Consider the following 71,059-nt stretch of genomic DNA (forward strand, 5'->3'; position numbering starts at 1 on the left):
AGAATCTCACGGAAGGAAAAGTTTTGAAATCAATTACGAGTTTGAAAATCAATTGCATAAGGGACTCAGTATATAATGAATGCACAAGTAGCAGACATGTGAGGCCAAGCTATGGCAAAAGAAACAGCATACAGCAATAGCATAGAGCAAACATTCGAAACATGATAGTTAGGTCTCAGTGGCTTAGTAATAGAGAAAAGGGTCAAGAGCGTGCAAAGAGCCGAGTGAAAACCATAGTCGAGTTTGACAGATAGCAGGAACTCGGAACAAAAAGAAATCACATAAAGGAAAAGAGATGTTGAAGCAAAAGAATCAAATTGAGCTATTTTAAACAGACGATTTGCACAAACAAACTCAAAGGACTTGAATAGGCCCCAAAGAACTAGGGTTTTCGAAATCAGTCGAGTTTAGAGGAGATAAGCAGATAAACACACCAACAGTCTCAGAATCTCAAATAAACCCTAAAAATTAGGGTTTTCACCACTTAAGCAGTAAATCAAACGAACACTAACATGTAGACTCAGAAACTCAAGCAAATCTCGAAAATTAGGGTTTTCAATACCAACTAGACCTAGAGATGCTAAGCAGATGAATCGAACAAAGCATTAATAGACAGACTCAGAAACCCTAATATAAAATCAAAGGGTTTTGAAAAGGAAATTTGGGGAAAATGCTATAAACTTCACATATAGCATAGATCTAGCACAGATCTAAACGAATAAATGAAAAAGAACCTTGAATAGTCTAGGATTTCTGAGAACCCTAAAGGACGAGAAAGGCTTGGAAAATACAAGATCAGATCTGAGTCGATAAGGTCGGAACCAGGCTCAGGAGGCTAAGATATGCCCGAGCACGGCCGGAGATGGTTGAAAACCTTGAATTGACGAAGGTCTGGGTGAAGATCCTTGAAGACTGGCTTGAATCTTCAGGCATCAGGCATGTGGGAGCAGTAGGAGGTGCGTATAGGTCGTCCATGGCAAGAGCAGCCATGGATTCTGGTGGATTTCAGGTCGAAGAGGGGTAGGCGGCGATTAGGATTTTGAGAACGTTTAAGAGAAGAGAGGAATTAGAGGCGGTGTATCTGAGAGAATGGGGTAGGTTTAGGGGTCGTTTGAAATTAAAAAGGAAAGGGGCAACGGGGGTCGTTGATCTAAATGATCAACAACCGAGATTGAAAGGGGTTATGGGCTGGGTCGGTTGCTAGGTCGGGTTAAAGGCAATTGGGCTGGGTAGTTTGGGCTCGAATTTGGGTTAATTAGGGATGCCAAATTGGCTGAAATTGAAAGCAATTGAGGCTAGATTGTAAATAGCCACTTTTCCCATTTTGTCTTTTATAAAAATAGCAATAACGATTTTAAAATAAATTAAAAGTACTTGGTAAACAAATATTATGTAAATATTAATTTAAAAATACTGGGGTTAATTTTATAATTATAAAATGCTATCAATTACAAAATAGGCTATAATTGTAATTATATGCAATTTAGCTTTAAAAATGTCAAATAAATTTGTAAAAATATGCAAAAATCACCTTATTATATTTTGGCATAAATGTGAGGATAAAATAAGTTATTCACCAAAATTATAATTTTGGGAATAATTATTGAATTTTATGGTATAAAAATAGGCAATAACTTGGTTTAAAAGTCATTAAAAAATGCCAAACTCTTGGGTGTGCTTATATATGCACATATATGCTATTTTGAAAGTATTTTGGGTATAAAAAATACATAGGAAAAAATTGGGTATCAACAGAGTCTATACATACCAAGAACATCAAAATCGAACCTCAAATGGCCCCTCAAATTCCCAATTCAACTCTCCAATTTTTCTTCAAGTTTTCATCCCAATTTCCCAAATTAAATGATAAAAGTTAAGACAAAATCATGGTATTACACTAAATTTGGGTGAAGAACACTTACCCCAATCCATTCTCTGAAAATCCCCTCCAAAATAGCCTTCTCCCGAGCTCTATAGCTCCAAAAATGCAAAATGGCTGAAATCCTCGAAATGGAGTACTTTATAAAGTTGCCCAGGCCTCCTCTTTCGCGAACGTGGGACGACCATCGCGTTCGCGATGAAGAAAAATATTGGCTCCCAAAATGCTCTACGCGTTCGCAACACAAGCCACGCGAACGCGATACCTACTGGGGGACATAACTACGCGAACGCGACATCCTGACCGCGAACGCGAAGAACACAACATCACAACATCGCGAACGCGACACCCAAAGAGTGAACGCGAAGAAAGAATTCAACGCTTCAAAGAACACCCTTCGCGAACGTGAGTCCCTGATCGCGAATGCGAAGAACAAATCGTCTACAACACAACCAGCAAAAACTGCCAAGTCCAAAGTCCAAAAATTGATCCGTTTACCACCCGAAACTCACCCGAGGCCTTCGGGACCTCAACCAAACATGCCAACATATTCCATAACCTCATTAAAACTTGTTCCAACCTTCAGAATGCTCAAAACAACATCAAAACACCAAAATCACATCGGATTCAAGCCTAAGAATTCCAAAAACTTCCAAATTTTGCTTTCGATCAAAAAGTCTATCAAACTACGTCCGAATGACCTGATTTTTTTCACACTCATCTCAAATAACACAACGGACCTACTGCAATTTCCGGAATTCTATTCTGACCCCTATATGAAAATCTCACCTATCAACCAGAAAACGCCAAAATTCCTATTTCGCCAATTCAATCCTAAACCTTCCACGGACCTCCAAAATACATTCCGATCATGCTCCTAAGTCCCAAATAACCTAAAGGAGTTAACCAAGTCATAAAAATTCCTATCCGAGATCATATACTAACAAGTCAAAACTTGGTCAAACCTTTCAAATTTTAAGCTTCAAACTGAGAACTGTTCTTCAAAATTCATTCTGATTACCCTGAAAACTAAAACCGATGATTTACATAGGACATAATACATCACACGGGGCTATTCATGCCCATGAACTAGCAAGCGAAGTGCAAAAGTTCAAAACGACCGGTCGAGTCATTACATTATTACACACCAAGCATTTGATACAATATTTTTAAAATCTGGGTGCCTACACCAAAAAGGTTCTAGCCGGAATGGTTTTGGGTATTAGGGGATTTGTTTAGGAATGGGATTAACAAGTAAAGAATTGTGGTCCGAGTGAGTTTTTGGGAGGTGAGTAATAGAAGCATTTGTAAAGGTTTGTATCCATTGGTCATTACCAAAAATTTTATCAAGACGTTCCATAGTAAGGCTATTATTAGAGAATCTATGGTTGTACAAAGTGTATTTGCAACCTTTGTAACCAAGATCAATTAAATTACAGTAATTTAAACTAGACCAAAGTTGGGCAGCCCTTTTACGGTTTAATGACCTACCTTATAATTTCTCATTAGCTTTAAACATATAGTTAAAATTACCCCCAACTAACCAAGGCCCTTTATAATTATCCGAAATATTTTCAATATTCTTTTCATATTTGGTATCTAACAACAGAATTTATGCTAGCATAGATTGAAGAAAATAACCAAGTAAGTCTAATGGGGCATACCTCAATGGTAGCATGTATTTCATAGTTTTTATGGATAAAGTTAGGAACATTCACTTTAGCATGATTGTAGAGAATAACCATACCAACTGCTTGGTCTTCTGCTGGTATCTCGATCATCTTAGAAAACCCAAACTCGTTCAAAAGAGTGACATATTTATGCATTTTAGTTTCAAGAAGTGTAACCATGCATGGCCTGTGTTGACCCATAAGCTCCCTAAAATTCCTCCTAAAGTCATCATTATTTTCACCCCTAATGTTCCAAATAATAAAGTTTGTTGCACTCAACATGTTAACATTTTGTGTTGGTGGGTGACCATTTTCCATCATTCTCCTCGGAGGAGTTGAGTTCCTCCTTAGAGATGTGACCGGGATAATTGCCTTGTTGCACATAGTTGGATCTTGTGGGGGACGAATATCTATTGCACAGTTGTAGAGGTTTCGAGGACATACTAGAATGTGCCTCTTCTCTTGAGTTTCCTTGAAGAGAAAGACTGTTACCTCATTTAGGTTTGACAATTCTACCACTGATTCTCCTACTAAGTCTATTTGTTCGATCATTTCCTCTTCTACTGGATTGCCTACGTTTGGTACCACTGAAGGATTTTGGTTCATGTCCTCCATTGGCACTGGTATGATTCTGTGGTTGCAACTGAGGTTGTGGGATCTCTCATTGCATCAAGATTGGGTTGACTGTAGTCAGAACTTTTGGTGGAAGAAAGGGAATATCCAAACCCAGGTTTTGAGGTAGTATGGGAATGGGATTGAAGTGAGGAGGTAGGTTCCATTGAGCTCTCATTTTCTAAACTAGGTTGGGGTTCATTGATGGTTCTAGGGGTTGGAGAATGTTATTCACCCACATATGACATGTTGTTGCTCATGGCTAGGTGTAATCCTTCGGCCACTAGTTGGGTTAAGTAACGTGAGTTTTGGATTAGGATCACACTTTTCTGGCTATTGATTGTGGCATTGAACATGAGGCCCATCCCCATTAACCCTAGTTCTATTCAGGATAGTGGGTAATGATCTTCGGGCATAGAAGGCCAAGCATAGATTATTGAAGGGTTTTGATGAGGGTTTTGAAGTTGTTGAGGAAGTGGGGGAAAGTTTGTCATGTTCAAGGGACAATGGCGATAGAGGATTTAGAGGAGGCGATATCTTCTTCGGTTGTTTAGTGGGATTTTTGGCATTGTTATGTCACAATCCAAACTGATGGCTACGACGGTGCTCGAGTCCTACATGTCGAACACCCTTGAGCATGCGTCTAAGATATAAACATGAATAACATTTGATAAATTATAAGAATAACATACGTGAGGGAAACTTGCCCAAAAGACATATATACATATACGTGCAAAATACGTAGGGCGAGCCGACAAGGCTGCTATAGACAACTATATATCCAAAATTGGAAGCCGGCAAGGCCACATACTATCCAACTATACATACTGTTTACAGACCTGTAACAGAATTTACAATTGTACAAGGAAGGGACTAGGCCACATCATACCCATATATGTATACACGCATATCGTACCAAAATTAAAACCAGTTCCGGATCAAATGGAGCACGTCAACTCTCGCTGATCAAGGATCCTAAGGAGGGGGACCATCAGCTTGTCTACCTGCACCTGCGGGCATGAAACGCAGACCCCGAAAAATAGTGCGTCAGTACGAATAATGTATTGATTATGTAAGTCATAAAAATCAGTACATAAAAGACGTAGATGAAACATAGAATAAAGAATTCCACCTGTAAGTCTAAATAACTTTGTAAATTCTGAAATATTTATAATGTCACGCACGTGCGTATAAATGTCGTGTCATGCATAGGTATAGGTGTACATAATATCATCAAGCCTCTGAGGGTATCTCATCATATCATCTCGGTCACTATGGGCAAAATCATCAACATATATCAACTGATCAAGTGGTGGTGCGTATATAATGTCGTAACCTTTTCCCATATCCCATATATATATATATAATGTCATCTGGTCATGGGTCAATGTAAATGAATGCATTGCATGATAAATACGTCAATAAAATCTTTCGGAGTGTCATAAGACCATTATGCCTTTGATTAATATCATGAAATAAACATTATCAACTTACGTATTTTCTAAGAAACATGACAAACGATAAAATAATAAGACTTATAGGAAAATAAGAATATACGTATCTCTAGCATTTCTACAAATAGAGTAATTTATGGAAGTTGTGTATTTGCTCGTTTCGTTTGTGTCGTATAGATCATGCCAAAAAGAAAGAAGGAATAGCCTTAACATACCTGAGTCGATTCTCTTGACAAAAGTTTTTGTAGTAAGCAACGTTATTGTGTCAAGCATTTCATACGAATTGTTTCCTATTCCGATTTCGCTATTACGTGTTTCGTCATGGTTGGCGTGTGTTAGAGGGATGGCCGCGGGCGCGCCCAAGTCCTACATGTGGAACACCCTTGAGCATGCGTCTAAGATATAAATATGAATAATATCTGTTGAATTATGAGAATAACATACGTGAGGGAAACCTGCCCAAAAGACATATGGACATATACGTGTGGAATACGTAGGGAAAACCGACAAGGATGCTATAGACAACTATATATCTAAAACTAGAAGCCGGCAAGGCCACATACTATCCAACTATACATATTGTCTACATACCTATAACAGAATATACAATTGTACAAGGATGGGACTGGGCCACGTCATACCCATAGATGTATATAAGCATATCGTACCAAAATCAAAAGCAGCTCCGGATCAAATGGAGCACGCCAACTCTCGCTGGTCAAGGATCCTAAGTAGGGGGACCGTCATTTTGTCTACCTACACCTGCAGCCATGAAACGCAGGCCCCAGAAAATAGGGCGTCAGTACGAATAATATACTGAGTATGTAAGGCATAAAAATCAGTACATAAAAGACATAGATGAAACATGGAATAAAGAATTCCACCTGTAAGTCTAAATAACTTTGGAAATCTTGAAACATTTATAATGTCATGCACATGCGTATAAATGTCATGTCATGCATAGGTATAGGTGTACATAATATCATCAAGCCTCTGAGGGCATCCCATCATATCATCTCAGCCACTGTAGGCGAAATCATCAACATATACCAACTGATCAGGTGGTGATGTGTTTATAACACCACAACCTTTTTCCATATCCCATATATATATATATACGCGTCTATAATGTCATCTGGTCATGGATCAATGTAAATGAATGCATTGAATAATAAGTACGTCAAAAAAATCTTCTGGAGTGTCATTAGACCATTATGCCTTTGATTAATATCATGAAATAAACTTTATAAACTTATCTATTTTTTGCGGCCCATGAACAAACAATAGAATAATAAGACTTATGGGAAAATAAGAATATACGCATCTCTAGCATTTCTATATATAAAGTAATTTATGAAAATTGTGTACTTGCTCGTTTCATTTGTGTCGTATAGATAATGCCAAAAAGAAAGAAGAAATAGCTTTAACATACCTGAGTCGATTCTCTTGACAATGACATGTTAGTACCGTTATTATCGTTTAAATTAGAAGAGTTTGGGGAGTAAGAAATGATTGCATCTATGTGCATGCAATTAGAGTGAGTTAACATGGGAGATATTTTAATAGATTTTGCATGCATGGACTTAGCCACGTGTTTATGGCTTTCAGCCATTTGGCTTGTGTTCAGAGGGTCTTTTGACAGGTGTAGATTAATATTAGAAGTGTTATCTCTAATAAAGGAAGAAATAAGGAAACTGTTATTGTGAGAAGTAATTAGGTTATTTATGAGGTGGCCTAATTGATTTTCCATAGTAGTAGAATTAGTAGAAAGATTAGCGTGCATGCATGGAGATTTACTTATGACACTAGGGACCTCATAATTAGACGTGTCGTTATCCCCAATATTGTCATGCATGCAATTTTTATTATCTAATATTGAATTATTTTTTAGAGAGGTATTAGCAAAATAGTGTGCTCATTGTTCATTATGAAAAAAACGGTTTTCCAGATGAAATCCAGATGGTTTTGAAGGCTTTGTGCTATTAGACATTAATGTATTGGCCTTGTTACCTTGGTTAGTGATAAAAAAAAATCTTTATTGATAAATTTCAGATTTTGAGTATTTATGTACTTACCTGTGGAGGCATTAAAAATTTTGACGTTTATACTTGCCTCTTTAGTAGCTTCTTTGACTTCAATTGGTCTTGCCTGCGATCTTCTTGTTGTTTGAAATGTTATTGTTTGCTAGCCCTCCTTGTCATTGTGAGCGTGTGACTGTTGAACATCTTGTTGGTTAACTTCTGCCTTCCTTTTGTTGCCCATGTCAGGCACTGTATTTAATGGGGTTGGGCAATGGGGTGTAGTGTGGCCCAATATTCCATACGATATACATAGGAAATTGTCACCTTCATATTCAATTTGTTATTTATGGTCTCCAATAAGGATAAATTTTGCAATTGGTTGATCCAACGGAAGCTCTACACATAATCTAGAGTAACGCCCTCTTAGTATAGCTGACGCGCATGCATCAATTTTTATTAGTCTACCTATTGAGTTTCTAATTTTTTGGAGAATAATTCCATCATAGAATTCAGTAGGTAGGTGGGGAAGGCGAAGCCATACAGCGGTGAGAGTTTATTTAGCTTCAGAAGCCATAAAATTTGGCTCCCACCTCTGGCATGAGAGGAAGTGACCAAATATTAACCAGGCTCCACTGAGGAGCCGATCTCATACTTTCCTGTTTCCGAAATTTTGCTATGTAATAATCTGCCCCTAGGTCAATTAGGGAAAAAATTTCTTTCACTTTCCACAGTTATTGGATCCCCCCCCCCTATTTGGTAGAGAATTCATTTTTCTTGTAATTTAATGATTATCGAGAATTTCTATGGTATATATATGCGATTTCGATCTTCTTGAGACAAAGTGACCCTTTTTTTAGTAGTCAATTCTTTCATTTGAGTGCATATTGCATTAGGGATTGATACACTTTCAAGTATGGAGGAGGTAGCATCAATGTTAATATCAATACCTTCCTCTCCCCTTAGTAATGTATCTTTGAACGTAAGATGGGGATTACCAGGGGTTGAGCATATTTTTATTTTTCAATGTCTGGAGGCTTTTAGGGGATTGTAGGCATCTCCATTTTAGTGTCTGAGGTAGACATTCAGGTAGCGGGCAAGGTATATTAGGTGATAATGTGATAGAGGTTTTCTAGATAGAAGCTGGAGTTTCTCTCTCTGTTATTGAAGTTCACCTCTCTTTAGATTTTATTTTTAGCTATTAAGCTATTGTAAGTTCATATCAACTTCTATTTGATTAAATATATATTTATTCCCAAAAAAATAAATTCCTAGAGCCCTTAATATACAGCCTTACAGGAGCTTCGTCGCCTCTAATTTCTACAAATTGTCTAATATTTCCTTTACAATAATTAAATAAAATCGTCAACATGAGAAAAAATCAAGAAAAAAATCAAATCCCTCTTTCCAAAAGTATTTCATATTTACTTCTCTTCTATTTTTATCATATAACTAGAAGTAAATCATTAAAACTTATACTAAATGAAGTAAACAAAAAAAAAACTCTGCTAGTAGTTCGAACTTGGCAGCACTTATGCTGCAAATTAAATGTTATATTTTTTACTTCCCTTTTGCAGTCTCTAATCCTTCTAACCTCCTCTTCGACCAAACAATGGTAGAACCATACTGATATTAATATAATATTTTATTTTATTAATTTTATTAAATAAATTTTAAAATTTTAGATCTGTATCATATCCATACAAACAATCAGTAGATGTACTATAACTAGTTCATTTCAAATTCAAGCTGAAATTATTAAATTGGATGTCGTTGGGCTAAAATTGCTTTGATTAACTTAAGGTGGATACTTGCTCCCTAGTCCATTTTATGAATTTTAAAGCACGTAGTAGTTATGGTAAATGTCAAAATTTTGCCATAAGTCTTGATGAATTAGCTAGAATTTTTTAGCATTGTAGCTGAAAACTCTGGTGATCGTCCTAATATTGGGTGCTTCAAAATTTGTTGAGAGCATAACAAGCTGATGTGTAATAGTTAGTTAGTTAGTTAGTTAGCTAATGAGTCAATTATTTATGTTTGGAGTTAGCTTAGTCGGTTAAAAAGATGTAGTTAGCTTGTCTTTGTATATATATATGGTACACCACTCACTGTAGCATGCAGAAGAAATGAGAATCTCATAAATTTCTCTTCAAGTTTTCTTCAGCTCCTCTTCTCTCTATTACTCTATCGATTTCATTCTCGCTCATTGGATTAATTTGACATGGTATCAGAGCCTATTGCTCAAATCTAAACCGCTTAATTGTATGTTTGTAAGTTCGAGTTTAATTGCTCAGCTCTGTATCACAATGGCGGAAATCGATAATGAAGTTCCTGAGAAGCTAAGTCATAATCATCCTTTGTTCCTGAATTCAAACGATAATTCATGAGCAATTTTGATTTCATTACAACTATGAGGTCTAAAAAATTACTCGGTGTGGAGTCGTGCAATGAGAATCGCCATTTTAGGGCGAAATAAGCTAGGGTATATAGACAGTACATGCAAGCGAGGAAATTATTGTCCAAATATATTGGATCTATGGGAGAAATTTAATGCAATAATGCTATCGTGGATAATGAACTGTGTATCGCTGAAATTACTCTGTGGAATTGTTTACTCCTCAAATGCAAGTGCTGTGTGGAATGATCTTAAAGAGAGGTTCGACAAAGTTGATCTCTCCAGAATTTTTCAGATTCATAAGGACATTGCTACAATCAATCAAGGTACATTCTCAATTTCTTCCTATTTTTCAAAATTGCGTCTACAGTAGGCTGAGTTTGATAGTCTAGCTCCAGTCCCTGGGTGTGACTATGAGAAATCGAAATTTTTGTGTTCATGGAGAGATTGAAGCTTCTACAGTTCCTTATGGGGCTAAATGAGTCGTATGATCAAGCTAGAAGTCAACTGCTCATGATGATACCAACTTCCTCGGTTAACAAGCTTTACTCTATGATAATGGAAAGGAAAAGCCAGAGGGCAATTGTACACATAGGTGTGCCTATAAAGAACCATGATATTACTGTTCTTGTGGCTGCTAGAGGTGGATTTCATCAGAAACCTAGAAAGAATTTTAACCTCGCCTATGACTACAACAACTGGATCACTGATGCATACTACTGATAGCCAAGAGCCCTTTTTCGTAGCTAATTTTGCAAGTAACAACAGTGGAGGATACCATGGTGATAGTGGCAAAAATCAGCTGATAATACGACCCTTCTCAGCACCCTACTTTACTCTAGAACAGTACCAACAAATCCTATAGATGTTTGACAAAATGAATGAGGAAATAGGCTCTGCTCAACCAGCAGCAACAAGTATATTTTCCTTCCTATCCAGAATATTTGATGATATGTGAATAATTTATAATGGAGCTACTAATCACATGGTAGAAAATTCTACTTTGTTAAACAAGTTGGACAAAGAGTCTAGTCTAAAAGGTGAAAAAATGCATCTACCAACTAGTAATGTTATGTCAATTTCAAACACAGGGACATCTAGTATATTCAAGGATCAGAAAATACAAGATGTGATGCATATTACTGACTTCAAGTTTAACCTTTTATCTGTCTTACAGTTGACAAAGGAACTGAAATGTTATGTGGCATTTTTTCTGACTTCTGCCACTTCCTAGACCTCTTCAGTGAACAGGTGGGGGATTGGTATAGAAGACTGTACCCTATACTACTTGAAGCCAACCTCAACATAAGTTCAATTACCAGCTGTAACGACCTGACCGGTCGTTTTGAGATTTTGCACATTGCTCGTCAGTTCTCGGGCATGACTTGCCCTGTGTGATGTATTATGACTTATGTAAATCGTTGGTTTTGGTTTTCAGGGTAATCAGAATGAATTTGGAAAAACAATTCTCAGTTTGAAGTTTTAAATTTGGAAAGGTTTGACCAATATTTGACTTGTTCGTATATGATCTCGGATCAGAATTTTTATGATTTGGTTAGCTCCGTTTGGTGATTTGGGACTTAGGAGCGTGATCGGAATGCATTTTGGAAGTCCATGGAAGGTTTAGGCTTGAATTGATGAAATTAAGATTTTGGCGTTTTATGGTTGATAGGTGAGATTTTGATATAGGGGCGGAATGGAATTTTAGAAGTTGCAATAGCTTCAGTGTGTCATTTGTGAGGTCATTCGAACATGGTTTGGTTGGGTTTTCGATCAAAAGCATATTTTGGAAGATTTTAGAAACTTAGGCTTGAAATCGATGTGATTTGGAAGATTTGATGTTGTTTGAGGTGTCTTGATAATTGGAACAAGTTTGAATAAGGTAGTGGGTTATGTTTGTGCTTTTGGTTGAGGTCCCTACTCGGGGTTCGGATGGTTAACGGAGAAACTGAAATTTGTGTTGCAGTAGCTAATATTGCTGCTTCTGGTATTTTCGCACGTACGGTTTGATGACCGCAGGTGCAGGGCTGCATAGGCGGATAGTTGGTCGCAGAAGCGAAGCTGGTCAGGTGTGCAGATACCGCAGAAGCGGTCAAGTGGCCGCATCTTCGAAGCCGCGGATGCGGAAGTCTTATCGCAGATATGATTGTGGGTTTTAAGTGAAGGACCGCAGAAGCGGTGGTTGGGCCGCATATGTGGTACCGCAGATGCGGTTAAAGTATGCAGATGCGGAAAGGCCTAGGCAGAACATATAAGTTATTTCATTTCGCGAGTTTGAGTTATTCCACCATTTTTTACTTTGGCTTGAGAGCTTTTGGATGATTTGGAAGAGGGATTTCAAGGGAACTTCATTGAAGTAAGGATATTGGACCTAAAACACATTTCTATGGTAGTATTTCATTAATTAAGACTGAAATTAAGGGAATTAGAGGGCTAAAAATGGAGGATTATGGCTTAAGAATAAGAGGCCTTAAATTGAGGATTTGAGGGGTCATTTGAACTCCAATTTTGGTATTCTTAATATGCATAGACTCGTGGGGAGATGAGGAATTTATTGATGTGAAAATATTTGAGTTTCATGAAGCGAGCCTGAGGCTCGGGTTTTGCTAATTTCGGGATTTGTGCCCTTTATTGATTACTTTCGCTTGAGCTTTGTTCCCTTAGCATATTTTAATGTTCTCGTTCTGATTTTGGATAGATTCAAAGTGCGTGGATGCCGATTTGTGGGGCAAAAGCATCATAAGCTAGAGATTTAGCCGGTTCGAGGTGACTAATGATTGTAAATGATGCTCTGAGGGTTTGAAACCCCGGATTGCACATCGTAGTGCTATATTGAGGTGAGACATACGCTTGATGACGAGCGTGGGGTCGTGCACTATTGGGGATTGTGACTTGGTCCGTCCCGATTGATGAGTTTACCGCGTATTTGACTGAAACTTATTTGTTATCATTATGGTTTGGGCTGATTGTCATATTTGGGGCTTCGTGCCAACTATTTGAACCCTTCGGAAATTTTTATTGCTATTTCCTCACTGTTTTGACTTATTACTTGAACTCAGTTATGTCATTTTCTACTGTTTTACTACTCATCCATTTTTACTCAGTTTTGAGACTTAAATGATATTTTTAGATGATGTTTTGGGCTGAGAAATACTGTTTTACTATTTCCCGAGGGGCTTGTGATAATTTTCGGACTGAGTAAGGTTGAGGGCCTAGTTGTGAGGATACACTAATATTGATATGAGGCCGAGGGCCTGAGATACATATATACGCCACGAGATGGCTTGATTGATATGAGGCCGAGGGCCTAGATTTGATGCCACGAGATGACTTGTTATTGTGCTTGGGCCGTAAATGGGCCCTCCCGAAGTCTGTACACCCTCAGTGAGCGCGGGTATCCATTGTGATGTGAGATATAACCCGAGGGGCTGATATTGTTCTATGTGATAGCCCGAGGGGCTGGTATTGTTCTATGTGATTGCCCGAGGGGCTGGTATTGTTCTATGTGATTGCCCGAGGGGCTGGTACCCTTCTATGTGATTGCCCGAGGGGCTGGTATTGTTCTGAGATATTGCCCGAGGGGCGGAGTTGTTGACATTGAGCCCGAGGGACAAACCTTTATGTGTTTATCTTTCATATTTACCTGTCATTTACCTGTTAAACTATGGTATTTGTGCCCGATGGGCGAATTTCTGTGCCTATTTGCACTAACTATTTAGCAATCATTTGCGTAGCTGTTGGAAAAAGTCATTTTCAAAGAAGTTTAAATTGAGCTAAGATGTTTTAAGGGATTTTTACAGCTTCACTGCTTTCTTGCTGGTTTTTGAACTACTTCTATACAGTATCTTGATATGATTTGCGTGATTTCTTACCATTCAGACTTTAGTTATGATTATTACTCATTGATTTGGAGTACTCACTTTACTCCCTGCACCTTATGTGCAGATTCAGGTATTTATACACCCGGTAGCGGGTTTTGGCTAATCGGAGGCAAAGTCATCAGAGTTTAGCAAGGTAGCTACCGGCGTTCGCAGCACTGCTTCTCTCTCTCTTCATTTCATTAGTCTGTATTTGTACACTTCAGACTTTCAGTTGTATTTATACCCTAGTAAATGCTCGTGACTTGTGACACCCCGGTTAGGGCTGTGTCTGGTTGGATTTTTCCGCATTGTTATTGATATTTCCGCTATTCAGTATTATTAAATCATGTTTAGACTATTTTTGTGTTGATTAACTGCATAAAAAGATGAATTGGGTTAAACTGGCTGGCCTTGTCTTCACGAGAGGCGTCATCACGACCGGGATTGGGGTTAGGATCGTGACAACTTGGTATCAAAGCCTAGGTTACATAGGTCACACGAGTCATGAGCAGGTTTAGTAGATTCTCGCGGATAGGTACGGAGACGTCTGTATTTATCCTCGAGAGGCTGCAGAACCTTTAGGAAAAACTTCACATTATTGAATTCTTATCGGGCATCCTTGATTCAGCTTGAAATGTAACTCTTGAAATTCCTTCCACGCGTTTGTTTGCGCGCATGAGCGCTCAGTATCAGATGTGCATTGATGGATTGTGATTCCTTGAACGAGGGGCGAGATGTGATCTCTGTGAGTTGATGTTGGGCCAGTCTGGAGGACTAGAGGCCGGATCTTTGCCTATGGCTTGAGCACTGAGGTGCTGATTGTGTGGGCACGTGTTTTTGACCTTATATATTCAATAGTGCCCCTATTAGTAGAAGTGACGGCTGGATATCTATGTGATGAGTATGTTAGTACAGCGAGATGTATCCATATGATTTGGAAGCGACGAGGAGGGTTTGCTGGAGGATAGAAGAACTATTAGGTGCTTGAATTCCATATTGATTCGAGATATATCCCAAGTTATGGGTGCGTGAAAAATCTTTTCATGTCTCCTAGTTGAGAGTGAAGTAAATTTCATGTTGTTGTATGAGTTCAGACTCAGGAAGACTAAGTGACTGTGTAATGTGTATGACGGTGGATGGTATGCAGAAATGTTAGTTTGAGGCGAAGCGGGTGGGTTATCTCCTGCGGAGTGTTCTGAAGTTGTGTGATCCTTATGTTGTCTGTTAGAAGATCTCATTTACAAGTGAAATACACGTGTTGAAATTTAAAATTTGGGTCGCTCAAGAGAGTGAATTTAGCTGCTACGAGGGTGAATGCAAGATTTGCAGAAGATATGAAGTACCAGATGGTCTGTGTTCCACGAACTTATGAAGGATTGAGTTAATCTCGCTATGGTATTATAGTAACAATAAAGTATATGCGTTATGAGTTATTGTGTGTGTTTTGATCTATGGCTTCGAGCTAAGTGGGGGAGTTTGCTATTGATTAGTTGATTGTACGGTTATATGCTATGTTGGTTCCAGTTTGAGGCATACTAGTGAATTAGTTATGGCTTACGGGGATTGAGATCGAGGATGTCTTGAGTAAAGGAAAATTTTGACAAATGTTATGTAATACTTCATAGGTGTATGAGAATCACGGAATGTCTTGAGTTGTTGTTGTTAATGGATGCTCGGTGCATAGAGCAGGAAGTGGCTTGGTTGTTCTAGGATGAGCTTACACTCCGCGGTGTAGGAATGCTATTGAGCACGGGTGGTTCTGTTTGTTTGATCAGGCTAATTGTAGTTGAATAGAGTGAATGACTCTCGAGAATGGTTCTAATGTGTTCAAGATTCTACATGTAACGATTGGGTATTTCAAAGTTGTATATGTGGTTAGAAATCGAGTTTTCATTGGAAGATGTCAAGACTTGTGGTATTTCCTAATGTTAATTATGGGATTCTATGTATCAGTATCACGAAGGTAAAGGTAACGGATTTAGATTCGCAGGAAATCTCTTCAGAGTAAAGTATTTTGAACGTGGTTCTTATGGGGATGTCTAAGAAAGTATTCGGCGGCTTATGAGCCTTAGACGGTGTGGCTTTATGCTTACGTCCCGTGTGGTAAGTCTGGGTTGAGGAATTGTGATGTTATAGAAAGAAGGAGTATCAAGTTGAAGGTAAATTAGAAGGAATCTCGGATAGATGGTACAACTTGGTGGTAGGACGAGTCGGTATGGTAAGGATATGATTAGTTCTTTGGATGCTTACGAGATAATGAGTTTCTACAGGTGTTTTGCGGCTATTCTCTTGGGTTTTAGTGACCTGCGTAGCTTGGTCGAGTTAGAAGGATTCAGTCCTGACAATCTAGTTTGTGCACGTGGAAATTCGGAGAGTTCTTGATGGTTTCTACCTCGGTTGGAGATGTATATTTTTTGTGGGCATGAGGAGCATGGGATGTATAGTGATTTTTTCTTCTAGGTAGGATCAATGGAAAGTTCTTGACTAGTTGGGTACGTAGGTGTTTGTGGCTCGGAAGGAAGATGAAATTCTCACGTTATCCTAGGATGGTATGGTATATGCGGTATGTTATAGAGGATTGAGATTTGCGTGTGTAAGGTTACGGTTCAGTTCTGAACGGAATGTCATAAAATTCTTAGGCAGCACGGCAATTTCAGATGATTAGAGAAATGAGCTTCAGATGATTAAGGAAATGGTATTGCTAATCAGAGTGATTTGACGAGGGTGTATGTTTCAGAAAAAGGCAATGTGATTAAGTTGATGGTACTTCGGTAGTACTGCAGCGCTTTCTTTTTAGATCGACTGCTGATATTCGAGTTTGCTTGGTGGCACAGGGGAATTTTAGAGTATCTTTCGTGGAATGATTGGGTATTTAAGGTGTGGTATGCATTCGGACGACGGAATTGGGATCAGGTGTGTTGAGTCATGTGCCATATGGAGTTGTAGACTAGGAGTTCTCATATACAGGTCATGTTGTGGTTGCGGGTAACGTATATCAGCACTGGATAGTGACTATCGGGGTTTGGAGACCCAAGTGGATCTTTTGCTGCTTGGTATGTTAGATTTTGACGTAACATTGGGTATAAACTGGTTGTCTTCGTTTCGTGTTATTCTTGACTATTGAGCTAAGGCGGCGATGTTGGCTATGCCGGGAATGCCACAGATGGAGTGACGAGGTTCGATGGATTATGTCCTATTGAAGTGGTTTTATATTTTGAAGACCCAGCGGACGTCTAGGAAGGATTGTTTTTCTTATTTGTGCTTTCGTGATGGATGTCAGTGCAGTGACGTCTACCATTGATTCAGTTTCGATAGTGAGGGACTTTTCGGATGTGTTTCTTCTGGAAGGGCATGTCGCCGGGCAAGGTTGTTGGTTTTGGTATTGATTTGATGTCGGGCACTGTGTATCTTATGGCACCGACAGAGTTATAGAGGTAGAAGGAGAAACTTCATGATTTCCTTGATAAGGAGTTCGTTGGCAGGCCAATATGGATGCGTATTCTAACTTGAGTCGGCTTGGTTGGCACCAAATTGTATTGTTAAAGGATGTGTTGATTCGATTGTTATTGAGCTTATTAGTAATCCGGGGAGATCTATGAGCTACCTTTCCGTGTTGCGAGATGTTATGAAGTGTTGGTTATAGGCACGTATGGTGCGGTTCCATTGGGGTCTCATAGTGGAAGTCGAACAGGAAGAGTAATTAGGTGTTGCTCGGTGGATAGCATATCGGTTATGTCCTTTCAGGTTTGTGCGGTGTTATGTATTTTATTCACCGTGGTTATGATGACTTGCTTTGGTTCCAGACATCAAATTGCGCGTGGTTGTCGATTTCGAGCATAATGACCTGAGGTGTTTCATGTGGAGCAGTGTTTGGATGCGATCGCGCATCGCAACAAAGTTATGTGGGGGTATGACCTTGCGGGTTAGATTTATGTATTCTGTTCCTATGATGTGAGACGGGTTTCCAGCCTTGTGTTATGGTGGTACTGGTGAGCTTGAGGTACAACTCTTTCATTTGGGTCATTTTCATGATTTGAGTATGTTCGGACCGTTGCTTATTGGTGTGCGGATTGCACAAGTTGCGGTTTTAGCCTGTATTGGTGTGTCATGTCACCAAAGTGGTGTGTTGGATTAGATGAGATCATTGGGATCTTTAATGAATACGAAGGGATTCGATTTCAGCATATTGGAAGGATAATATCGAGGTTCGGCTCAGGAATTTGCTATGGTCTTTGCCAAAGGAGTAATGGCTTCTTGAATGGTTGATCTGAGAAATGGTTACTGTTTATTACGTGTCTCATTCACCATTGGCAGTATATGAAGGTGTTGGAATAAGGCTTTAGTTGATAAGAGTTTTTCCATCGGTATTCGGGTGTTGTGTGCAGCTGTTGTGATTAGAAGTTATCACTACAAGTGTATGAGTTATGTGGCATATCATGTGATCATGCCGATATTGCAGATATGGTTCGTTATATCTTGTTCGGACTCATTCACGGTATAAATGTGAGATTCTGATCGTATTGATGATGTTAGAAGTGGAAATGTGATTCTATGTTTATGGGCCAGATTGGGTTGTGAAATTTCAGTTATATTGTGTTATCGAACCTATATGAGATAGGGTGACGTGGGATCACCCCCGAGTATACGCATGGTAAGGTTATTCAGCGATTGGTTGGCTTTTGCAAAGCCACAGATGCGGAAGTCTTATCGCAGATGCGATTGTGAGTTTTAAGTAAAGGACCGCATAAGCGATGGTTGGTCCGCATATGCGGTACCGCAGATGCGGTTAATGTACATAGATGCGGAAAGGTATTGGCCCAAGTTCAGTTGAAGTTTTGAAGAATGACAAATGAACTCACTGATGGACCAGGTCCATCTTATGAGACATAGTGGTTATCAACCTATGCATATGAGATGCACGTGAAGAAGATAAGTCTTAGGGATAAAGCAACAATATCTTCTGAACTGATCGAAAAGATTGAATATAGGATAAGGAGAGGAAGTCTCCTTGTGAGAAGAGAACTCAATCCGGATCAAGGATAAGGGTTGGAGTTTGTATTGTTCAAGGAGTCAAATTCGATGGAGGATCAGCATTTGAGTCTCAATCAAACTCTGATTACTAACTCAATAAATAACTGAGTTTGTTCTCTTTTATAGGTTTGCACATACGCAGAAGTTAAACTAAATTGAGAGCAAAAGAGCAAGGCAATTTTGCAAGCAATTTATGTGAGATAAAAGTGTGCACTCCTGCAGCTACTTGAACGAGATAGAAGAACCAGTTCCATTGTGTTTATTCTTATTCTAGTTCAATTATAGTAGGTGGTTTAAACTTGTACCTTTCCAGCTTTCATAGAAGCAATTGTATTAGGTACTTTGAGTATTCAAGTTAGAGTTAACTTGAAGGTGTCGCAACAGTTGAGGCTATGTGCCATACTGGGATTAGAGTTAATCCTTAGGTTTACAAGAGTTTTGTAAATGCTGTTTTGGCTCATTGATTTTAGTGGATGCTTGGGAAAATCCTACTGAGTAGTAGTTCGTGGTTTTCTCACCTTTTGAGCCAGGTGTTTTCCACGTAAAAATCATTGTGTTCTTTAATTTCTGTACTTTTAATTCTGCAAACAGTATTAGGTAGAACACCTAGAAGAACCAGGTTCTTCTAGATCGAAAATTGGGTACCACACAAATCACCCCCCCCCCTCTTGTGTGGTATTGACGTTTGGAACATCAATTGGTATCAGAGCAGGTTATCCTTGAAGAGGCTAACACCTTAGGAAAAGATCAACATGAGTGCACCACCTGGGAACTGGGAAGGGCAATCCACTGCCAGGCCTCACTGTTCAATGGACAGTATTACTCTTGGTGGAAGAATAGGATGAAGGATCACATCATAGGGGAAGACTATGAACTCTGGGACATAGTCTTTGATGGTCCTTTGGCAACTACAATGAAAATGAGGAAGGAGTGGATGTGCCAAAGACAAGGGCTGACTACACTGGTGAAGACTTGAAAAGTGGGAGAAAAATGCTAAGGCCAAGAAATGTCTTGTATGTGGACTGAGTCCAGATGAGTACAGCAGGATCCAAAGTTGTACTACTGCCAAAGAGATATGGGATACTTTGCAAGTGGCTCATGAAGGAACACCTCAAGTGAAGAGATCTAGAGGAACACTGTTGTATTCTCAATATGAGAATTTTACTATGAAAGATGGAGAAACTATTAAAGAGATGTATACTAGGTTCACTACACTGACAAATGAATTTAAATCTCTTGGAAGGGTTATTCTTGAAGAAGACAAGGTTGAGAAAATTCTGACAAGAGTTCTTCCAGTTGCTTGGGAAAGCAAAATCACTGCTATTCAGGAATCCAAGAATATGGCTACTCTCAGACTGGATGAACTGATTAGAAATCTTACTTCTTATGAACTAAGAAGGCAAACCAGGAAGATGGATACACCCAAGAAGGAGAGAAGCCTAGCTCTCAAAATTACAGAAGGTTCAGATCTGGAAGATGATGATATGGATATGATCACTAGAGATTTCAAAAAGTACCTGATGAGAGGAAATGGTTCATCAAGAGGTACAAACTTCAACAAAATAAGAGCTCCTGAGAAACAGACCAATGACGGCTGCTATAAGTGTGGTAAGACTGACTACATGATCAAGAATTGCCCTCAGTGTTAAATTGAGTGGAAGAAAGAAAGGGCTGAACGAAAAAACAAGAAGAAGGAACAGGTTCAACCCAAAAGAAACAAAGGTTCAACCAAGGCTATGGTTGCTGCTTGGGGTGAAACCTTTGATGAAGACTCAGAAGATGAAGCTGAAGAAGAGCAAGCTCTTATGGCTATTGGAGAATCATATGATGAGTAAGAGGTAAGTATTTTGCATCTCAAAGACAAAATTAATTTTTTGTCTAAAGAAAGGTTGGCTGAGCTATTACTAGACTTCATTGATGAGTCTGAGATAGTTAACAATGAAAAGGAAGTTCTGTCTAGGGAATGCGTTATCCTAAAAGCAAAATGCAAAAGTCTAGAATCTAGGGCTGATGAAAGTGATAACAAAAATGCTGAGTTGAAGAACCAGGTTCTTGAACTTGAAAATAGTGTTCTAGAACTTAGGTCTGAAAACCTAAAATTGAAACTAGGAACAGGAAAGAAGAAAGCTTATCACTCATTTCTCACTCTAGAAGAAAATCTAGGAAAAATGAAAGATGAATTGATTAAGGTCCTAAAAGAAGATCTAGGATAGGTGAAACCTGAACTAGACAGAACTTGCAAATGGAATAAAGCTTCTGATGCACTTTCCTGGTTGCAAGAGCATCACAGTAGCAACAAAAGAGGACTTGGTTATGGGACTCAAGCTCCAAAATAGGACCCCAAAAATAAGTACCTCACACTTCCTGAGAATAAGATCTGCACACACTGTGGTAAGACTGGCCATTATAAAAATGAATGCAATGCAAAAAAAAAGGCTAGTCAAAAGAACAAAGCTTTTGTTCAAGAGAAATACAAGTTGCCTGGTTGGGCAAGAAAGAATCTGATTCATCCTTTTGCCCGTAGAAAGGGACCCAAACTAGTTTGGGTTCCTAAGACTAACCCCTGATTTCTTTTTGCAGGTTCAAGTGAAAAGGGAGTAGCCAAATATGGTACATGGATAGTGGTTGCTCAAAACACATGACTGGGAACGAGGACCAGTTCCTTTCACTTGAGAACCTAAAAGGAGGTAATGTCTCCTTTGGTAATGGAAAGAAAGATGAGATCATTGGGGTTGGAAAAGTAGGTAAGACAGACTCTCATTCCATTGAGAATGTCTACTTGATAGATGACTTGAAATATAGCCTAATCAGTGTGTCACAACTGTGTGACAGAGGAAACCTTGTAGCTTTCACCTCTACCAAATGTTTTGTGATTAACATTACCACTGACAAGATTGTTTTGCAGGGAAAAAGAGTTAACAATATTTACATTGTAGATTTGTCAAATTTTTCAGAAAATGAACTCACTTGCTTAAGTATGTTAGTCAATTATCCCCTCCTGTGGCACAAAAGACTTATCCATGCCAGTCTAAATCAGCTAAATAAATTAGTCTCCAAGGACTTGGTGATAGGGTTACCTAATATCAAGTTCAAGGAAGACAAAGTTTGTGAAGCATGTGCAAGGGGGAAGCAGGTAAGGTCATCCTTCAAATCCAAGAAAATGGTAAGTACGTCCAAGACGTTGCAACTGGTTCATATGGATCTCTGTGGTCCAATGAGAACCATGAGCAGAGGTGGAAAGAAATATGTGATGGTGCTCGTTGATGATTATTCTAGATTTACCTGGGCACTATTTTTGACATCTAAAGATGAGGCATTTGAAATGTTTACTGCTTTTGTTAGAAAAACTCAGAAACAATTAGGAAATCAACTTGCATCCATTAGGTATGATCATGGAACTGAATTTGAAAATGCAAAATTTGCTGAATATTGTGATGAAAATGGTATAGATAACAACTTCTCTGCCCCTAGGACTGCTCAGCAAAATGGAGTAGTTGAAAGAAAGAACAGGACCCTTGAGGATATGGAAAGGACCATGTTTCTCTCTAGTAAATTACCTCACAGCTTCTAGGTAGAGGTTGTAAACACTGCATGTTACATAATCAATAGATTCATGACTAGAACTCTTGTTGAGAAAACTACCTATGAGTTACTTAAAGGGGTAAAACCAAACATATCCCATCTTAGGGCATTTGGTTGCAAGTGCTATGTGCACAATAATGGAAAAAACTCCCTAGGTAAGTTTGATCCCAGAAGTGATGAGGGAGTATTCTTGGGATATTCTTCACATAGCAAACCATATAAAGTGTTCAATAAAAGAACTTTATGTGTAGAAGAAAGTGTGCATGTTGTATTTGATGAAACTAACATTCTTTCTGAGAGACAGGAACATGAAGATGAAACAATTGGACTGGTAAAAGAATTGACTGAAGTAGCATCAAAAGAAGGAACAGGTGATGGAACAGGTTCTTCCACTCAGGGCAACCTGACAGGGGGAACTAATCAGGGAGAAATTGAAACAAACTCTCTACAAGAACCTATCTATGAACCTATTCCTCAGCAACAGAACAAAGGAGAATCATCTAGTAAAAACCAGTTGGTGGTAAAGTCCCACAACTATCAAAGTTCTCATCCCATTGAGAACATCATTACTGATCCAACATCTGGAGTCAAAACTAGATCACAACTAAAGATGTGTGCATTTGATGCTTTTCTATCTCCTATTGAACCTAAAAATGTTGTTGAGGCTTTGCAGGATGCAGATTGGGTTAATGCTATGCACGAGGAACTCAACCAATTTGAAAGAAGTCAAGTCTGGCATCTAGTTCCAAGACCCAAGGACAGATCAGTCATTAGTACAAAATGGGTATTCAGGAACAAACTTGATGAAGATGGAACAGTTACAAGAAATAAGGCAAGGCTGGTGGTTCAGGGCTACAGCCAAGAGGAAGGTATTGACTATGATGAGACCTTTGCTCTAGTTGCAAGACTAGAGGCAATCAGACTCCTCATAGCCTTTGCAGTACAAATGGAATTCACTCTCCATCAGATGGATATCAAAAGTGCCTTCCTTAATGGCTACCTCAAGGAAGAAGTGTTTGTGAAACAACCTCCAGGTTTTGAAAGCAAGGAATGTCCTGATCATGTGTACAAGATGGACAAAGCTCTATATGGGCTCAAGCAGGCCCTAAGAGCTTGGTATGAACGACTATCAAAATTCTTACTGGAGCATGGGTACAAAAGAGGTAAAATTGACAGCACTTTTTTCCTAAGAAAAAAAGGTAAAGACCTCCTTGTTGTGCAAATATATGTTGATGACATAATATTTGGGGCCACTACTGATAGGTTGAGTAAGGACTTTGCAAAACTAATGGGAAGTGAGTTTGAAATAGGTATGATGGGTGAACTAAACTTTTTCTTAGGCTTGCAGATCAAACAAAGCCCAAATGGAACCATGATCCATCAGCAGAAGTATACGAAAGAACTAATCAAAAAGTTTAAAATGGAGGACTCCAAAGAAATAGATACACCTATTGCAACTGCCACTAAATTAGATGTTGATGAACCTGATTCATCAGTTGATCAAAAGTTATATAGGGGTATGATTGGTTCACTCTTGTATCTTACTGCCAGTAAACCTAACATTGTTTTCAATGTAGGGCTTTGTGCTCATTTCCAGGCAAATCCAAAAGAGTCACACTTGACTGCTGTGAAGAGGATATTGAGATATCTGAAAGGCATCACTGATCTGTGTCTTTGGTATCCCAAAGGTAGTAATTTTGATCTAGTAGGATATGCTGATGCTGATTATGCAGGTTTCCTAGTGGACAGAAAGAGCACTTCAGATATGGCACATTTCCTTGGTTCATGTCTTGTGTCATGGGCTACCAAAAAGCAAAATTCAGTAGCCTTATCTACCGCTGAAGCCAAATATGTTGTTGCTGCTTCTTGTTGTGCTCAATTGCTATGGATCAAACAACAGCTGGTAGACTTTGGAATTGAAGTGGGATGCATTCCAATACTTTGTGATAACAGTAGTGCTATAAGTATGACAAAGAACCCTGTTCATCATAAAAGGACCAAGCACATAGATGTTAGACACCACTTCTTAAGAGATAACTATGAGAAAAGGGTTAATATCAATAGAATTCTGTGCCACTGATAAACAAATAGCTGACATCTTCACTAAAGCACTGAGTAGAGAAAACTTTGAAAGGAACAGGTTGGAATTAGGGATGATTAAAATCACCTAAAAGGTCCAGTTCAGAATGCACAATAAAAAAAATTGGTTAGAAGTTCTTAATATTATGTAAATATCTAGACTAATTCTTACTCAGTTTCATACTTTAACCAGTATACTCCTGTAACATGTATTTATATGACTCACTAATCTCTTACAAAGTTTTTCTATTCTGACATTTGAGGCATGATCAAGAGAAGTTTTACTTGAAGAACTAGGTTCATCAGTATATGCTCATGAGAAAGTTCAGGTATGTTTCTATACTTTGCACAATTAGAAAGATAAATTTTCCGATCGTGTGCAAAAGTCCTAATTGCACCAAATTTCCAGAAATTCTATCCGTTGAGCATTGAACCAGTTTCATTATCCTAGGAGTCTAAATAAAATGGGACTTTTTCCTAAAAACCAGCATCGCCCATTAATCACCAAGAGACTGTAATTCTAATGTGATTAGACCTCTAATTGACTACTGAAAAAGCCTGTTGTTACTGTACTTAATCATAACCCCTATTTAAATACACACCACATTCTTTCTTTTTGTTCATAACCGTCATTCACCTCTTCCAAAATTCTGATCATCCCTTTCATCTCCAAAATTCCCAAAATTCCTAGAAATACTCTACTATGACAAACCCTCAAGACAATCCAGGTACTCCACCACCAGTATCCCCTAATACTTCATCATCAATACCTCCTATTGAAACCCCCAAAACCTAGATTTCGTCGCCAGAAAATGCTGGCCAGGAAAACTGTAGCTTCTGGTTCCTTGAGAAAAGCCTTAAACGAAAAACTGAAAGCTAGCCATAGGAAAGAAAGCCCAGAATCTGACTCAAGCTCTGAGCCTGAGATATTTATCTCTGCTAGCGAAGGAGAAGAACATGGGTCTTCTGACACTGACAAAAATCAAGAAACCCCAGGAGAGGTAATTACTTGTTTTACATTTTCTGATGTGGTAGAAAGGGAAGAAAATAGGTTTGTGTTGGTGGGATCTATGAAAAATGTAGAAGGGGCTGGGTTTAGTAGAAAGGGAAAGAAAAAGCAAGGAGAGGTTCTTGCTATCTGTGGTAGCGTGGAAGAGGGTGGCATCAAGTCAGGGGAAAGTGGTTCTGGAGAGGCTGCTGAAGGCCTTGTTCATCTGAGTAAGCAGCAAGATGAACCTGGTTCATCTGTGGAGGAAACCTTGGCCGACATCTTGAAGAAGGTTGGGGCCAGATATGATCCAAAGAAGCACAAGGCTTCTTCCCAAAAGATCCCAATTGCTTCCAAACCAACAAAGAAAAGCAAGGTGTCATCTTCCAAGTCTGTTGTTCCTTCATTACCTAAAGGAAGAGCAACAAGGAGCAGGGTCAAGCAAAGCGAGGTAGAACTACAGAAAGCTTTAGAGGAAAGTAAGAAAAAGAAGAAGGAAAAAGGAAAGGCAAAAGTTATGGAAAGTTCTGAGGCTGTTGAAGAAGAGGAGGAGGAGATGGAACTGATCCATCAAGAGAGAGGTACAACTGTGGATGTTCCCATTGCCAAACCAAAAGGAACCAAGACTCCTGCAAAGAAGTCTTCAAAATCTGTATCTGCTGAACCCTCCTTGGCCAAAAGAACTAGGTCTGCAGTGAAGGGAAAACAGGTAAAAGTTACTGAAGAAGAAGAAGAAGAATGGAGTGGAGAAGAAGAAGATGAGGAGTCTTAAAAGGAACAATATCGATTTGCCATCTTTGGCAGGAGGAAGATTCTGAAGGGGAGGTTGCTGAAAGATCTGGAGGAGCCAGGCATGATCAAATTGGTGGATGCCATAGGTGCACAAGGCTGGAAGGACATGGTTCTTCAATTAGATGGAAGGTTGGCAAGAAAGGAGCTGATCGAGTTCATGGCTAATGCTACTATGAAAAATGGGGTAGTCACCAGTGTGGTTAGGGGAGTGAAGGTGCAGTTTGATGCACCTAAATTGGGCAAGATTCTGGACATACCCTGTGAAGGTTATGATGACTACACTAGGCAGAGGTGGCCTTGTCTAGATGATCTTCCTAGTGCTCTCCAAATCACCATAAACTTTTGTGATACAGATTCTATTGAAGATGTGCCAGAGGAAAGATTTGTTTAGAAGAGTGAGATGAAGCCTGAGCACAAGGTGCTATTTGAATTTGTGAACAAGTGTCTGCTGCTCAGACATGAGAGAAGACATACTGCTAACTACATGGACTTGGTTTTTCTGGAATGCCTTGTGAGGGGAAAGCAGATTAACTGGCCTACCTTCATTGTCAAGCTGCTGGACAGGGTCATAAAATGGTTCCAAGGCACATGCTACTCCTTATGGGTTCATATTGACGACTGTGCTGGATAGGTTGAATGTTCCGTTGAAGAAATGGGAGATGGCTTCCAGCAAGGACCATTTTGGTGTCAAAACCCTGCAGGCTTGTGACTATCTCCTCAGTGTAGCCCCAGTTGAACCTAGTTCATCTCTGAAGACTCCTGTGAATAGCAAGGTTAGGGCCTTGGTTCAAGAGTGCGGGACAAAGGATGCTGAGATTGCTAGGCTCCAGGCTCGTGTTGCTGAACTGGAAAATGAGAGGAATAGCCTAAAAGATGAGCTAGCAAAGGAAAAGGAAAAGGGTGAAGGGATGCTTCAAACAATGCTCAATCTTCTCCAATCCCAACCCTCTAGTTCCTCCAAGCCTTAGGTCCTCCAGCACTGTCCTTAAACCAGTCTAGTAAAACCCCCCAGTGACCCAGATTAGGGATTTTTCTTTGATTCTTTTTTGCTCATGGTTGGATGTTTTTTCTTTCTCTTTGTGGACTGGTTTGTAGAAGCATTTCCTTATCAATGACAATTTGCTTTTCTCTTGCTTTGTGATGATCATGTTCTTAATAGTTAAGTTTTTTTGTCAAGATTGATTATTGTTTCACTAAACCATGCTTTCACTTGCAGTTGCCCCAGTGGTCATGAGTAACTATTACAATCTGGGATTCACATTATATGCAACTTTTCGATGATGCCAAAAGGGGAAAGAAATATTGTTCTTTACTTTATATTATGAAAAAGTGATAATTATAACCTGATTAAATCTGGTCCTTAATGATGAGTTAAATTTCCTAAGTAAAAGTGTTGATAATTTAGCTAAGTTCCACAGGTTCTCTAATCAGTAAAAGCACAGAGTTTGTCATCATCAAAAAGGGGGAATTTGTTTGCCCAAGTTCAATTGAAGTTTTGAAGAATGACAAATGAACTCAGTGATGGACCAGGTCCATCTTATGAGACACAGTGGTTATCAACCTATGCATATGAGATACACGTGAAGAAGATAAGTCTTAGGGATAAAGCAATAATATCTTCTGAATATCTTCTGAACTGATCAAAAAGATTGCATATGGGATAAGGAGAAGAAGTCTCCTTATGAGAAGAGAACTCAATCCGGATCAAGGATAAGGGTTGGAGTTTGTATTGTTCAAGGACTCAAATTCGATGGAGGATCATCATTTGAGTCTCAATCAAACTCTGATTACTAACTCAATAAATAACTGAGTTTGTTCTCTTTTACAGGTATGCACATACGCAGGAGTTAAACTAAATTGAGAGCAAAAGAGCAAGGCAATTTTGCAAGCAATTTATGTGAGATAAAAGTGTGCACTCCTGCAGCTACTTGAACGAGATAGAAGAACCAGTTCCATTGTGTTTATTCTTATTCTAGTTCAATTGTAGTGATGGTTTAAACTTGTACCTTTCCAGCTTTCATAGAAGCAATTATATTGGGTACTTTGAGTATTCAAGTTATAGTTAACTTGAAGGTGTCGCAACAGTTGAGGCTGTGTGCCATACTGGGATTAGAGTTAATCCTTAGGTTTATAAGAGCTTTATAAATGCTGTTTTGGCTCATTGATTTTAGTGGATGTTTGGGAAAATCCTACTGAGTAGTAGGTCATAGTTTTTTCACCTTTTGAGACAAGTGTTTTCCACGTAAAAATCTCTGTGTTCTTTAATTTCTGTACTTTTAATTCCGCAAACAATATTAGGTAGAACACCTAGAAGAACCAGGTTCTTCTAGATCGAAAATTGGGTACCACACAAATCACCCCCCCCTTGTGTGGTATTGTCGTTTGGAACATCAAAAGGCTTGGGCAGAACATATAAGTTATTTCATTTCGCGAGTTTGAGTTATTCCACCATTTTTTACTTCGGCTTGAGATCTTTTGTACGATTTGGAAGAGGGATTTCAAGGGAACTTCGTTAAGGTAAGGATTTTGGGCCTAAAACACATTTCTATGGTAGTATTTCATGAATTAAGACTGAAATTAAGGGAATTAAAGGGCTAAAATGGAGGATTAGGGCTTGAGAATAAGAGGCCTTAAATTGAGGATTTGAGGGGTCATTTGAACTCCGATTTTGGTATTCTTGATATGCAGACTCATGGGGAGATGAGGAATCTATTGATATGAAAATTGCTGAGTTTTGAGAAGCGGGCCCGGGGCTTGGGTTTTGCTAATTTCGGTATTTGTGCCCTTTATTGATTGCTTTCGCTTGGGCTTTGTTCCCTTAGCATATTTTGATGTTCTCGTTCTGATTTTGGATAGATTCGACGCGCGTGGATGCCGATTTGAGGGGCAAAAGCATTGCGAGCTAGAGATTTAGTCGGTTCGAGGTGAGTAATGATTGTAAATGATGCTCTGAGGGTTTGAAACCCCGGATTGCACATCGTAGTGCTATATTGAGGTGAGACACATGCTTGATGACGAGCGTAGGGTCGTGCACTATTGGGGATTGTGACTTGGTCCGTCCCGATTGATGATTTTACCGCGTATTTGACTGAAACTTATTTGCTATCATCGTGGTTTGGGCTGATTGCCATATTTGGGGCTTCGTGACAACTATTTGTACCCTTCGGGGATTTTTATTGCTATTTCCTCACTGTTTTGACTTATTACTTGAACTCAGTCATGTTATTTTCCACTGTTTTACTACTCAGCCATTTTTACTCAGTTTTGAGACTTAAATGATATTTTTAAATGATGTTTTGGGCTAAGAAATTTCTTTTACTATTGCCCAAGGGGCTTGTGATGATTTTCGGACTGAGTAAAGCCGAGGGCCTAGTTGTGAGGATACACTGATATTGATATGAGGCCGAGGGCCTGAGATACATATATATGCCACGAGGTGGCTTGATTGATATGAGGTCAAGGGCCTAGATTTGATGCCACGAGATGACTTGTTATTGCGCTTGGGCCGTAAGGGGCCCCTACCAGAGTCTGTACACCCACAGTGAGCGTGGGTACCTATTGTGATATGAGATATAGCCCGAGAGTCTGATATTGTTCTATGTGATAGCCCGAGGGGCTGGTATTGTTCTATGTGATTGCCCGAGGGGCTGGTACCATTCTATGTGATTGCCCGAGGGGCTGGTACCATTCTATGTGATTTCCCGAGGGGCTGGTATTATTCTGAGATATTTCCCGAGGGGCAGAGTTATTGATATTGAGCCCGAGGGGCGAACCTTTATGTGTTTATCTTTTGTATTTACCGGTCATTTACCTATTAGGCTATGGTATTTGTGCCCGAGGGGTAGATTTCTGTGCCTATCTGCACTAACTATTTTGCATTCATTTACGTAGCTGTTGGAACAAGTCATTTTCAAAGAAGTTTAAATTGAGCTAAGATGTTTTAAGGGATTTTTACAGCTTCACTGCTTTCTTACTGGTTTCTGAACAGCTTCTATACAACATCTTGATATACTTTTTGTGATTTCTTACCATTCAGACTTTAGTTATGATTATTACTCACTGAGTTGGAGTACTCACTTTACTCCCTGCACCTTGAGTGCAGATTCAGGTATTTATACACCCGGTAGCGGGTTTTGGCTGATCGGAGGCAAAGTCATCGGAGTTTAGCAAGGTAGTTGTCGGCGTTCTCAGCACTGCTTCTCTCTCTCTTCATTTCATTAGTCTGTATTTGTACACTTCAGACTTTCAGTTGTATTTATACCCTAGTAGATGCTCGTGACTTGTGACACTCCGGTTAGGGCTGTGTCGGGTTGGATTTTTCCGCATTGTTATTGATATTTCCGCTATTTAGTATTATTAAATCATGTTTAGACTATTTTTGTATTGATTAACTGCTTAAAAAGATGAATTGAGTTAAACTGGCTGGCCTTGTCTTCACGAGAGGCGCCATCACGACCGAGATTAGGGTTAGGGTCATGACACCAGCACAATTATAGTTACAGAAGCCTAACAGAGAAGCTTGCAATTCTGTGTCTGCTAATGTTCCACTATTTGTATTTCATAATAGACTAGGTCATGCTCCTTTAGATGTACTCAGCAAAATAGAGCCCTTGAAACAATCCAATTTAGATAAAAACCATCACTGCATTGTATGTCCACTTGCAAAACAGTCAAAACTCTCCTTTTCTATCATCACTACTAGTTCAAATAAACCTTTCCAACTAGTACATGGTGATGTTTGAGGTCCTTATAGAGTACCTACACATGATGATAAGAGATATTTTCTAGCACTAGTGGATGATTTATCCAGGTATACTTGGATATTGTTGTTGAATAATAAAACTGAAACTTTTGTTATTGTGAAATAGTTTCTGGCTTTAGTAAAGAATATGTTATATTCTAATGTTCAGACTTTGAGAACAAATAGAGGCTGTGAATTCTTTAATTCTCAATTTAATGAGACGATTAAGGAAAATGGCATTGTACACCAGAGCCCATGTGTCTATACACCTTAGCAGAATGGTGTAGTTGAGAGAAAGCATAGGTCAATTTTAAATGTAGCTAGGTCTCTGAGGTTTCAAGGTGTTGTACCTGTGAAGTTTTGGGGATAATGTGTTTCTACAACTGTCTATCTACTCAATAGGTTACTCTCTGCTATATTGCAGAACAAATCATCCTTTGAAATGTTACACTCACATCCTCCTAACCTTGGCCATTTGAGAACCTTTGGTTGTCTTGCCTATGCATCAAATCCAAGTGTTACTGATAAAATATCACCAAGAACCATTCTTGCTGCCTTAATGGGGTATTCTTCCACTCAAAAAGGTTATAAACTCTATGACCTACATGCTAGAGCTTTTTTTGTTAGTAGAAATATAGTCTTCAGAGAAGACTTATTTCCCTTTAAACACTTTAAACCCTCTACACTACCTTTGTTTCCAGTGTTAGAACCTTCACCTGATCAACCAAAACTTTTTCCAAACACAACACCTGATAACATATCAATTACTCCACCTACTCAAGAAGAATTAGACAGAGAAATTCCTCCACCTCCAATTCCTTCCATTGTTGTGTATCACTCTATATGTCCAACTGCACCTGATAATATGGTAATGATGACTCTGTCATCAGTTTATTACATGTTCCTGAGCAACAACAAATTGAAGCATTTAGAAAATCCTCTAGAACTGTTAAACAACCTTTGTGGATATATGATTTTATCATTACCAAAAAATCCAATTGTACTTATCCTTTATCATCCTATGTCTATTATAAACACTTGACTCTCTCTTATAAGGTTGCCTTAAACTCCTACTCCTCTATTGTGGATCCTTCTAGTTACAAGGAAGTAGCTGCAGATCCAAAGTGGACTGAAGCCATGAAATTAGAGATTACAACACTTGAAGAAAACAAAACTTGGAGCATTGTGGACCTGCTTAAGGGAAAAACTCCTATTGGATGCAAATGGGTGTTCAAGGTTAAATATAAATCATCAGGAGAAGTGGAGAGGTACAAGGCACGATAGGTAGCAAAGGGTTATAGTCAACAAGCAGGGTTAGACTACAAAGAAACATTTTCACCAGTAGCTAAAATGGTTACTGTTAGATCAATAATGGTTGTGACAGCTTCTAGACATTGGTTCATTTATCAAATGGATGTTCACAATGCCTTCTTATAAGGAGATCTATTAGAAGAGGTTTACATGACTATTCCAAATGGGTTTGCAAGACAGGGGAGACCAAACAAGTCTGCAAACTACACAAATTACTGTATGGTCTGAAACAAGCACCAAGACAGTGGAATCTCAAGTTGACTGAAGCTCTACAGTAGTTGGGTTTTCTCAAAGACACTTTGACTACTCACTATTCACACAGAAGCTAGGAAGTGCCATAGTTGTGATCCTAATCTATGTTGATGTCTTGATCATCACAGGAAGCAATAGTGATCTATTAATCAAAACCAGGGAAGACCTTTAGAAGAAGTTCAAGATGAAAAACTTGGGGGAACTAAAATTCTTCTTAGGTAGTGAATTTGCCAGGTCAAAAAGAGGAATACATATGTGTCAAAGGAAGCATTCCTTGGAGTTGATCTCTGAAATTGGAGCAAAGACAACTGGTATTTTGAAGTGCAATTAAAAGCTTACTTCAATGGAGTATGACCGAACATTTAACAAAGGTGCGGGTCATTAAGATCCTATACTAAATGATGCTAGAGAATAACACAGGCTTGTAGGCAGACTTTTGTACTTGACTATGACTAGACCAGATATCTCATTTAGAATACATGTGTTGAGCCAGTATATGCATCCCCAAAACAATCACACATGGAAGCTACTCTAAGGATTATTAGATATCTGAAAGCATCACCAGGTCTAGGACTCCTAATGCCATCAGAAAAGACCAAGCATCTGCACGCCTTCTGTGACTCTGACTGGGGCTCTTGCCTGCAGACCAGGAGATCTGTTACAGGCTATCTTGTGAAATTTGGAGAAGCCTTAGTGTAATGAAAGTCAAAGAAACAGGAATCTGTAGCTAGAAGTCCAGCTGTAGCTGAATTTAGAAGCATGGCATCCTGTGTGGCTGAAGTTGCATGGCTGATAGGTCTGTTTAAGGAACTTGGAAATGAACTGCACCAACCTGTTGATCTGTTTTGTGACAGCAAAGCTGCCATCTATATAGCAGCAAATCCTTTCATGAATGAACCAAACACATAGACATAGACTGTCACTTAGTGAGAAAAAAACTGAGCCAAGGAGTAATCATAACTTATCCTCTCTGAACAAAGGATCAGCTAGCAGATTTGCTGATTAAGAGCATTGGGAAAACATATCATGAAGTTCTATTGAATCAACTTGGAGTTGAAAATATAATTCAAAGCATTAGCTTGAGGAAAAGTGTTGAGAGCATAACAAGCTGACGTGTAATAGTTAGTTGGTTAGCTAATGAGTCAGTTATTTATCTTAGGAGTTAGCTTAGTCGGTTAAAAAGTTATAGTTAGCTTGTCTATGTATATATATATGAGGTACACCACTCACTGTAGCATGAAGAGGAAATGAAAATCTCATAGATTTCTCTCCAAGTTTTCTTCAGCTCCTCTTCTCTCTGTTACCCTGTCGATTTCATTCTCGCTCATTGAATTAATTTGACAAAATTTTGACGATGAAAATTCTAGTGATTGTTAAATTTCTGGTGCTTTAAAATTCTTGCGGATGCTTCAAAATATTGGCGAGCTTGTATTAAAATTGTGACGCAGAGCTATTTTCTCAAAAAAAATTCTTAATGAAATTAAAGTATAAATAGTGATTTTAAAAAGGTCTATCACAAAATATGAGGACTGGCAGTTTGCGACTGAAAATGGACATGGGCTGGTAATTTTTGGGCTTGCGTGAATTAATAATGGGCTAATAGCCCAAGTAACACGCGAGCCCCATTCACGAGATCAACGCGGTCCACTACTCCACTATAAAGAACATAAAGGGAATACAGAATAGTTCAAAATTTCGAAACAGCTACTCTAGAAAAAGAAGAGATGGCGGGAAACGATTCTCAGAAGCAATTCCTCACTCTAATCCGCGACTTCGCATCTGAAAAATCTCAAGGAGGTTCGTTTTCCTTCTTCATTTCCTCCTTCGAAACTCGTATGAAATTTTTCACTTGATGATTCAACGTATTTGTTAACTGGAAACTGATACAAACTAAAATTGATTTTTGAGCTATAATACTTCAAAATTTTCAGAGCGAAGAATAATAAATTTGAAGAAACGAAGTCAAGAGCTTCAATCGGAGCTTGAAACTGCAAACACTGAGGTTGAAGAGGCAAAACATCTGAAGGAGACTGCTGACCAAGAGCTCAAAGGCTACGAAGTTGAATTGGCCAGGAATGAATCTGCTATTCAAACCCTAGAGGTTGTCAATCTCATTCGTATTTTTATATACGGTTACGTTTTTTGGTCTACGTTTTAAGCTTATCGAAACATATTTAATTAGTTACTGAAAAAAAAATTAGTTGAAATTTTAAAACCTGAACAATACTTTTTGCGATTTTCTAAGAGATCCTTTTACAATTACATTATAGGAAAGGATCGTTTCTATTCAAGATGAACTATCAGCCTACGGATCTGATGTAGAGGCTCTTAAGGTAAAAGTTGACTTGAGGTTATGTTCTCCTTTAAGGCGCACTTAATGCTCCCTTGGCTTGTATTGATTGTTGATGTCTGTACTTGTTTATATTAGATTTGTATTTGTACTTATTTATATTTGTAAATTTGAACATTATTTTTTGTATTGGCTTGCTAATAATGACCCTGTTTCTTCTTATAAACTCGTTGGTCAATTGATGATATCTGAACTGTGAAAAGAACAAAGAAGCAGAAACTCGGTAACTACATGCTTCCTTCAGTTTACGTTTCAACTCTTTTTGTTCTATTACAATCACTTTTACTAAGTAGAAAATGCATCTTTAACTCAATTTAGCATTGTGAAAAGAATCTCATCGAAATTCTCTTTCTTGTTGTATCTATCGTTGCTTATGCAGAGACGACTTCATTGAGAAAATGTTGGATCTCAATGCACAGATAAGGTACAGTTTGTTGAATTAATTAATGGGTAGTGCTCTCTTCTATTGTGCGTCCTTAATAAGCAGTAATCTTTAACTATTGAAATGACTGCATGAACTTAGGTTAGTTTGGTAGCTAATTTGATTTTTTTTTTTCACAAAAAATGTCAATAAGGTTTAAAGCTCCAGGACTGTAGATTTTTTTCATACATACAATAGCTAAGTACGGACGGAGAAATAAAATAGTCTCTTGTCAATCCATGCTGATGTTAATTAGAAGAGCTAACTTAGTCATTGTTCTTCTTATATCTAATTTGCATTTACACATACCTGGCCCAAGTAATACTTACTTGGCATTGCTTGGCTTCTGCTCTTATTATAGGAGATCTAATTTGCATTTATACATACCATGGCCTAAGTAATACCGCATGGCATTGCTCTAACGGCTGCTTCAGTTTGTAATACTTGAAGAATGGAGATCATCTATCTATATTGTTGTTTAGTCATGCTTATAAACTTTCATGTCATGATTACTAGCAAAAAGTAATTATGCTTGGGGAGTGATCATAGCTGTTAAATGAGAAAGAGAAGCACTTGATTTTCTGCTTTAAAATCTACTTTTACAATGATTATGTGGTTTTTGTTTTGCTTTTCAAAATAATTTGGTGATATTGTATGGTAACAGAAACAAAGACTTTTTGATTAAGTTGCCAGTCATCTAGCCCATATTGTATCTCAATTATTTAAGTTCTGATATCAGAATTATGTCAATTGTATAAATTGGGTGTGATCAAGCAGTCTTATCGCTGATTTATTACATATTCCCTCCTGTCACACTCATGCACATTAGTTGTTCTACTGGCACAGTCTAGACAAGGAGAGTCCAATGCAGAGTAAATATTCTCCACTGTTGTGGTAGTATTTATTATTTAAAACCATGTTTCTTTAATTTGGCAGATAAAACTGTTATCTAGTTGCCAGTCTTGCGAGGCACTTATATCTCAAATGTAGTAATCAAAGTGACTCGTTAACTCGACCACAGAAGATATTGTGGCCAGAGATAAATCTACCTGTTTTTGTTCTAACTTGAGGCTTATTCATTGGGATTTTGTGACTACACTATATTGAAATCTAGCTGATCTGCTGTTAAATGGCTTAACTTTTTTCTACTGAACTGGATGCAGGAAATTCCATGAGACAAGAGCCTCTATATTCCAAAATGATAATTGCAGCGAGTCAGCATCAAAGCCTGGTGTGTTATCGCACATAGATAAGCGCTCTTCTTTTTGCGATGTGTTGGGGTGTTTCTTGTATTATATGGATGTTCAAATTTAAAGACTTCCAAAGTTCTATTGTTGCTTCAATACAACAGCTTCTTCAAGTTGATAAAGAATTGTTTTACACCTCCACAAGCAGGTCCAGCAAAAGCCAAAGCAGAAGATGCTGAAGCTGTCAAAAGAGACCTCCAGAATAAGTTGGCTCAGATAGTTTTCCAGATCACTAAGGAAGAAGAGGAATACCAAGTTGAACAGAATATTCATACTCAGGCAAGTAATTATGTTTTTGTTAGGCTTGTCTGTTGTCATTTCCTTTCTTCTATTGCTATATGTCTGGTTATTAGTATTTGGAGAACTAAGTACATCGATCTGTGTGGTGTTTTTCAGCTTCAAGAGGAGTTGAATATTTTGGAAAGGAAAGCATCGCTGATAGAGGGAATCACAAAAGAAAATATGGAAATGCAGGAGTTAGCCAGATATCCTTAAATCGTTATTGTTTGGAGTCCTGCTACTTATAGCTAATTGTTTACTATGTTCAACTCATTGGTGAAAAGAGAAATTAGTCGACAGTGGATCTCGAAATTTTATGAGACGTTCCACTTTTTCTGCAAAAATTATCTTATTCTATTCCTGAAAAACTCTTTCACGCCTCAAAATGATACTTATGGAATTAGCACTCATGCTTTACATTCGTCAGCAATTATTGTATCCTTGACTAGAAGCAAGCAGACTTCTGAATTGGAAAACAGATGTGCTTCCCTTGGTGATGAGCTACAAAAGAGGTCGGTATGTCCCAGTTGCCATAGGGACAACACAGAGGCATTAAGTGAAATTGTTCAAGCAGGCGATGAAAATTAGCTTCTTGTAAGTAGTCCCGGACATTACGCTGATGATAGTCAAACGCAGGACATTGAGGTGCTTACATATCTGCTCTTATGTCTTCCACTGGATTTACTTTTGGCTAAGCTTTGCTCTACTATAGATATGGCTAGTTTGCATAATTGACACTCCTAGTTTTTCTACTTCCTCTATACTTCCAAAGAACAAGTGTAATGAAAGCTGTAAAATGAAAACATACTTTTACCACTGGGACATACCGCCCGTCGCCCATGGTCCCCACCTCCTATTGTTGGTGTTACCCGCGCGGGGGGGGGGGGATGCTTGAAAGTGAATCCACCAGAAAATGCTTTTTTTTGAAGGATTGGAACGATTGAGTTGTAACTTGTAAGAATATGAATTTTTTAGTTCAGCTGAATGGGAAGTCATCAATTGGATTTTCCTGTTTGCACACATGTTGATCCTTATATATCCCTCACAATCAGTGATAAGACTGGAGATCTAGCATCTCTATTACCCTTGCACTGTACCTGGCTACCTGCCAACATGTGCTCAACTTTAGAACTTTGTAATATCAGCTTTGTAAATTGACATTCAAAAGAGCCAAGAGACTACAGTGAACAGTGAGTCAGATACTTTACATCTTTACTAGGAATTGGGGAGGGGACTGAAGGAGGAAATGAGACCAGACTTGAACGGGCACACTTTTGATCTTCAATATGTATAGAGAATAAAACAGTGGCGGGCCGATATTCAGAGAACTTGCTTTCACTGCGGAAATAAGGAAAGCCTCTAAAAGGGTTTCTTCATTCTTATGGCTCGAATCTGAAATCTTTTACTAAAGATAGATGAACCATATCCATCCGACCACACCTCTTGGTAGTAAGGAATCCATTTTTGATCCCATTCTCGGAGGCTTCCCAAAATATATCCTACTAGGAGTACTTCATTAATGCAACTATTTCTTTTTGTTAAATAGTACTCCCTCTATTCTATTTTAAGGGCAACATTTTCTTTTTAATTACTTCCTCCGTTCACTTTTACTTGTTCACTATATTAAAAATATATTTTTACTTTTACTTGTCCACTATACTAAATCAAGATAAAGATAAATTTTTTTCCTGTTTTACCCTTATCATTAAGTACTCATTTCCCAAGACTTTTGGAAATGCTATCATTATTATGGGTAAAATTGTAAAATACATATTTTATTTATTGTTTCTTAAGGGGCGTAAGAAGTTCAAAGTGGACAATTAAAAGTGAACGGAGGGAGTAGTTGATAGTTTTCTTAAATTGAAAAAACTTTCAACTTTACTCAAAATGATATCTTTTTATAGCCATACAAATATTATGGAAATGTTTAAAAAACACAAGATGTAAAAGTCTTACGCTGACACAAATATTATGATATGTTTAAGATCATAAGTTTTAAAAAATATAATATTTTCTACAATTCGTGCTCAATCAAACTAAATAAATGGAGTGGTAATCAGAGGTAGAGCCAGAATTTCAATTTTATGAGTTTTGGATGCTAAAGTAATGATTTCTATTAGATTCTAAATTTAATAATGTACATATATTTAATGAATTTTTCAACAAAAGTTATTGGTTCGGTCAAATCCGTAACTCGACTTTTACCTCTGCCCCTGGTAGTAACTTTTAAATTAAATAACCATGTGAAATATGTTGACTTCGCCTTGTTTCGTGAAGCGCACGTCAATAAGAATGCTTTCACGGCAATGCCCTTTTACTTTTTTTCTTCTTCTTGGGATTTTTACATAAATGACCGATCATATTCATTATTAACTTTTTTTAGCCATATACATAAATTATACATTGATTGTATATAATTATACACATATATACATAAATTATGCATATATTATACATCCACCAACCAGGGGCGGCCAGACCCTAAAGCAAGTGATTAGGCCCCAAAAATTTAAGGGCCCCAAAATTACTATTTCTCTGTGTATAACAGTATATTATTTATATAATTATTTCTTATTGTTGATAAATGTATTTTTTTATTGACATAATAATTTTTAATAACTCAATTTCTTCCACTAATTAATAAAACCAAAATAGTTTTCTGTCACTCTTAATTTATGTTTCTACTGAATTATATTTCACTATTCATTAGTTAGTCACATAATTATATCTAATAATCTAACTTATCACTTATTTTCCTTACATAAATTATACTATCTCCTTCTCAATTTATATGAAAGTGTTTGACTGGACATGGAATTTATGAAATAAAGGAAGAGTTTTGAAACTTGTAATCTAAAATAAATCATAAAAATTTGTAGGCTAGAAATCATGTCATTAAGGGTAAAAAGAAAAATCTAAAGTTGAATTGTTACCAAATATAGAAAGGGGGCTGACTAAAAAAAAGGAGTCACATAAGTTGGGACGAAGGAAGTATGTTTTCTGGGTTCTTCCATTTCAGTTGTGATGCAATCAACATTAAATTCATTCATCTTTTTGTACTTTATAAAACCAAGTTCTTATTTTTTTCATTTCACATCCTCGCTTGTCTAATTTTTCAAAAAACGATGCTCATTAAATTATTATACATATATATATCAGGCCTCTTATTAAGGCTTTGCTTTAGGCCTCAGATATTGTTGAGTCGCCCCTGCCACCAACTATGTTTAGTTTAAATGGTTAGATAAACGGCTATTTGGGTTAATTCTTTCTTCCTCTTTTCCTTCCAAATTATATTGGAGTATTATTCCTCAATTTTCACGCTGTAGCTACTCGTGTATGATTGTACTGCCTCTACCCTAATATTTTTCCTGGTTAATGCCACTTGCAGGCAGTAGCTTTCAACCTTTAATATGCAAAAACATTTCGGTCCATAGAGAAATTACACTCTCCTTGTGACAAAACCAATGACAAAACAGAGACATTGATAAATAGTCACATTTTGAGTCGGCTATTAGAATTTAATTATATTTTAAATTATAATAACAAAGTAGCTATCATCGTCACTAAGTCTTTATCATTCATTCATTTATAATATTTATTATCATTGCCATTCGCAAAAAGCATTTTTATTTTTATTTTATGATCAAACAAGAGAATGTTCCTAATTCTGTAGAATATTTTGTTTCTAAGTTAAAGCAATAGTTATTTAACCAGTCTTGCCGCATTTTATGATTAACATTTTATTCAAATATATAATTTTAGCAAATATAATTAGGCATTTTAAATAATCTAAATTACCAAAGTAATATTAATGTTATCCTAAAATATTTAATTAATTGGGATTTTTACGTTGTAGGGCACTAATTAAGAATTTATTTCATAAACAACATTACTTTTGGTTTATTTAAAAATAGCAGATTTAATAACAATTGTATTACAAGAAGCTTACGTGTAGTAGTTATTAGGTTTAGAAACCAATAACTACCGACCCTCATATTAAGGGGATCACTTTTAATTCTTGTCAATTTATTCCCTTCTCTTTATGATTACTCTATCACTTTAAAATTTAGATTTATTAACACAAATAAATCTACAATTTTTTTAAATAAATTGCACAAATAAATACAAATGATATACATTATGTCATTATCATATATAAATAAATATTACTATTCCGTAAAGATATAATGGAATTTAGGAATTATTCCATTATTGTACCACTAGTCCTAATTAAATATTGCAATAAACCGGAATTATCGTTATATATATTTTCGATTATACATGGTTTATACTTGATATAATATCTGATGTAATATGGTTTATGTCGTGTATAATTATGTACTGTAATTTATACATGATTTATACATTGTATATTATATATAGTCTATATTCCAAATTTAATAATTTCATTTTTTGTAATATGAGCAATAAGTATAATGTATATTGTATGGCATATAATAAGTACAATTCCAACTGGTATATGGATCAATATCCAAATCAATTTTCTGAGCGGAAAAATAGGAAGCGAATGTTTGGTATTTTAATTTGCGAAAATTTCGTCCTCAAGCTCACTGTTCTATTTGGAGTCTCTTGTGATTTGTTTTGTACTAAAAGTAATTTTGTAAAAGCAGTTGTAGGGAATATAAAATAAAAGATTTTTACATTCCTATATCATACAGGAAACCGTATTACCCTCAATATTTAAGGTTTGATATAATTACATTTAGTATATCAAATTACTAATTCTATATCATAGTGTATTTTAAGGGTACAATTAATGCATTATAAACAGTATTTCCTTTGATAGTTACTTCAAGAGAGAAACAAAGTAGCATGCAACAAAGATATTGAGATATTAGTTAAATTAATGAAAGAGAAAATAGCGGTAAAAGAAAAACTTGATCAGATTTGTAAGAAAAGAAAAAGAAGAGCTGGCCACTTGCATAGAACTTGAACGTCAAATCAGTTTTCATACCAATTACCATACACTAGCTTGACTATGTTCCAAGGCCAACTTTGTTTGCAGTCTAATATACAGAGAATAGATTGAGATAGAATCCTTCAATCATCATTCATCACGCTTCTAAAATAAATGGAGTAGCTAGCACTTTTGGATTATCGAGAGTGAGTTACTAGATTTTAAGCTTCCTTTGAACTTAGGAATAAACTCACCTGAAAATTAAGAACTAAGAACCAAAGTACATTTCACTGTAAAAATATAGCACTGTATTTTAGACATAATTGTGTTTTTTGCAGAAGATTTTGTAGAAGTTTTAGTCGTTTAGGATTTGTGAAAACAAAAAACAATGCATCTACAATCAGAATACAAATAATCTATAATTCATCTACAAACTGGGTATATTGCATTTTAATATTCCAATTCTCATTCGATTGTAGTTTAATTGGGATTTTCGACATAATTCCGTTTTTTGCAGAAGATTTGAAGAAGTTTTAGTCGTTTTTGATTTGTGAAAACAGAAAACAAAGCATCTACAATTAGAATACAAATAATCTATAATTTATCTACAAAATATCTACAAACTATGTACATTGAATTTTTATATCTCAATTCTCATTCAATTGTAGCATAATTGAGATTTTTGATATAATTGCATTTTTTCAAAAGATTTGTAAAAGTTTTAGCTGTTTTTTATTTGTAAAAACAAAAAATAAAGCATCTACAATCAGAATACAAATAATTTACAATTTATCTACAATTTCTACAATATGTCTTCTTCTTCGAGTTTCAATCTTAAATTCGCAAAACCAAGTCTAATCTTCACCAAAACCCCTCAAAATTGAGATATAAACTCCAAACCATATTCCCGATTATTTTCAACAACACCCAATCTAAACAAATAATGATTTTTGAAAACCCAAATTTGAATTCAAAGCTTTCAAATTTTTTAATGGCTGTCAATGGTGGAATTGTTGCTCTCTTTTCATTTGCTTTGTATTACTGAAATTTGTGATTGAGAAATAGAGAGAGATGTAGAGAGAATGTCGACGAACTGAGCTTTTGCAGAATTGAGTTTGATTCGAATTTGTTGACGATTTTGTCTTCTTCTTTTTTATTTGTGGCTTAAGGAAAAATATCGAAGAACAGATGCAGAAAAGAGTCTATGTAATTTGATTTTAAATTGAAGATATAGAATTTGCGTTTCAAATTTGATTTGAAGGTCGCTAAATCAATTAGAATATTTTGTTCCTGATTTGTAGCGCGCCTAATTAGGAAAGAATCGACTCCTAATAATTAGTATTTAATGAATTGTATAATAATTATAGAAAAACTGCGAACATGGCAGGTAAATATGAAACTATGCACATTTTTGATAATAAGGTTTCATATATGGTATAAGAAGGAAAACGTCTCTATAAATAAGTCTTTAAAGGTTGTATAAATTCCTCATTTGTTTATCCTTAGTTGCCAAGAAACATCAGGAAAAGGCCTAAAGCAAAGACTAAAGTCCGTTTTTCTCTTATATATACTATAGTAGGAACTTATTAATTTATTTTCTCTAGGTTTTGTAGTTTTCAAGAAGTATCTAGATTTTTCTTACAAATTGTATACGTTCCCCCCTTAAAAAGCTCTCATCCTGTTATTAATACCTTGAATTAAGAGATTCAATTATGTCCTTTCCTTTTTTCACATTTATCCCCATTTGATGCATCCTAATTTTTTCAGTACGTCGATCTCATCTTCTCTCTCTCTCTTCGATAGTTGCAAGTCTTCAACAAGAAGTTGGTAATTTTACTTCAGTTGTTGAATGGTTTTGGTTGGAACCTTCAAATACTACTATATATTTTATGCTTCTATTATCCTTATAATGTTAGAAAAGTTATCCCTAATCTAACAAATCCAATAACACATATATGCTTTCCATAATAGCAACAAAAAAAAGTAAAAATATATTTGCAATAAGAAATCTATACACACGAAATATAATGTCATGTGATGGCAAAAAAATTCAGTTGCTAAAAGTTTCTTCAACAATATTCAAAAATCGTTAAACTCTAGCAAACTATTACTAATAGGATAATGGCTCATACACAATTCAAATGTGAAATTGGTCACAAACTTACAATTGCTCATCACCGTATACAATTATCATACATCTGTGATATAATTTCTGCAACACTTATGATACAAATACAATTATGATACAATCGTGATACAATTCTAATCTTCATCTTCTTCAAGTTTCAATCATAACTCTAAACTTAAATTCTGATACAATATTGTATTATAATTCTATTCGTATTGTATCCGGTATTATTATATGTATTAATGTATCAGATATAAGTTAAATTCAATTTTGATACAATTGTGATACAATTATGAAACAATTCTGATACAATTATCATACAATCTTGATACAATTCAGAAACTTCTTCTCCGAGTTTCAATATGAAATTTTACCTAAAAACAACTCTAAACTTAACCAATCTCTCTCAAAATTGAGGTATAAACTCCAATTTATATTCTTAATGATTTGCTAGAATACCCAATCCAAACAATTCACAAATTCATAAAACCCAATTGTTGAATTCAAAGTTGCGAAGCTTTTTAATGATTGTAATGGAGATCTCTTTGCTACTGCATTTTTAGAAATAATGTCGATGAATTTGTGTGAAGTGGATGAGATTTGGGTTAATTTGTATGAAAGAGAGAAATATTTCAACTTTTGAAAAATGGAGTGAAAACATGATTTTAGGAGCTTTGTATAACTGATATACATGAGAGTGAGAGGGGGCTGACGTTAGGGGTGAGCATAAAATCCGAAAAACCGAATTCCGAACCAAATCGAATTAATTTGGTATTTCGGTTTCGGTTTTTTCGGTACAAAAATTTCGGTATTTCGGTAATTCGGTTCGGTATATGATAGGGGTGGGCATAAAATCCGAAAAATCGAATTCCGAACCGAACCAAATTAATTTGATATTTCGGTTTCGATTTTTTCGGTATTTCGGTCTAATTCGGTACTGAATTTTTGATATTTCGGTATTTCGGTATTTCGATTCGGTTCTTGGTATTATAATTTTACAATTTCGATAAACCGAAATACCAAAATTTCGGTGAACCTATATAATATATATGACTATATCTAAGCCCAATTACCGAATGACTATAGCCCAGTACCCATACGGCCATACCGTCCCAGCCAGCTCCCCAAGCCCAATTACCCAAGCCCCAAGCCCATTACTCTTCCTCTCTAATCTCCTCTTACCACTTACAGCCTTAGTTACTCTCTTAGACCATCTGAATCAAATTAGGGCATTAGGATGTCATCTGAATCGAGAATCGACTGCCAGTCTACGAGTTACGCAGTCGAGCTCTCATCTCATCACCGGTTAACTTCACTACTTTTGTAAGTCTCATCCCAGTACTCTCTGAGGTTTCTTCTGAATTTTTATATTTTTAAGTTTTGAATTTTTTGAGTTCAGAGTTCAGACGCATAATTCTTTTAATTTCTGATTTTCTGCATCAAACTAATTTAGGGTTATAGGCGGCGATTTCCAGCTCGATTCGATTCCTCACTCCTCACAAATTCCGGGCAAACGAAGAGTCGAAGACGCTGCTGTCCTGTTCCAGTGTTCCGAGCTCGATTCAATTTCAATTTCAAAGGTATGTTTCGTTCTCTTTTGGTTGTACTGCTGATTGAATGAACTGCTGTTCCGAGCTTTTCCCTTTAGTAGGCAAATATCATCTGTATCACGTTCATGCTGTTTAATTCATTTGCTTGTATAATAATAGTTGTGAGTACACGACTATGTGTTAGGCTTACCATATGATTACTTTGTTTAGGTCTGATTTTTAGAACTTTCCTTGCATTTTTCTTGTGATAGACACTTTAGGATGATGACAGTTGAGTGAATTCACTGTTAGTCTTCTTTGTTGTGACTTTCTTATGGTTGCTGGTTGCTCGAGTCATAAGTTAGCTTGTTGAAATCTTAGTTTCTTTCAGGAATATTTCACAAGGATAACAGAATGTGAAGAGTTATAATCATCTCTTGGTGCGTATGATGTTTATTTGGATGTGATCTGAGGCGAATAAAGGACTATCTGAATTTGCATATATGATGCCACAAATTGTAGATTAGGAGTATTTTGTTAGTAACTAGCTAGCTAGTGTTTTTGGATTCATTCACTTGTTCCTTCCTTTATGTTTACTTTGCTAAGTCTACTTGGATTAGTTAACTTTCAAAATCTATTGAATCTAAGGACTAGCTGTGTTCAATTATGTCTTGATTGTCAATGGTATATATCATCTATGAAAGTTAACGAGAAACTCCTGTTTCTTGACTATTTTATGGTGTTTGTTGAAATTCAATAACAATGGTAAATATAGACGAGCAATACGAATAATAGTGAGAAGTATAGTAGTTGGTGATTTAACCTTACTACATACAGCAATTTCTACTGTTTATCACAATTATTCACCAAATATAGGAAGATATTAGATGCCAAAAAAACTGATATTTGTAAGTTATGATTATGCTCTCTCTGTCTGATGGAATCTTGAACGTTTTGGAACTATTGCCATTGATGCATCTAGCAGACTAGCACTATGAGGGAATCAGCTATCAATACATAAAGCATAAAGTTTCTATTTCAGGGCAGCTACTAATTATGCTAAGGCCAAAAGAGGCAGCCCAAAGTTCAAAGTCATGTGCTTTCCAGTCTCTGGAAATGCTTAGTTGAGACTCAAGGAGTGAAATTATTGAGACTGACCCATCAGAAAGCCCCACAGCGAGGGATGTAGCTGATGGGTTCCAGTTTATACACAAGCACATAGAGGAACTGACATGTTCATCACATACCTCTAGCAAATGATTCCCTATAAGAAAGAAGAAGATGTCATTGTAGCATGGTAGTGCTTCAGTTAATGCAAAAGTACAGTGTTAAATGAAGAAAGGTACCACAAGGACCACCAGTGCTAAATGAAAAAGGATAGAAAAGCCGATGGCAATATGATATATATAAGTCCATGTACTCGGACGAATCAGAACAAAATCATAATACTTGTTAGAATTATGATTTTAGTCAGCTAAAACGTTGGACCTATAGAATGGTCTTCGAGGTCATTAAGGACTATTTTAGGCCGATTAAAGGGAAATTTATTTATTTATTATTTTTCTTTAGGTTCCTTAAAAATTATATTCTCTATCTATATTTACTATTTATATACTAAACCTTAATAAAGAGAGCATCCTTAAAATTAAATTAGGATGTAACTGATACAATCCTTCCCTCCCCCCTCCCCCACGTCAAGCTGACGTCCGCCATCTGCCCAAAATTGCTGTAACAGCAGTCGAACAAGAAGACCCAATATTGACCCATTAAGCCCAAAATCCAGCATTTTGAGCAAAGGTGGTCCGCCATCTGCCTTCATTTTGGCGTATCCCCAGTGGCCATACCATCTTCATGCTCAATTGAATTTCACATTTCGGGCAACTCTAAAGAGCATCTCTTCTTGTAGCCTCTACCTGTTGCTGTTTTGCGCAACTATAACAGAGGCGTTACTTTGTTCTTTCCGGAGTTCGACAGCCGTTCAAGGTAGCCGTAGATAGTAGATCGTTGGACACGCCCTGGTTCGCTGCACTAAAAAGGTCAATTTCGTTCTTTTTCTTTTAATTATCTTTCTTTGAGAAAACATATTTCTCTTATAGTTTATAGTTCACAACCTGGTCGACGAATTGTCCAACTTACCTGATTTATTTTTTCCCATTCACCATATTTGTTAAACTTATGCAGGTATGGATATAGCTCATTGCCACCTTGATGGAAATGCCGATGCTGTGGAGTTTTGTCTACACGAATCTTTCCATAATGTTCTCGCCGCTTGCACCTATACTTTACAAGAAGGAGATCAGCCTAGTAGAACTGGCAGTATATCCCTCTTTGATGTTGATGCTGAATCCAGTCGACTTAGCTTGACACACAGAGTACAAACAGCTGGTATTTTTGATATAAAATGGAGCCCAGTTGGTGGAAATGTGGGTCCATCACTTGCTCAAGCTGATGCTAATGGTTATGTGAGAGTTCACAGACTTGAATCTTGTTTGAATGAATCAGAAATTCCTGGTATGTTGGAGCGTCTCCTCTTGTGTGATATTTTATAATTGTCATTGTGGAAAATGTTAAGTGACGGAGAAAAGAACTAATATTCTTTACAGTTAATGAATGCCAAGTTGTAAAGTGAAGTGAAATGGGTATTTTGGATTCCTATAATGTGATATTGTAAGGGTGTGTAGTATGTTGTATTGTATCATTGGAATATGAAGAAGTCCCTCTGGTTACTGTCAGATCATGAATAAATAACTGTATGTGATATTATTTTCTTACTTTTATTACATTTGTATATAGCAGTTGCTGGAAGGAAGGAAAGACTGAATTTTTTTAAGTAATGTGTAGATTGTAGGAATTGGAGTACGATGTGTCAATGTCTTAGATGTAATACATGTTGCTTAACCACTTCCATTAGAAACTGAATATTTTTATTTGAAAAAAGAACTTAGCTATCAAGAAGTGTCCCTCCGTTGAAATATCATCTTTTAAAGTCTTTATAAGTAATTCTCTAGCAAAGTAAAGTGGTTACTCAGAGTAGTGGTCAACGACTCTTAAGTTTTTTGATACCAACATTTTTTTTTCTTGTAAGTCTTCATACTTCATAAGTAGCTTGGAATGCATAAATCACAAGTGTGAGGGCATATATTTTGACAGAGTATAGGAGTTCAATGTGTAGGTAGAATATTAATAGAATTACACAGTTTTCTTTTCTCACTATAAGATTGAACCAAAGGAAAGGAAAGACTGGAAAGTTTTAAGAATGTGTAGATTGTAAGAATCACAGTACGATGTGTCAATGACCTAGGTGTAATACGAACTTCATAACCATCTTCATTAGAAACTGAATTTTTCTTAACTTAGCTATCAAAAACTTTCCGTCAGTTCCAATATCATTCTTTTTTAATCTTGGCCAAATATATATGCGGCCCCATAAACTTGTCTGATTTTTTTATTTAGACACTTGAACTCAGGCTACTATTTTTTGGACATCTAAACTCATTAAAAAGTGTACCAATTAGACAATTAGTAATTTAGGTATAATTAGAGAAAATATGTCTAGTTGGTACACTTTTGAAGGAGTTTAGGTTGTCCACTTGGTACTAGCCTGAGTTCATGTGTCTAAATGAACAAGTCAGATAAATTTAAGGGGCACATATATATTTGGCCTTTAATCTTTAATAAGTAAATGGCTAGCCAACTCAAGCGGTTACTCAAAGTAATAATGAAAGACTCATGTTTTTGGTATTGATAATTCTTGTCTTGTGAGTGATCATACTACGGTAGCTCGGAATGCATAGATCATAGGGGGGCATATTTTTAACTGAGTGTTAAAGTCCAATGTTGTGCATGCTGAATATTAATAAAACTACCTAGTTGTCTGTTCTCATGACAAGAAGCAATGACCTGTCAGCACTTCTCTTTGGTGTTACAGTGTGAAATGATATATTTTAGAGTTTGAAACACTTGATAAGTTAGTTCTTTTGTTTGAGCGCTTCAATCATTATCTCCATCTTTACTATCTTACTAGAGATTATTTGCTTTTTCGGCGGGGGGCTGGAACATACATGCTTTGGTGCTCAGTAAATTCTAACAAGTATTATGATTTTGTTCTGATTCGTCCGAGTACATGGACTTATATATATCATATTGTCATCGGCTTTTCTATCCTTTTTCATTTAGCACTGGTGGTCCTTGTGGTACCTTTCTTCATTTAACACTGTACTTTTGCATTAACTGAAGCACTACCATGCTACAATGACATCTTCTTCTTTCTTATAGGGAATCATTTGCTAGAGGTATGTGATGAACATGTCAGTTCCTCTATGTGCTTGTGTATAGACTGGAACCCATCAGCTACATCCCTCGCTGTGGGGCTTTCTGATGGGTCAGTCTCAATAATTTCACTCCTTGAGTCTCAACTAAGCATTTCCAGAGACTGGAAAGCACATGACTTTGAACTTTGGGCTGCCTCTTTTGATATCCACCAACCACAGCTAGTGTACACAGGGTCAGATGACTGCAAATTTAGTTGCTGGGATTTGCGAGAAGATCCATCTAACTTGGCATTCCAAAATAGAAAGGTTCACACAATGGGGATTTGCTGCATTACTAAGCGTCCAAGTGATCCTTACACCTTACTCACCGGTTGCTATGATGAACACCTGAGGGTATGGGATGTAAGATCAATCTCAAAACCTGTACACGAGACATCAATCTCCTTAGGTGGAGGAGTTTGGAGAATTAAGTACCATCCTTCTGTACCTAACCTAGTCTTGACAGCTTGTATGCACAATGGATTTGCAGTTGTTAAAGTTAAAGGGGATACAGCTGAAGTAATTGAAACCTACAACAAACATGGTTCCCTGGCATATGGAGCTGATTGGCAAAGAGGATTAGGGAGGAACGGTAGGGGTAAGAATAATGTCATTGCTACTTGCTCGTTTTATGACCAGCTTCTTCGTGTGTGGATACCAGAAGGTGATATTCCTGAATGTGACCCTGTGTTGTAGAATATGCTTTACAGGAAACAACCAAAAACTTAGTCAATTTCTTGAGGTGTATGAGCCTGTGTCCACTGTATTATGGAATTTCAAATTGTATTTCTGTGTTTGGTGACTAATATTTATGGCTCTGTTTCAACAATTTACAGTTGGTAAAGCAGAGGGCTATTATGCTAAAGTGGCTCAATAGTTTCTCTGGCCTCTCCATCACTCTGCTCATGGAAATACCTAATCCTCTTTAAATTCTCAAATCTTTTAGTTTCTTTTTAACCAGCATTTCATTAAATGTTATTATTGCTTGTAAAAAAAATTAAACGACAACACGATTGTTGTGCTCATATGCTATTCTTTATTTTAAAATTTTCTTGAGGCCTCGATAAAGTTGATGAGCCACTCACCTCTCCAGTTATAACTTTCTTCGAAATATCATCTTTGTTCCTTCCCAGCAGCAGTTGACATTCTCTAAGGAAAAATTACTCAAGAGGCAGGGATGTAGAATAAAAGCTTCTGAAGATAAACCAAACTAGTAATATGGTTTTGGTCTTTCTTTTAGCTTCCTGTAAAAAATCGAAAGAAGTTTGCTCCCATAGCTTGAGTTTATTTCATTTAAATTATATAATACATTTCATAAGAAGTACATAGGCGTGTTTCAGTTTGTTCATTAACCATAATTTAATAAAAAAATGAACTAAATATATAAAATAGGATAATAGTTAACACAAAACTCGTCCGATCCATTGCTTATGCATAGTGAATGCAGCTTGAAGATTGCTAGAGTTCCAAACGGCTTATGTTATGGATTATTTTGAGTTTGGGATGAGAATAACTATTTGCTTACCAAAATAAATCTGAAGTTTGCACTACCTCACACAAACTTTGGACAAAATTTATCTCAAGTTGCAAAAACTGTAAAACTCATAAACTGATACAACATATATGAAAGAAGAAGCCTGATTCACCATTGTTAAATCTGAGGGTACCAAGAATTTGTTGTCACTATGGCGAAAAAGAGGCGGGCGGTATCTGAAGTTTGCACAAATTGGGTACAGATTAAAGTTTTTTTAAAAAGTGAGTTCAGGTTAACTGGGTATGGGGTGAAATTTTTACATGACGAGATATTTTGAAACAGCTTCTCAGACAAGGAAGAGATGGCGGGAAATGATTCTTAGAAGCAATTCCTAACTCTAAATTCTATTCCGCGACTTTGCATCTGAAAAATCTCAAGGAGGTTCGTTTTGCTCCCTCATTTCCTCCAATAGAACTCGCATTCTTCAATTGATAATTCAACGAATTTTGAAAACTGAAAATTGATACAAATTGAAATTGATTTTGTATTCTAATATTTCGAAATTTTCAGAGAGAAGAATAATAAATCTGAAGAAACAAAGTCAAGAGCTTCAATTGGAGCTTGCAATTGCAAATGCTGAGTTTGAAGAGGCAAACCACCAGAAGGAATTTGCTGAGCAAGAGCTCAAAGGCTACGAGGTTGAATTAGCCAGGAAAGAATCTGCTATTCAAGCCCTAGGAGGTTTTCCATTTGTTTAGTATTTGAATTCGCTGATATTTACTGGTGAACTTTTTAAGCTAATTGAAACAATTTAATTAGCTGAATGTTAACTCCAGAAAATTACTTTTCTCCTATTTCTAAGAGATCTGTTTCAATTTTATGTTATAGTTTAGGATCGGTTTGATTCAAGATGAATTATCTATTTATGGATCTGATGTAGAGGCACTTGAGGTAAAAAATATCTACTCGAAGTTATATTCTCCTTTAAGGCGCACTTAGTTCTCTGTTAGCTTGTAATGATTGTTGAAGTTTGTATTAGATTTGTATTTCTACTTATTTATATTTGTATATCTGAACATTACTGCATTGGCTTGCTAACAATAACGCTGTTTCTTATATGAACTCACTGGTCGATTGATGATATTCTGAACGTGAAAAGAACAAAGAGGCAGAAACTCGGTTATGACATGCTTCCTTCAGTTAAAACTTCTCAACTCTCTTTGTTCTATTACAATCACTTTGGCTAAGTAGAAACTGCATCTTTAAGACTAACTACATTTAGAATGTCTTTGCAATTGTCTTTCTTATTCTATCTATCAATGCCTATGCAGAGATGGCTTCATTGAGAAAATGCATGAACTCAATGCACAGATAAGGTACTGTTTGTTGAAGTAAGTTATCGGTAGTTTTCACTTCTATTAACATGGACGTCATCTTATTTTAGTTTTTATGTGATTCCATTATGTGGCATATGAATTTTTTCCCCTGCAAATATTAGGAGTTAATTTTTGTGTGTCCTTAATGGGCAGTAATGTTTTACTATTGAAATGGAAGTATGAAGTCAGGCTAATTAGGTACTACCAGTAGATTTCTTTTCTTTCTTTGCAGATAAGGTTTATAGCTCTTATACTGTAGTTTTTTCAAAGGGAGTCTTGGAGTAACCGGTAAAAGTTGCTGCCATGTGATCAGGAGGCCACGGGTTCGAGCAGTGAAAACATCCTCTTGCAGAAATGCAGGGTAAGGCTGCGCACAATAGACCCTTGTGGTCCGGCTTCCCCGAACCCCGCGCATAGCGGGAGCCTAGTGCACCGGGCTGCCCTTCCATACTTTAGTTTTTTCAAACATAGGACAGCTAAGTGCAGGCTCGGAGATAAAACAGTCTCTAGTCAATCCAGGCTGATGTTAGAAGAGCTAACTCTTACTTGGCTGCTGCTAATATTTTAGGATCTAATTCATTTATACATGTCATGGCCTAAGTAGTACAACCAACTTGGCATTACATTAATGCCTGATTCAGTTTGTAGTACTTGATGTTTGAAGATGATCAATGTATATTGTTGTTTAGACATGCTTACAATCTTTGGGTATGTCATGATAACTAGCAAAACGTAATTATGCTTGGGGGTGATCATAATTTGTGGCTTCTTTTTAAATGAGAAAGACGAATACTTTGACCTTCTGAATTAGAATCTACAGTTATACAATGATTATGTGGTTTTTATTTCGCTTTTCAAGGGGAAGTTTTATAGAGCTGTGGTTAGACCTGCCATGTTGTATGGGGCGGAGTGCTGGCCGGTGAAGAACTCTCATGTTCAGAGAATGAAGGTTGCGGAGATGAGGATGCTCAGGTGGATGTGCGGGCTCACCAGGTTAGATAAGATTAAGAATGAAGTTATTCGGGAGAAGGTGGGGGTGACCCCAGTGGATGAGAAGATGCGAGAAGCGAGGCTCAGGTGGTTCGGGCATGTGCGGAGGAGAAGCCCTGATGCCCCGGTGAGGAGTTGTGAGCGGCTGGCGGTGGTCGGCTTGAGTCGAGGCAGAGGGAGGCCTAAGAGGTATTGGGAAGAGGTGATTAGGCAGGACATGGCTAGAATGCGGATTTCCGAGAACATGGCCCTTGATAGGAAAGTCTGGAGGTCTAGTACCAGGGTTGTAGGATATGGGCTTTTAGAATTTTTCGTACTTCTTCCCCGGGGTTGGGTGGGGTTGGGTAGGGCTCTCCATAGATGATTTGTGTATTGGATTGTGCCCCCTTATGGTAGTTACTGTTTGATATTATTGCATGCCATTTTATTTATGGTTTTTATGTTTAGATAATTATTTATGTTATTTCTGCTGGAGTTACTAATGCTCTTTTGTTTTTTTTTTGTTTTTCTTTTCCTTTCCTGAGCCGAGGGTCGATTGGAAACAGCCTCTCTGCCCTTTCGGGTAGGGGTAAGGCCTCTGTACGTATTACCCTCCCCAGACCCCACTTTGTGGGACTATACTGGGTAGTTGTTGTTGTTGTTGTTGTTTCGCTTTTCAAGATTAATTTGGTGATATTGTATAGTAAGAGAAACAAAGAATTTTTTATTAAGCCCAGTCCTCTAGCCTATATTTCTTGTTCAGTTCTGGCTCAGAAGTATGCAAATAATATAAATTGAACGTGATCCAGCGGTGTTATCACTGGAACTAGTACATATTCCCTCCATTGGCACTCATGCACATTAGTTGTTCAACCGGGAAAGTGTAGACATGGAGATGCAGAGCAAATATTCTCCACTATTGTGATAGTAATTTAAAACTCTGAGTTTCTAATTTGGCAGAAAAACCTTTTAATTAGTGCCAGTCTTGTTAGTATACTTCTTTTCTTGAGGGAACTGGATATCTCAAATTTATTTATCAAAGTGACACGTTAGCTCGAGCACAGAAGATTTAGTGGCCAGATATAAATTTATCTGTTTCTGCTCCAACTCCATAGCTCATTTCATTTGAATTTTGTGACTTCACCATGTTGAGATTTAGCTGACCTGCTGTTAAATGGCTGAGTTTTCTTCTACTAAAGTGGATGCAGGAAATTCCATGAGACAATAGACAATAGTCTCTACATTCCAAAATGATAATTGCAGCGAGCCAGCATCAAATCCTGGTGTGTTAACGCTCACAGATAAGCGCTCTCTTTTTTTGATTTGTTGGGGAGGTTCTTCTATTATAAGGATGTTCAAATTTAAAGATTTCAAAAATTCTATTGTTGCTTTTCTATACGATAGCTTTTTCAAGGGGATCAAGAATTTTTAAATCTTCACTAGTAGGTTCTGCAAAAACCAAAGCAGAAGATGCTGAAGCTGTCAAAACAGACCTCCAGAATAAGCTGGCTCAGACAGTTCCCAGATCACTAAGGAAAAAGAGGAATACCAAGTTGAACAGAATATTCATAGGCAGGCAACTTATTACGTTTTTGTTAAGCCTAACTGCTCTCATTTCCTTTTTTATGTTGCTGTATTGTCTGGTTATTAGTATTAGGAGAACTTAGTATGTTGAGCTGTGTGGCGTTTTTCAGCTTGAAGAGAAGTTAAGTGTTTCAGAGAGGAAAGCATCAATGATAGAGGGAATCACAAAAGAACATATGGAAATGCAGGAGTTAGCCAGATATCCTTTAATCGATATTGTTTGGACTCCTCTACTTATAGCTAATTATTTACTAGTTCACCTCATTGGTGGAAGAGAATGAATTTGTAGTGGATCTCATATTTTCATGACATGTTCCACATTTGCTGTTACAGTCTCGTAATCTCCTATTGTATTACTGAGAAACTCTTTCACACCTCAAAATGACACTTATGGAATGAGCACCCATGCTTTAGATTTGTCAACTATTTTTGTGTCCTTGACTGGAAGCAAGCAGCCTTCTGAATCAGAAAAAGATGTGCTTCCCTTGGTGATGAGCTACAGAGGTCGGTATCTCCCAGTTGTCATAGGGACAATGCAGAGGCATTAGGTGAAATTCTTCAAGCAGGTGATGAATATGAGCTTCTTGTAAGTAGTCCCTGACATTAAGCTGATGATAGTCAAAAGCAGGACACTGAGGTGCTTACGTTTCTGCTCTTATGTCTTCCACTGGCTTGGCTAAGCTTTGTTCTACTATAGATAGGTCTAGTTTGCAAAATTGACACTCCTACTTTTCTACTCATTTCCCCAATACTTCCCAAAGAACAAATTAATGAAAACTGTAAAATAAAACATACTGTTACCATGAGGATAGTTGTATTTCTGCTCTTTCAGCAATCTTTTGCATTGGTAAAGAAGAAAGTTAAATGTACTTGTCTCTAATATCCTAATAAAATGGTTGTCACCGCCCATGCTCTACCTCCCATTATTGTGGTATTATGGGGGGCTTGAAAGTGAATCCACCAGAATGCTTTTTTGAAGGATTGGAAGTGATTGTCGTAAGAATATGAATTGTTTTGTTCGGCTGAATAGGAAGTCATCTATTGGATTTTCTGTTTGCTCATATGTTGTTGATCCTTATATATCCCTCACAATCAATGATAAGACTGGAGATCTAGCATCTCTACTACCCTTGCCCTGTACCTGGCTGCCTGCCAACATGTCCTCAACTTTAGAACTTTGTAAATTGACATTCAAAAAGTCATCCATAATCAGCTAAAGAGCCAAGAAACTACAGTGAACAATGAGTCAGATACTTACAGCTTTACTAGGAATTGTGGAGGGGACTGATGGAGGAAATGAAACCAGACCTGAACGGGCACACTTTTGATCTTCAACATGTATAGAGAATAAAGCAGAGACGGGCCGATGGTCAGAGAACTTGCTTTCACTGCGGAAATAGGAAAGCTGTTTAACTCCCTTACCATACCATAGGATCCTATCGCACCTGCCATCAACATTCCAAATGTCATGATAGTAAGTATGAGCACATAGGGGCTAGCAATGACCATTACTTGGTCAGATTCCTATAGAATCTTTCTTTTGTTTAATTTAAACCATCAGTTTTGGACAAAGGGACTAGACCTGAGGTTTTTCAATTTTCTGGGGGATAGCAACTAGTGCCTTTTCGCAAGGGGTGGGGATGTTTAACTGTCAAAAGTACTAGGAAAAAATGTCAAGTGATGATTGTACCATGCTGGAGTTCTTTGCTTCTCCCCAGCTCTGCTTGGAAGTCCACCAGAATAACGATTGCAATTGTAAGAAGAATATTTGTATGTGGGTGCAAACTCTATATTTCCCTCTTTCCAACCCTGAAAAACTCCACCTTCTTCGAGTTCCTTCCGCAACTGGTCAAACTCTTGCAGGGCACTCCAATTTTGCTGCTTTATTAATTCCCTTGCTAAGTTGTCTTCCAAGTATAATCTGTAGTTGAGATCTCCAAACCAAAATATCTGGCTGTTCTACAAGAAAATGCATCTTGTCATCTTAGGTGAAAACATGTCATCCTTTTGTTATGCAGTGGAGTTTTAGTAATTATAAAAGATCTGCTTAGCCTCTCAGGTCTATATCTTTACTTTGAATCCATTACTTTCTGACTATTATTATTTCCATTATCATTCTTGTAGTTTGATTCTGAAAGGAAATTCCTCTGCCTATGTTTTTATATTGAACACAATATGTTGAATCTATGTTACAACGGTGTTGACCAGATACATTCATGTTAGGACAACTCTTGTAATTAGTTGGGTATGAGAAAGACTGACTTACTCATGTCCTAAGATGGTGAGAGGAAGACCTTTACGTCTGTCTTCTGGCTGCCGAGGGAAAGATGTTCTCCTAAAAATTTCCGAGACTTGATGGTTCCTTTTCCCTTCATCACCTTTCTTTTCTCCTGAGGCTAAGTGAGCTGCCACAAAACAAAAACTAGTTCCTCCTATGGACATGCTCACAGAGACTGATCCTTTGTTTCCCAAATAGCCCATAATACCACAAGCTACTGAAGAGACTTTCACCTCCGAGACACGATGTTTCTTTAGCAATGCCCTTCTCATCCAGACACTAATGAAGACACCAACCATCTTCTTGCTCGCCATCAATTTGTACCTACCAACACGATCTGAAAGCTCACATTTGGTTCTAGTCTGACCTCTTGCTGGACTTGATATTTCATAGTCACTCAGTCTCCTATCCGATTCAGCAGCTCCATCATATTGATAATTGTCATTCGTGACTGGAATGATCATGGGTGTCAACCAGGCACCACCATACTTGCTATTTAGAGTTTTACCGATGAGCGAGTTCCAGTTAGTTGCTTCTGTTGGATCTTCTGCTCCAATTACTGTTTTAGTCTTTAGAGGTACTATTTCTTGAAAGCTGCTAGAGGAAAAGCTTTCTTAAATGACCAATTCTTTAAGTGTGATGAGTAAAGAATGTTGTCTTTTGAATTTTATACATACCCAAGAACATAAATATCAGCTGGTTCTTTCAGATGGAGCCACTCAATCAAATCTAGAGCTAGACTTCCCACGGGAGATCTTCCTGCAACATTCCATGTACCAACAAAGATTCTACAGAGCAAATATCGAATTATTTCCCCCAAAAATGTATTATCCTGTAAAGCATTAAAGTCTATAACATGATATACAAACCGAAATGCTCACCTTAATTCATTGTTTCTAATGCATGGTTCCATGTCCAGTGACCTACCAAAAAAACCATCCATGCATTCATCATCTTGTTCGTCGTTATCTGTGGAAACCAACCAAAAGAACTTTGAATACATAAAACGAATTAAACGAATAACATCAAGACAAGACTCTATCAAGATTACCAAGAAATGAAATAAACCTGAAACTTCGCTTAAATGCGATGCATCAGCTTTGCTTCGTCTTTTGATAAACCACAACCGAATTGCTTTTCGTCTTGATTTTCGTTGCCTGTTACCCATGATTTGAAATAAAGTCCATTCCTCAAACTCAAAGAGATGACATCTCTTTCTTGTCAAGTTGGATAGCTGAAGAATATACACATGGCTGGCTTTTAGGCTCTGGGTAAAGCTATTATTGTATTGGTCGCCTTGATAGAAGAAAATGTCATGGACTGGACGAAAAAGACAGCCCCAAGAAGGTCGAAAACCACCTAATTTAAGCGATAATTCCAAGACTTGAAGAGAAAGAACGAAATGTCAAAGGTGGTTGAATTGCCCATTTGAGAAGCTTCTCTAAAAGTCTATTTTATTTTCACTGAGTAGTTCAACCAGGTAGAAATTGGAACAGAATATAGGCCACACAAGGTTCTATCAGTTTTACGATTATGTTGTACTTTTACAACAAGTTCATTTAAGTCTCGTGTGCAACTTTTTAGCTGTGTCTAGAAGTTATCATACCACATGGCCAGATCAAACTGTCTAAGACGTGCATTTGTTAATTACTTTCAATCAAACACGATACCTAACTAAACTAACCCTTTTTTACAACCGTACATATCTGCATCATTTGCGTGAGATGACATCGTCTCCCAAGTCTCGAATTCATCACTAGGGTCGCAAACGGTCGGGTCGGATATGGACGGGTCAAAAACAGGTAATGTAAAAATGGATAAATTAATCGATCTGACCCGTATTTAATACAGATAAAAACTAGGTTAATAGGCGTATAATGTGAATATCTATATTATTTATGGCTTCTTGAATATGCTTACTTTTGGGAGAATACCTAGTCTCCTAAATTTGAGGACTCGCCCAATTTAAGGTTTTACAAATGTAAAAACTAAACTAATAAGTTATCCATTGGGTATCCATTTTCGAAGTGAATAATATGATTCTTATCCATATTTGATCCGTTTTTAAAAGTCGATTATCCAACCCATTTTTTAATGGATCATATGAGTGGTTAGCGGTCTCCTATTAACCATTTTCACACCACTATTTATCACGTAATAAGATATGTTTTCACTATGTTTCCTTTATCAAATATCAGCTGCCAATTTTGTAACTGTCAAGCTTCACTACCAAAAACATGGATAGGTGAAGTATAGCAACGATGCTGCAGTACCCTCTATGGTTGAACAATTTTAAATATATTTATATTTATATCAAGTTTGTACCTTCTATAACAAACTAGTAGGTGGCATATTAGTGTTAGATGTTTATTGATCTAAAATCTTAGAATCATCTCTGACCATTTGGCTCGTACTGTCATGAGCAGTAAGTAGGATTATCAGTACTTAAGCTGTAATTGTTTAATTTAGGCCTCCATCATTAAAACATAAAATGTGAATTATTATTGAGAGAAGGTCGTGAAACGACCTATTACTTCAAGGCAGTAACTATCATAATAAATATTTCTTGTCCAAGTTGAACCATCCCAACATTATAATTATCCACCAGTTGTATGGTGACAGATTCTTCATTCTTGGCGTGGAGTTTTCAAAACTTGTATTTTATACTAGTATGATTGATGGCATTTTTTAGATTAAAATAGCACGGGCTAGTCAGTTTTCGGACTGGTCATTCAAAAATAGTCAGCGTTTGCCAAGCCATTGAAAAATAGCCATTATTTTGATGCAATAGAGACCAGTCCAGCATAATATATTGGAGTTCGGTGCACCTGTGTATGAACTTCCAGCAAATTATGCTGGACTGATATACTATACTAGCTCCAGTATAATATACTCGAGTTGCAGTATGCTTTGCTGGAACTCCAATATAAAAACCAGTATAATATACTAGAGTTCCTACTTTGCTGGAACTCCAGTATATTATACTAGAATTCCAGTATATTATGCTAGAGTATTTTCGGATTTTGAACAGTGTTGACATTCATATTTATCTTTACATAAAAAGTGGCTAAATTTCGATGACTTTTAAAACTGTGGCTATTTTTGAACGACCACTTATAAATATGACTACTTTTGAATTTCACACATTTTTTAGTCTTTTTTCATTCTTGGAGTTTCAAAAGTTATTTTTTATACTATTAGATATAATATCTGTATTTCGATTCAGGACATCGTAATCTTAATAAAAACATATGAGGATGGAATATTGAGATGACCTTCGGCTCAAGGACATTAACTAGTAAAGTGGTCCACGGATCGGAGAACTAGAGTATCTAGATTGCTTAAAAGAAATGTATGATTAATATTTAACGACGATGGATTTCGACGTCCGACATATCAATAGCAGTAGCTTTCTCGGGTTGTGACATTCTACCAAAATTAATTATAACTTTGATGGGATTGAAGCCGGCCATTACGGAAACGTATAAGCCTTTCTTCGTAATGAGTTCACTTTTAGTTATCTTTGGACCGGTTACGTCTTTTAAGAAATAACAAATGATATATATATTTTATAATTTTACCCATAATAATGATAATATTTTTAAAATTTTTGGGAATGAGTAATTAATGATAAGGTAAAATAGAAAAAAAAAAAAGATTGGCTTTCTCTTGATTTAGTATAGTGGACAAATAAAAGTGAACGGAATGAGTATAAAATTTTAGAATGGAGAGCAAATAACATTCAAAGTTTGTGCTTGACTTGCTCCCTTTTTTTAAAGTTAGCAAAGAGAATGTCGTGCAAGCAAGCTAAGTAGAATTAATTAGAATAAAAATAGTGCAAATTGATCAGTTTAAGAATAAAGCAAGAAGGTCGTGAGGTAATGTGATTTTTAGTCTTAAGCTTATTCCTTTTGAACTATGTGCAAATGGAAAGCGAGGCCTGCCACCATAAAAATACAACACGAATAATAACATACCCAATATAGTTTTACAAGTAAAGTATATAGCGGATAATGTGTATGCATATCTTATCCCTACTGTGTGGGGAGAAGTGCACATATAATTATTTTCAGGGATGCTATTTAAAGATTACCCAATATTTATTTTGTATTGAAATTTTAAACTAAAAATATTAATTCCAAGTCAATTCAAAACATTTTTGTCTTGAAAAACTGATATTTATGACGTACTGACTAATTCCTAAATAGTATCTCTTTAAGGTGACTACTGATATCATTTACGTAAAGAAGTTATTTTCGACAGACCTTCCGCTCGTAAGAATGAATTTGTACTCGTAACATTGCTCTTCGAACTATGGCAATTTTGCAACTGCAATTTCTCGAAGAAAAAAAAATCACATTGTTCATCCCAAAAAAAGCTATGCCAAAATAGTCAACTCTTCTACCCCTCTTGGTTTTCCTTTCAAAAAACACTTGGAGACGTGAAATTAATAAATATTTGTTGCTCATCCCTCTCTTTTAGAAATGTTATAAGTCAAGCAACATCCCCCTTTATTCCCTTGAGAGTTTTATTTATTTGTCAAGTAGTAATAGAAGATACCCTGGTTGATGATTTCTGGGCTAACTAGGATGAGATGTTCGTGTTGGTAGGTCAGAATTTAGGACATATGCTTGGTTGGCAAATATCTAGCTGGGACGGACTGGATCTTTGGGCTGAATTCGTAGCATGAAATTTGCATTACCTTTTATCGCCCTTCACCAAATCAACACAAGCTACGTTAATAATGTAGACATCCCCTGTCATAATATAGACGTAGAAGAAAAAAGACCGATTGATCAAAGGTATCCCTTGATTTTTTTTGTATTACATTTGGTATTCAGAATTCATTGGCCTGACTAATCTAGATTTGCGTACAATAAGACTCATTAAAGAAGAAAATGCTCCTTATCAGGATTTCTTCATTCCCAAGGCTCGAAATGTCTGGTTAAAAATAAAAAAAATGGAATTTTTTCATTCCTATAAACTATTTGAAAGTTTATTACTTTTACTGTCCATGTTTAGCTAATTAGCTGGCATAAACAAGTTTTGTTTACAAAATATATACAATCCCAAATCGGATTTAGTTATACTCTTTCTCTTTTTTTCTCCTCTTTTTTCCAGATTTTGTTTGCTATACCCTTGGGATGGTCTTGTTGTTCTTACGAGTTACAGTATTGACGCAACGGTTTCTTTGACTTCATTCTGGCTGTGCTACTTTTAATTGCTTTTCGTCTTTTCTAGTTTTGTCAAAAGTGTATAGCCGATTCCAAGTTTAGACGAAGTTAATTGGTTGATTGTTTAAGTGTAACATGGATTAAGTTATTTGGATATTAGCATGTAAGTCTCAGTTGCTCTTATCAAAGTTGAGGGATTTCTACTAAAAGATTCCAACAATTTCATAATTAAGATGAGTTTTTTTTATTTTAGTCAAACTCCATTAACTGTGAGTTGTAGCATTACTTTCTTTTTCCCAGTTCTTAGTGCTGTGGTGCAGCATGGAATTCACTCAGGTTTATCTGATTTCATGGAATCTTTTTGTCTAAATGTCGTACTACTCCCTCCGGTCCATCCTTCGGCAGACCCCTTAAGAAAATATTAATCTCCAAACCGTTGATTCTGTTGGGTTTTTTAATAATTTTTCATATATTATTTCTATCCAGTTATATACAACTACAATGTCATACAACTTAAATACAGATTTTACACAATATGTCTTTGTATATTTTGTATCTAATTTATACATAGTAAAAATAAATTTTATATAACTAATTATATATTATATAATTTATCTACAACTTTCACACATTATTTCTACCCAGTTAAATACAACTACAATAACATACAACTTAAATATAAATTTTATACAATATGTCTTTTGTATCTGATTTATACATAGTAAAAATAAATTTCATACAACTAATTATATATTATACAATTTATCTACAATTTTCATACATTATTTCTACTCAATTATATACAACTACAATATCATACAAGTTAAATATAATTTTTATACGATGTTGTTCAATTTTCATACAATAGTTAAATTATATATATATATATATATATATAAAATATAAATTTTCTACAATTTTACTACAATTTTATGAATATAATGTATATCACATCTTCTTCTTCTTCAAGTTTCAATCTGAAATTCAGCAAAAATCAAGTCAAATCTTCAGCAAAACACCCTCAAAATTGAGATATAAACTCCAAACCATATTCTCAATGATTTGCAACAACACCCAATCCAAACAAATAATGGGTTTTTAAAACCCAAATCAAATTCAAAGCTTCAAAGCTTTTTTATGGCTGTCAATAATGGAATTGCTGCTCTCTTTTCCTTTGTTTTACATAAATCTTCATTCTTCTATACAAATAAATAAATAACATACAATAATACGCCCTTCAATCCTCAGATCCTTCTGCTCAAATAGCCATATCTGAATACGAGCTTTCTGCGAAATAATTTCTACATCAATTATAATTCAAATAGTAACTGGAAATTAATCCCTAACGTAATAGTTAAACTGAGAAAAATAAATTAAGCATAAATAAGAGGCGTATGAGAGCAAACTTACACGGTAGAGTTATTTTAGGACACTAATTAATATTATTAATTCCCTTAAAATATATATAAATAGTAATCGGGTAAATAAAATATAATTATAGTAAAATTTAATTGAGAAATATAATATAATTTCATATAGTGTATAGGAATGTAAAAATCTCACATTCATTCCGCTACGCCCATTGATGATAAAGTTATTCATTGTTGATGGTCTTCGAGGCTCCCCAAGTGTATATCGTACTTAATGCTCTTATTTCTTTTTTATTAAATAGTACTTCCTCCATCTGCTTGTACTTGCTTTCAACCTTTAATGCCAAACCATTTTGGTCCATAGAGAAATTACACTGTAGCATTTGTATTTATACCCGTCTTTTGGATCATGTTTTAACTTGTATTCGTTTTACAAAAAATAATTGCAAGCGTACCTACTTTTTCGCGTAATTTCAGCATACGGACTGAAATTTTTGTTTGTAATTGCTAAACTTAAGCATTCTAGTAGCTGAAGTTTTGTTATCTATTTGCTGAAGTTTTTGTTTGTAATTGCTAAACTTCAGCATGTTTTAGCTGAAATTTTTCACATAAACTTAGTGTTGGCTGAAGTTTTTGTTTGTAATTGCTGAACTTAAGCATTCTAGTAGCTGAAGTTTTGTTCTCTATTTGCTGAACTTTAGCATGTTTTAGTTGAAGTTTTGTTCTATATTTGCTGAACTTCAGCATGTTTTATGCTACTATGTAATTGATTTTTTGTACCGATAATAAATTTATCATAAGTAGAATTAGTAACTTAAAAAACTAGATAAATGATTAATACAACAGGTTAAAATGCATTCATAATGTACAAAGCTGAATCCAACAAGTTACTATTATCTTCTTCAAAACTTACCTTAGAAAGTTATTTATAATTTATTTTTAAATAATCTGATAAACATACTTATGACAATCATCCTCATGAACTGAAGTTTCATAGAAGCACCAACAGCAGCAGCAGCAATAGAAGAAGAAGAAGAATAAGAAGAAGAAGACGAAGGAGGAGAATGAGGAGCATAAAGGGGGTTGAAATTATTTAAAAAGTAGGTACAAGTTAAAACTTTTTAAAAAAAAATAGGTATAGATTAAATGGGGGCGACCAAATAAGGCGCCCCGTGTAATTTTTACAATTGCACTCTCCTCCTGACAAATCAAATGACAAAGTGATGGAAGAGGGTCAGTAACGCTTAAAACTTTAATTTAAAATAATAGTTAATTATCAAGTCAAGTCACTCAAAAATTATCTTCAGTAACCATCTTTGAACAAAAGGTATTTGTAATATTGAAAAAGGTTAATTACCTAGGTAAAAGGGGTCTGGTATTGTTTAACCAAAAAATGGGATTTCGGTCAAAGCTTTAATTTAGAAGAACTCGGGTTACTGATAATCAAAAGAATGTATGAAAGAAAGTAATTTGGCTAGCAATAATATAATCAGAAGAAAAATAAGTAAATCAATATATTCAAATAGTCTTTGTGTCCTTACAATTGATCAGTTATCTTCCTTTTATAGCTATTTGGGAGATATGCGTTTTGCCCTTGTCATAATAAGGCTATTATGAGTAATTGAAGACATTGAATGCTACATTACACAATCATTATATTTAATACAGATTTTCTAACGTATTCAGTATTTAATGCTCACTAAATACTGTATCTGTACTATCATATATTGTCAGATTCATTCCCCTTGATTCCTGGACCTAAATGACTTAAATAGGTACGGGCGCCGAGTCCTTTGAATATCTGCCCGTGCCTCTTCCTTTGCCTTTGCTCGTATCTGTTACAACTCGTGTCTCTTTGCCAACTGTAATTCTTTGACTAGTCTACGTGTCTTGACACGTCATCTTTATTTCACTTTAATATATAAACTCAATTTTTCCCAATACAGGTATATCTATGTATATAAATTAAACTCACTCTTCATACATTATATATGAGTTCCATTTCAGGTTTTCCCCTTTTCCCTTCCGCATGTAATACAACAACAACAATCACCTAGTATGATTTTACAAGTGGGGTCTGGGGAGAGTAGGATGTACGTAATTTTACCCCTGCTCTAAAAGGATCGAGAGACTATTTTCGATAGACCTTCCGCATGTAATAGGTAATTAAAAAAAAAGTCAGCGGCTCATCCAATTTGAAGAAAGGGTATACCCAACTAGTTTTGCAAATATACAGAAGAATAAAAATGTTTAGATCAGTCTAGCATTCTAGAGAAAACAAGATACTACGCGTGCTCTTCTAATTGCAGGCCAGAATGTGGCTGGTATGATAGGTGCAAATGTTATGTAATTAATTTACCTTCACGCTTACTATCATATACTCACTTGAAACAAAAAGGTCTGCCGAAGCATGTAAAGTAAAAAAGACTACTAATCATGTCCTTTTAAAGTTGTCTAATAGCCTGTTTGGCAAGCTATTTTTGGCCAAAAGCACTTTTGGCTAAAAATTGAGGTGTTTCGCATTAGCCAAACACAAACTGCTTCTCACTAAAAGTACTTTTGAGAAAAACACTTTTAAAAAAAAAATATTTCTCAAAATAATCTGATTTTTGCAGCTTGGCCAAACGGGCCATGAATATCATTGCTCTTTTATCTTAGTTGAGTTCAAAATTTGAAAAGATCACAAAATTTTTTCTTCGCATTCAATGTTTATAGTACAGTTTAATTAACTTTATAAGTCAAAAATTAAAGTAAAAATTCATGTCACTTTACCATAATTAACTGTTTTATCGGTGGTACTAATATTGTCTCTTTTATTGGTGGTACTACTATTGTCTTTTTTCGTCTTCTTGAGCCGAGGGTCTTTCGAAAACAGTCTCTCTACTCCCTCAGGATAGGGATAAGGTCTGTATACACACTACCCTCCTCAGACTCCACTAGTGAAATTTTATTGGATCGTTGTTCTTTACCATAATTAACTGATAAAGCGTGCGTAAAAGACACATATCTTGTGTTCAATGGAAAGACACATATCTTGCGTTCAATGGTTTGATTTAAATATTGAATGCGAATAAATTTATAAAGGATATTTTCTCTTTCATTCGAATAGAAAATACTGCATTTCAAGAGCTTGAGAAACATCAGTTTTTGTTCTTTGCCTATATAGATTATATTGTACCTGAAATATAATGAGGATACACACAGCTTCAAAATTGTGGCAATTGGAACAACAAGAGAAACCCTTTGGTTGCTACTAAATACTCCCTCCGGTGCATTTTAAGTGATTTTGACTGTTTTCACACATATTAAGAAATTTATCTTTTATCATTAATTAACAATATAATTAACCATATTAACCTTAATTTGTTCATTGGAAATACAACAAATACTCCTAAACTCTACTCCAAGAGCAACTTTAAAAAAAAAAGTTAATTCTTGTTTGATATTTAAAAAATAAAATATTGTGGACCACAAAAAAAAAATCAAAAGAATTACTTAAAGTGGATCGGATGGAGTAATAGTTAAAAGAAAATAGAATGGTATGTGTAACTTGTAAACTAAAGATCAAGATAGGTCTTCTATTCAGAAGAAAAAAAAATGTTTAGCATTACAAAGAGTAAAATAAAATGCTATTTTGAATGTGAAGAACCACCTTGATCACCAACTAGACTAGTTGGCCTAATTAATAAATGGGTCTACATTTGGTAAAATTTTTGTCACCTCCTTTGAGTGTAATTGGAGTTCGAATTCTGCAGCTTTTGCTATAACTATAAGCCTTTGCATCAGATATTAAATGTTGTCTGAACATTGCTATAAATGCCTCTGCTCTCTCATTTAATTCCTCCATTGAAATTTGCTGAGTTTCATCTATAGAATCATCTAATTGGTCTTCTTTGTTTTCACTCTTGTCTATTATTGTATAATTCTCTTTGACATTCTTTGCTTCTTCTTCTGATATTTCATCTGCAGAAGGCACCACCAAAGGTTTCTTGCATTCTTCCACCCTCTTTTTCTGTTGAAGATATAATAAATGTAAATAAATAAATTTGTAAAATCATGTGGTGCTTTGCTGCTAAAAAAGAAAAAAAGAATCAGACTCGCACGTGAGGAACGTGTTGAAGACATAATTAATAAATAAAATAAAGTGTGCTCTTAAAATATATGTTGTTCGAACTTTTTGAAAATAATGTCACATTCTATCGGATACTCCAAACATACACTATTTTTTATGGAGCCGACATGCACACAAACTGCATTCTTAAGAGTCCGAGCAACAACTTAAAATGGCTCAAGCGTTTAAGCTAGCCTTTGCCCATAAATTTGGTTGGAACTTTGAAAAAATAAGTTTTCGAAGATGAGATGAAAAATAGTTTTTGAAAGTTCAAATTGTAACAACCTAGCACATTAATGATATTGTCTGTTTTGGGACTAGTCCCGTACGGCATTAAAATGCGTCACTATGGTCTAAAGTCTATTTACTTATATATCCAGTATGTATTTGGACATGCATTTTGCTTCAAAATAATTTAACATTTTATGAGTAAAAAAATTACACTAGAGTCGTTTTTGAGATTTGAAGATTTTGTTTTCAAAATCTGCTAAAAAATAGTTAAAATCTATAAACAAACAAATATTTGAAAATAAAATTTAAAAAAAAAGATCCCAAATATTACGGCCAAACGGCAGGTAAATGTAATGGTCATGCAATTCAACATGTTCTCACCTCAATCTTGGATTGATCAGTAGTGTTGCTGATGCATTCTGGACTGGTTTCTTCAACTATTGTACTTCTAGATGTGAAAAGAATAGCTAAAAGCAAGAGATTAAGAGCAAGAAATGCAATCACTCGCCACTGCTCTACAAAGGAAACTAACATAGCACGTTCCAAACATGCCATTAAAGCAGCCACTCCAGCAGCAAACCATACTGCTTGTAATTTATCTTCTTTCTTTCTATCCTCCATTCCTACAACCACCACCATTGCTATTTTCTTAACACAATGTTTAAGAGAGAATGGGGTAAAAGAGATTTTTATAGAGAGGGTACAAGGGAAAAATAACCCACGAGTTTGGTGTATATTTACGTGAAATGCCATGGTTATTAATGATCAGGTGATGTGACAAGAGAGAGTGTCTTTTGAGGGACAAGAAAACATTCTCATAAACAATCACAGAAACCTCTGCACTCTGCTTTTGCTGTATTTTATCATTTGCTTCTACTGATTTATTCTATCTTTACTTAATTGTTTGTTACTGTTTGGCTTTTTTGCAATTTCAGGCGTGCACCGGCTTTTTACCATTAACATGATACCAAAAAGCAATTTAAACTTAAGAATATTCTGTTCTTATACCAATCACCACCTTGAAATTTGAAATCCTGCTTCTCTACAATAGTTTTTCCTTTTTTTCCCCACATAATCAGTTAAAAGGACAATTTTGTTGATGCATTAACTTAATATTTTTCTCTAACTCTGAATGATTTTGAGACCTTTGCCCCTTTTTGAATACTTATTATATCGCCCTTATCTTTAGAGGGTAAGATTGGCGGCGTTTTTTTGATAGTACATTTAACTCTTGTAAAATCTTTCATCTGTCCAAGCATCCAATACTTAAGATAAGTGAGTTTTAAATTGATAAGTAGCATACGCATTAAAGGTGAAATGGTGACTATTGATCATAATAATTCGAACATTAATAAATAATTTTTTTTAAAAAAACGGCAGTGCATTCCAGTATTAGGCATATGAGGCTGAGGGCATGCTAAGAGCTGAATGAGTAGGGTCAAAGGGCGAAGACCCGATGGTCAATGAAGTGAATTGAAAACCATGAAGTTTTAAATTTATATTTTTAGCGGAAGCAAAAATACTATTTCTTTTTATATGTTCAAGCCTTGATGGATAAATTTACTTCGTACTATTGGGAGGTAACAAATACCTATGTGGTATTAATCGAAATGTGCGCAAGTTAATCCGAACAACTACCTATGTAGTAAAAAGTAGGGAATCCGATGTGATAAGAGAAGTGGAAGAAATGTGTCAAGAGTACATGGGGGAGCCTAAAGGCACGCCAACGTCCTTTGATGTTTTCCATTAACACAATATGACCCCACTTGCGTCCGATATGTGCACATCATCACTATTACTATCCAAACATATTTTTGTTGGTTCAGGCCAACCATGTCCCTCAAACACCGAATGAGTAAAATCCTATTACTACTTTGTTCAGCCACTATTGCTTGAATTTCTTCTACTTTTTTGCAACATAGAAACAAGACATCATATTGTGGCCACAGGATTGGAAGGACAAGAATGAAAGAAACCATTATCATTATACATGAACCCACAAAATAGCAAGTAATTGAGAACAATCCTGCAGAAAAAAGAGGATAAGTTGGTCAAAGTTTACATTTGATGTTTACTTGAACAGTTTCAAGCTATGTTTTGAATAACTTCGTTGCACTTTGAGCCTTGGAAATAAGGACCGTTTCGTCATAGATTTTGCCAAAATTATTTGGGTTTTTTTTGGCAAATACATAATTGTTCATAAATTTTATCCATATTTTGACAAATTCCCAAATCCCAAAACCAGCTCAAGAGCTGGTTTTGGCCCAAAATATTACTGTTACATTTTTTAAAACTTGCCCCAAACTTTTGTATTTTATAAAAGAGCCCACCATTTATTATTTTGTAACAATGCTGTTTCGTCTTCTCGGTCATCTCATAGTGTATTATGTAGTTCATTATACAAATGATAATTTTGTACCAATTTTATTTATGTTCAGGACTATGGTTTGCGATAATATAATGAATGTTATTGATGAAGATACTGTTGGATATTTGTGATAGTTTTTAGAACTTGTAGATATAAGTCATATTTCATGTTTTTTCCAAAAAAAGTGAAATATGTTTTGAAAACTGATTTCCAAACACATTTTCATCTTCAAACCAAACTTCACCCAAATCAGATTTTTCAAAACAAATTTGGGAATC

General features: G+C 36.3%; 5 protein-coding genes and 1 long non-coding RNA gene across 21 annotated transcripts; 4 read left to right on the forward strand and 2 right to left on the reverse strand.

The window, feature by feature from the left end:
- The first annotated feature begins 10,191 nt into the window (after positions 1 to 10,191).
- LOC138882291 (uncharacterized) lies at positions 10,192 to 20,568 on the forward strand. The gene is made up of 3 exons (XM_070162831.1): positions 10,192 to 10,354; positions 11,206 to 11,279; positions 19,900 to 20,568. The coding sequence occupies exons 1-3, from the start codon at positions 10,192 to 10,194 to the stop codon at positions 20,566 to 20,568; spliced, it is 906 nt and encodes a 301-aa protein (XP_070018932.1).
- A 13,803-nt stretch (positions 20,569 to 34,371) lies between these two features.
- On the forward strand, positions 34,372 to 37,777 carry LOC104211788 (uncharacterized). 3 transcript variants are annotated; one of them, XM_009760912.1, is made up of 9 exons: positions 34,372 to 34,461; positions 34,596 to 34,765; positions 34,935 to 34,997; positions 35,218 to 35,237; positions 35,394 to 35,438; positions 36,599 to 36,666; positions 36,828 to 36,961; positions 37,079 to 37,167; positions 37,417 to 37,777. In XM_009760912.1, the coding sequence occupies exons 1-9, from the start codon at positions 34,389 to 34,391 to the stop codon at positions 37,547 to 37,549; spliced, it is 795 nt and encodes a 264-aa protein (XP_009759214.1). In that variant the 5' UTR covers positions 34,372 to 34,388; the 3' UTR covers positions 37,550 to 37,777. The 3 variants fall into 3 exon arrangements, with proteins under 3 accessions (XP_009759214.1, XP_070023473.1, XP_009759215.1); XM_070167372.1 differs by having other exon boundaries at positions 37,079 to 37,164; positions 37,418 to 37,777; XM_009760913.1 differs by having other exon boundaries at positions 36,831 to 36,961.
- Positions 37,778 to 45,078: 7,301 nt separating this feature from the next.
- LOC104211786 (uncharacterized) lies at positions 45,079 to 50,711 on the forward strand. 4 transcript variants are annotated; one of them, XM_070167657.1, is made up of 5 exons: positions 45,079 to 45,330; positions 45,461 to 45,587; positions 47,443 to 47,572; positions 47,718 to 48,047; positions 49,812 to 50,711. In XM_070167657.1, exons 4-5 carry the CDS (start codon positions 47,720 to 47,722, stop codon positions 50,540 to 50,542), a joined length of 1,059 nt encoding a protein of 352 aa, XP_070023758.1. In that variant the 5' UTR covers positions 45,079 to 45,330; positions 45,461 to 45,587; positions 47,443 to 47,572; positions 47,718 to 47,719; the 3' UTR covers positions 50,543 to 50,711. The 4 variants fall into 4 exon arrangements, with proteins under 4 accessions (XP_070023758.1, XP_070023759.1, XP_070023760.1 ...); XM_070167658.1 differs by having other exon boundaries at positions 45,192 to 45,330; positions 46,579 to 47,572; XM_070167659.1 differs by having other exon boundaries at positions 45,192 to 45,330; positions 47,503 to 47,572.
- Positions 50,712 to 51,272: 561 nt separating this feature from the next.
- On the forward strand, positions 51,273 to 56,055 carry LOC104211785 (uncharacterized). Of its 10 annotated transcripts, XR_011405226.1 has the most exons (8): positions 51,277 to 51,761; positions 51,891 to 52,061; positions 52,209 to 52,271; positions 52,480 to 52,519; positions 52,652 to 52,696; positions 54,865 to 54,948; positions 55,112 to 55,237; positions 55,360 to 56,055. It is a non-coding gene; the product is annotated as an uncharacterized lncRNA (long non-coding RNA). The 10 variants fall into 10 exon arrangements; XR_707227.2 differs by having other exon boundaries at positions 51,273 to 51,576; positions 51,663 to 51,761; positions 51,891 to 52,519; positions 52,652 to 52,711; XR_011405221.1 differs by having other exon boundaries at positions 51,274 to 51,761; positions 52,209 to 52,519; positions 52,652 to 52,711.
- Positions 55,425 to 59,004, reverse strand: LOC104211784 (type I inositol polyphosphate 5-phosphatase 4-like). 2 transcript variants are annotated; one of them, XM_009760908.2, is made up of 7 exons: positions 58,596 to 59,004; positions 58,409 to 58,496; positions 58,205 to 58,315; positions 57,516 to 58,121; positions 56,940 to 57,203; positions 56,508 to 56,694; positions 55,425 to 56,394 (listed from the first exon to the last, which is right to left on the reverse strand). In XM_009760908.2, exons 1-7 carry the CDS (start codon positions 58,693 to 58,695, stop codon positions 56,374 to 56,376), a joined length of 1,377 nt encoding a protein of 458 aa, XP_009759210.1. In that variant the 5' UTR covers positions 58,696 to 59,004; the 3' UTR covers positions 55,425 to 56,373. The 2 variants fall into 2 exon arrangements, with proteins under 2 accessions (XP_009759210.1, XP_009759209.1); XM_009760907.2 differs by having other exon boundaries at positions 55,425 to 56,398; positions 58,596 to 59,003.
- An 8,588-nt stretch (positions 59,005 to 67,592) lies between these two features.
- Positions 67,593 to 69,091, reverse strand: LOC104211789 (uncharacterized). The gene is made up of 2 exons (XM_009760916.2): positions 68,795 to 69,091; positions 67,593 to 68,083 (listed from the first exon to the last, which is right to left on the reverse strand). Exons 1-2 carry the CDS (start codon positions 69,050 to 69,052, stop codon positions 67,754 to 67,756), a joined length of 588 nt encoding a protein of 195 aa, XP_009759218.1. The 5' UTR covers positions 69,053 to 69,091; the 3' UTR covers positions 67,593 to 67,753.
- Positions 69,092 to 71,059: the final 1,968 nt, after the last annotated feature.

This window comes from Nicotiana sylvestris, chromosome 2, assembly GCF_000393655.2.
Source record: "Nicotiana sylvestris chromosome 2, ASM39365v2, whole genome shotgun sequence".
In the NCBI taxonomy this organism is placed as follows: domain Eukaryota; kingdom Viridiplantae; phylum Streptophyta; class Magnoliopsida; order Solanales; family Solanaceae; genus Nicotiana; species Nicotiana sylvestris.

Coding starts and splice junctions, on each gene's coding strand:
- LOC138882291 (XM_070162831.1), top strand. CDS start 10,192: ATGCTATCGTGGATAATGAACTGTGTATCGCTGAAATTACTCTGTGGA. Junction 10,355..11,205: donor CATTGCTACAATCAATCAAG/GTACATTCTCAA, acceptor TCTGTCTTACAG/TTGACAAAGGAACTGAAATG. Junction 11,280..19,899: donor TAGACCTCTTCAGTGAACAG/GTGGGGGATTGG, acceptor AGACTTGAAAAG/TGGGAGAAAAATGCTAAGGC.
- LOC104211788 (XM_009760912.1), top strand. CDS start 34,389: ATGGCGGGAAACGATTCTCAGAAGCAATTCCTCACTCTAATCCGCGAC. Junction 34,462..34,595: donor ATCTGAAAAATCTCAAGGAG/GTTCGTTTTCCT, acceptor CAAAATTTTCAG/AGCGAAGAATAATAAATTTG. Junction 35,439..36,598: donor GATCTCAATGCACAGATAAG/GTACAGTTTGTT, acceptor AACTGGATGCAG/GAAATTCCATGAGACAAGAG.
- LOC104211786 (XM_070167657.1), top strand. CDS start 47,720: ATGGATATAGCTCATTGCCACCTTGATGGAAATGCCGATGCTGTGGAG. Junction 48,048..49,811: donor GAATGAATCAGAAATTCCTG/GTATGTTGGAGC, acceptor TCTTTCTTATAG/GGAATCATTTGCTAGAGGTA.
- LOC104211784 (XM_009760907.2), bottom strand. CDS start 58,695: ATGGGTAACAGGCAACGAAAATCAAGACGAAAAGCAATTCGGTTGTGG. Junction 58,316..58,408: donor ATTAGAAACAATGAATTAAG/GTGAGCATTTCG, acceptor TTTGCTCTGTAG/AATCTTTGTTGGTACATGGA. Junction 56,695..56,939: donor AAGCAAAGAACTCCAGCATG/GTACAATCATCA, acceptor TGTTGATGGCAG/GTGCGATAGGATCCTATGGT.
- LOC104211789 (XM_009760916.2), bottom strand. CDS start 69,052: ATGGTGGTGGTTGTAGGAATGGAGGATAGAAAGAAAGAAGATAAATTA. Junction 68,084..68,794: donor CTGATCAATCCAAGATTGAG/GTGAGAACATGT, acceptor TATCTTCAACAG/AAAAAGAGGGTGGAAGAATG.